This window comes from Anabrus simplex, chromosome 5 (genome assembly GCF_040414725.1).
Source record: "Anabrus simplex isolate iqAnaSimp1 chromosome 5, ASM4041472v1, whole genome shotgun sequence".
Classification (NCBI taxonomy): domain Eukaryota; kingdom Metazoa; phylum Arthropoda; class Insecta; order Orthoptera; family Tettigoniidae; genus Anabrus; species Anabrus simplex.
The window spans coordinates 414,581,140-414,653,228 of record NC_090269.1 but is presented as its reverse complement, the minus strand read 5'-3'; positions in this window follow the sequence as shown (position 1 = coordinate 414,653,228).

Here is a 72,089-nt window from a genome sequence, read left to right as displayed (position 1 = left end):
TAAATTTTAAAGGTGCGCCAAGTTACAATGTAAGCAAACAACTGAACATCATTCTAAAAGAGAAAATTTCACTTAAAGGAGACAGATCAATTAAAAACAGCCTAGAACTAATTAAAGAATTAAATAAACTTAAAATAACAGAGAGCACACGTATGATATCCTTTGACATCACTAACATGTACACCAACATACCAATAGATGAATCCATTAAAATTATCGAAAACCTTCTTAAGGAAAACACCTCTCTACAAGAAACCAAAGAAATTATTAACCTTCTTAGAACAACACTACACCAAAATTGCTTTGCATTTAACGACAAAATCTATTGCCAAACAGAAGGGTTAGCCATGGGCTCACCGTTATCAGGTATAATAGCAAACATTTTTCTCAATAACTTCGAAAACATGTTCTTAATGGGCCAGCTTTCAAAAGGAATCTTACATTGGAGCAGATTTGTGGATGACGTCATATGCATATATGATAATGACGTCACTAATGCAGACCAGTTATTAAACACTCTAAATTCTTTACACAAATCCATCAGCTTCACAATGGAACCAGAAAATAACAAGAAAATAAACTATTTGGACATCACAATCAACAGGAATAATGACAACCTATCTTACAAGGTATACAGAAAGCCCACTCAGACGTCACACACTATTGACAACAACTCGAACCACCCATACACACACAAAATAGTAGGACTGAATACAATGATACATAGAGCTATTTCCATACCAATGAGCACAACAGATTTCAATGAAGAAATGCAAATAATTAAACAAATCGCGAAAGAAAACAACCATCCTCCAGGCACAGTGGATAAACTTTTAAATAAACATAAGAAAAGTCGCCGGGAAAGCACCACACACGACAAAGAAAACTACGTGGTTCTCAACTATGTTAACAATAACACATACAAAGTAGCTAACATTTTCAAGAAACAAGGTTTAAAAGTAGCTTTTCGAACGAATAACACACTACAGAGACACTTCAGCAGGTGCAACTTAAACAAAAAGGACCCTTTCTCAAAGTCAGGAGTGTATGAACTCAAATGCCAAGAACCTAACTGCAACGCCACATACATAGGTCAAACAAAACGTAATTTCCATACAAGATACAAAGAACACAAAAACGCGATCAGATATAATCGGCATTCAGCCTTCGGGGAGCACATCTACGACTGTTCACACCATTTCACAGACATCAACACTGATCTAAAAATTTTACACTTCGAAAATAAAAGTAAATCTTTGAATATAAAAGAAGCAATAGAAATTTACGTCGCTAAAAATACTAATGCCAATAACCTGAATGAGCATACACATTTAAATAATTCCCCCCTATTCGCTCTACTCACATAATATCTAACAACACCTACTCCTTAATTTGCTTCTATCGTAAATAATAATAATAATAATAATACACATTTAAATAATTTCCCCCCTATTTGCTCTACTCGCATAATATCTGACAACACCTACTCCTTAAATTGCTTCTATCGTAAATAATAATAATAATAATAATAATAATAATAATAATAATAATAATAATAATAACGTCCCTTACTTTATTCAACTAAAATTTTTAATTTGCATTCATCCATATTACATAAAGGTACATTCGCATGGAAAAGGTCAATAACCTCTCTCCCCTCTCCAATCTTAACGGAAGGTGAATTGCTTTTTTCATAATAATAATAATAATAATAATAATAATAATAATAATAATAATAATAATAATAATAATAATAATAATAATAATAATAATAATAATAATACCGTTCCGTACTTCATTCACCTATTATAAATAATAAAAATTATAATAATTACATTCATCCATATTACATACAGGTACAATTAACATGAAATAGGTCAATAACATCTCTACCCCCCTCCAATGTTGATGGAAAGTTCCACAGCGCTCCAGCCGCTCCGCCCTGCATCTCTCCCCCCCCCTCTCCACTCTATAGTCTACCCGATTTTATCATCCAATAGGAGAGATCCACATCGATCTACTAGGCCCATCCCTGTCCTGCCCTCCCCTCCCCACGCACAGCGTGGCTCACCACAAACTCTCCATGACCACAGTCCTGAAATAGTGTTTGGTGACAACAGACTTAACATCGGCAGTCTAGATAAATACGTAAGTTTTTCACTATATTATAATTGTATATAATTTTTTTTTGTCATTACTGTTTCATGTTATCACTCATCTCTCTATCATTGACAAGTTTACGCTGCGTAAACAATACTGTACATATATAAGCTTATTTTAAGTGATTTGATAGAATCTGAGGATGTTCTTGTAGAACGAAACATGTCATTCTTTGTATGTTAGTGTGTGTTTTACAGATATGCTTTTAGTGTTTTAATTTACATTGTATTTGCTATGTGTTTGACAGACTGAAAAGCCTTTGCTACATTTAACTAAGTCAACACTGGAAAACATGGCTTCATTTTTAACAAATTATTCGGCCAGTCAGGCAAATTACGAAGCCAAAAAGCTCAAATCACTTAAAATTAAAATCATGAACATTGACAAGTCAATCACATTTAATAAGAAATATCTAGAATTAGAGCTCGTTCCTAAGTACATACCCATAAAAGCTAAACCCACAACAACTTCTGCTAAAATATCAACATCTCAATCACAGTTACTATGGATCAGAAACGAAATCAAATTCGCGTACATAAAGAAACAGCAAATCAATAAACAAATTCTACGCATCCATTTAAACCTAAGCAACTTCTGGCACCGCACACAATGGACATCCTATTCCAACCTTTTACACGATTACATTAAAAAGGAAGCAATCCGGAAACAGAAGGTTATTGACAATAAAATACGTAACCTAATGATTAAACAGAAAAGTCCAGATAACGCTAAGCACAACAAACTCGCGAATTTTCACCCTAGATTAATTAACAGATCAGACACTACCTTTTCAAAGAATGAAATAGATCTGCTAGAGAAAGGTCTCAAATTCAACTGCCAGGAACGTCATAACGAAAACAACATAAAACAGCTCATCACTGACGTAGAAATTGCCTGCGACAAAATACCCTCTCCACAAAGAGAAATAATAAAAAACGTAGCCACCAACGAAGCCCTAAAAATAATCGCACATGAAAATTCCACTAAGCAACCGAATTACGCCACTCAATACTCGGCAATGAAAACAGTTAAGAACAAAATTAAAAACGACAACCTTATCATCACGAAAGCGGATAAAGGTAACACAACAGTCATAATGAAGAAAGACGAATACATAGAAAAAACAATAGAATTTATCAACAACAACGGTATTCAAGAATTGCAACGCGACCCTACAAATAAATTTCAAAACCAAATAAAGCAAGCTATCAAGGAAACAGACTTAATTTTCACGAAACAAGAAAAAGAAAGCCTCATAATCAAAAATCCTAAACTCCCCACACTAAGAGCCCTGCCCAAAATACACAAAGAGCTTTGTCCCATTAGACCAATAGTAAATTTTAAAGGTGCGCCAATTTACAATGTAAGCAAACAACTGAACATCATTCTAAAAGAGAAAATTTCACTTAAAGGAGACAGATCAATTAAATACAGCCTAGAACTAATTAAAGAATTAAATAAACTTAAAATAACAGAGAGCACACGTATGATATCCTTTGACATCACTAACATGTACACCAACATACCAATAGATGAATCCATTAAAATTATCGAAAACCTTCTTAAGGAAAACACCTCTCTACAAGAAACCAAAGAAATTATTAACCTTCTTAGAACAACACTACACCAAAATTGCTTTGCATTTAACGACAAAATCTATTGCCAAACAGAAGGGTTAGCCATGGGCTCACCGTTATCAGGTATAATAGCAAACATTTTTCTCAATAACTTCGAAAACATGTTCTTAATGGGCCAGCTTTCAAAAGGAATCTTACATTGGAGCAGATTTGTGGATGACGTCATATGCATATATGATAATGACGTCACTAATGCAGACCAGTTATTAAACACTCTAAATTCTTTACACAAATCCATCAGCTTCACAATGGAACCAGAAAATAACAAGAAAATAAACTATTTGGACATCACAATCAACAGGAATAATGACAACCTATCTTACAAGGTATACAGAAAGCCCACTCAGACGTCACACACTATTGACAACAACTCGAACCACCCATACACACACAAAATAGCAGGACTGAATACAATGATACATAGAGCTATTTCCATACCAATGAGCACAACAGATTTCAATGAAGAAATGCAAATAATTAAACAAATCGCGAAAGAAAACAACCATCCTCCAGGCACAGTGGATAAACTTTTAAATAAATATAAGAAAAGTCGCCGGGAAAGCACCACACACGACAAAGAAAACTACGTGGTTCTCAACTATGTTAACAATAACACATACAAAGTAGCTAACATTTTCAAGAAACAAGGTTTAAAAGTAGCTTTTCGAACGAATAACACACTACAGAGACACTTCAGCAGGTGCAACTTAAACAAAAAGGACCCTTTCTCAAAGTCAGGAGTGTATGAACTCAAATGCCAAGAACCTAACTGCAACGCCACATACATAGGTCAAACAAAACGTAATTTCCATACAAGATACAAAGAACACAAAAACGCGATCAGATATAATCGGCATTCAGCCTTCGGGGAGCACATCTACGACTGTTCACACCATTTCACAGACATCAACACTGATCTAAAAATTTTACACTTCGAAAATAAAAGTAAATCTTTGAATATAAAAGAAGCAATAGAAATTTACGTCGCTAAAAATACTAATGCCAATAACCTGAATGAGCATACACATTTAAATAATTCCCCCCTATTCGCTCTACTCACATAATATCTAACAACACCTACTCCTTAATTTGCTTCTATCGTAAATAATAATAATAATAATAATACACATTTAAATAATTTCCCCCCTATTTGCTCTACTCGCATAATATCTGACAACACCTACTCCTTAAATTGCTTCTATCGTAAATAATAATAATAATAATAATAATAATAATAATAATAATAATAATAATAATAATAATAATAATAACGTCCCTTACTTTATTCAACTAAAATTTTTAATTTGCATTCATCCATATTACATAAAGGTACATTCGCATGGAAAAGGTCAATAACCTCTCTCCCCTCTCCAATGTTAACGGAAGGTGAATTGCTTTTTTCATAATAATAATAATAATAATAATAATAATAATAATAATAATAATAATAATAATAATAATAATAATAATAATAATAATAATACCGTTCCGTACTTCATTCACCTATTATAAATAATAAAAATTATAATAATTACATTCATCCATATTACATACAGGTACAATTAACATGAAATAGGTCAATAACATCTCTACCCCCCTCCAATGTTGATGGAAAGTTCCACAGCGCTCCAGCCGCTCCGCCCTGCATCTCTCCCCCCCCCTCTCCACTCTATAGTCTACCCGATTTTATCATCCAATAGGAGAGATCCACATCGATCTACTAGGCCCATCCCTGTCCTGCCCTCCCCTCCCCACGCACAGCGTGGCTCACCACAAACTCTCCATGACCACAGTCCTGAAATAGTGTTTGGTGACAACAGACTTAACATCGGCAGTCTAGATAAATACGTAAGTTTTTCACTATATTATAATTGTATATAATTTTTTTTTGTCATTACTGTTTCATGTTATCACTCATCTCTCTATCATTGACAAGTTTACGCTGCGTAAACAATACTGTACATATATAAGCTTATTTTAAGTGATTTGATAGAATCTGAGGATGTTCTTGTAGAACGAAACATGTCATTCTTTGTATGTTAGTGTGTGTTTTACAGATATGCTTTTAGTGTTTTAATTTACATTGTATTTGCTATGTGTTTGACAGACTGAAAAGCCTTTGCTACATTTAACTAAGTCAACACTGGAAAACATGGCTTCATTTTTAACAAATTATTCGGCCAGTCAGGCAAATTACGAAGCCAAAAAGCTCAAATCACTTAAAATTAAAATCATGAACATTGACAAGTCAATCACATTTAATAAGAAATATCTAGAATTAGAGCTCGTTCCTAAGTACATACCCATAAAAGCTAAACCCACAACAACTTCTGCTAAAATATCAACATCTCAATCACAGTTACTATGGATCAGAAACGAAATCAAATTCGCGTACATAAAGAAACAGCAAATCAATAAACAAATTCTACGCATCCATTTAAACCTAAGCAACTTCTGGCACCGCACACAATGGACATCCTATTCCAACCTTTTACACGATTACATTAAAAAGGAAGCAATCCGGAAACAGAAGGTTATTGACAATAAAATACGTAACCTAATGATTAAACAGAAAAGTCCAGATAACGCTAAGCACAACAAACTCGCGAATTTTCACCCTAGATTAATTAACAGATCAGACACTACCTTTTCAAAGAATGAAATAGATCTGCTAGAGAAAGGTCTCAAATTCAACTGCCAGGAACGTCATAACGAAAACAACATAAAACAGCTCATCACTGACGTAGAAATTGCCTGCGACAAAATACCCTCTCCACAAAGAGAAATAATAAAAAACGTAGCCACCAACGAAGCCCTAAAAATAATCGCACATGAAAATTCCACTAAGCAACCGAATTACGCCACTCAATACTCGGCAATGAAAACAGTTAAGAACAAAATTAAAAACGACAACCTTATCATCACGAAAGCGGATAAAGGTAACACAACAGTCATAATGAAGAAAGACGAATACATAGAAAAAACAATAGAATTTATCAACAACAACGGTATTCAAGAATTGCAACGCGACCCTACAAATAAATTTCAAAACCAAATAAAGCAAGCTATCAAGGAAACAGACTTAATTTTCACGAAACAAGAAAAAGAAAGCCTCATAATCAAAAATCCTAAACTCCCCACACTAAGAGCCCTGCCCAAAATACACAAAGAGCTTTGTCCCATTAGACCAATAGTAAATTTTAAAGGTGCGCCAATTTACAATGTAAGCAAACAACTGAACATCATTCTAAAAGAGAAAATTTCACTTAAAGGAGACAGATCAATTAAAAACAGCCTAGAACTAATTAAAGAATTAAATAAACTTAAAATAACAGAGAGCACACGTATGATATCCTTTGACATCACTAACATGTACACCAACATACCAATAGATGAATCCATTAAAATTATCGAAAACCTTCTTAAGGAAAACACCTCTCTACAAGAAACCAAAGAAATTATTAACCTTCTTAGAACAACACTACACCAAAATTGCTTTGCATTTAACGACAAAATCTATTGCCAAACAGAAGGGTTAGCCATGGGCTCACCGTTATCAGGTATAATAGCAAACATTTTTCTCAATAACTTCGAAAACATGTTCTTAATGGGCCAGCTTTCAAAAGGAATCTTACATTGGAGCAGATTTGTGGATGACGTCATATGCATATATGATAATGACGTCACTAATGCAGACCAGTTATTAAACACTCTAAATTCTTTACACAAATCCATCAGCTTCACAATGGAACCAGAAAATAACAAGAAAATAAACTATTTGGACATCACAATCAACAGGAATAATGACAACCTATCTTACAAGGTATACAGAAAGCCCACTCAGACGTCACACACTATTGACAACAACTCGAACCACCCATACACACACAAAATAGTAGGACTGAATACAATGATACATAGAGCTATTTCCATACCAATGAGCACAACAGATTTCAATGAAGAAATGCAAATAATTAAACAAATCGCGAAAGAAAACAACCATCCTCCAGGCACAGTGGATAAACTTTTAAATAAACATAAGAAAAGTCGCCGGGAAAGCACCACACACGACAAAGAAAACTACGTGGTTCTCAACTATGTTAACAATAACACATACAAAGTAGCTAACATTTTCAAGAAACAAGGTTTAAAAGTAGCTTTTCGAACGAATAACACACTACAGAGACACTTCAGCAGGTGCAACTTAAACAAAAAGGACCCTTTCTCAAAGTCAGGAGTGTATGAACTCAAATGCCAAGAACCTAACTGCAACGCCACATACATAGGTCAAACAAAACGTAATTTCCATACAAGATACAAAGAACACAAAAACGCGATCAGATATAATCGGCATTCAGCCTTCGGGGAGCACATCTACGACTGTTCACACCATTTCACAGACATCAACACTGATCTAAAAATTTTACACTTCGAAAATAAAAGTAAATCTTTGAATATAAAAGAAGCAATAGAAATTTACGTCGCTAAAAATACTAATGCCAATAACCTGAATGAGCATACACATTTAAATAATTCCCCCCTATTCGCTCTACTCACATAATATCTAACAACACCTACTCCTTAATTTGCTTCTATCGTAAATAATAATAATAATAATAATACACATTTAAATAATTTCCCCCCTATTTGCTCTACTCGCATAATATCTGACAACACCTACTCCTTAAATTGCTTCTATCGTAAATAATAATAATAATAATAATAATAATAATAATAATAATAATAATAATAATAACGTCCCTTACTTTATTCAACTAAAATTTTTAATTTGCATTCATCCATATTACATAAAGGTACATTCGCATGGAAAAGGTCAATAACCTCTCTCCCCTCTCCAATCTTAACGGAAGGTGAATTGCTTTTTTCATAATAATAATAATAATAATAATAATAATAATAATAATAATAATAATAATAATAATAATAATAATAATAATAATAATAATAATACCGTTCCGTACTTCATTCACCTATTATAAATAATAAAAATTATAATAATTACATTCATCCATATTACATACAGGTACAATTAACATGAAATAGGTCAATAACATCTCTACCCCCCTCCAATGTTGATGGAAAGTTCCACAGCGCTCCAGCCGCTCCGCCCTGCATCTCTCCCCCCCCCTCTCCACTCTATAGTCTACCCGATTTTATCATCCAATAGGAGAGATCCACATCGATCTACTAGGCCCATCCCTGTCCTGCCCTCCCCTCCCCACGCACAGCGTGGCTCACCACAAACTCTCCATGACCACAGTCCTGAAATAGTGTTTGGTGACAACAGACTTAACATCGGCAGTCTAGATAAATACGTAAGTTTTTCACTATATTATAATTGTATATAATTTTTTTTTGTCATTACTGTTTCATGTTATCACTCATCTCTCTATCATTGACAAGTTTACGCTGCGTAAACAATACTGTACATATATAAGCTTATTTTAAGTGATTTGATAGAATCTGAGGATGTTCTTGTAGAACGAAACATGTCATTCTTTGTATGTTAGTGTGTGTTTTACAGATATGCTTTTAGTGTTTTAATTTACATTGTATTTGCTATGTGTTTGACAGACTGAAAAGCCTTTGCTACATTTAACTAAGTCAACACTGGAAAACATGGCTTCATTTTTAACAAATTATTCGGCCAGTCAGGCAAATTACGAAGCCAAAAAGCTCAAATCACTTAAAATTAAAATCATGAACATTGACAAGTCAATCACATTTAATAAGAAATATCTAGAATTAGAGCTCGTTCCTAAGTACATACCCATAAAAGCTAAACCCACAACAACTTCTGCTAAAATATCAACATCTCAATCACAGTTACTATGGATCAGAAACGAAATCAAATTCGCGTACATAAAGAAACAGCAAATCAATAAACAAATTCTACGCATCCATTTAAACCTAAGCAACTTCTGGCACCGCACACAATGGACATCCTATTCCAACCTTTTACACGATTACATTAAAAAGGAAGCAATCCGGAAACAGAAGGTTATTGACAATAAAATACGTAACCTAATGATTAAACAGAAAAGTCCAGATAACGCTAAGCACAACAAACTCGCGAATTTTCACCCTAGATTAATTAACAGATCAGACACTACCTTTTCAAAGAATGAAATAGATCTGCTAGAGAAAGGTCTCAAATTCAACTGCCAGGAACGTCATAACGAAAACAACATAAAACAGCTCATCACTGACGTAGAAATTGCCTGCGACAAAATACCCTCTCCACAAAGAGAAATAATAAAAAACGTAGCCACCAACGAAGCCCTAAAAATAATCGCACATGAAAATTCCACTAAGCAACCGAATTACGCCACTCAATACTCGGCAATGAAAACAGTTAAGAACAAAATTAAAAACGACAACCTTATCATCACGAAAGCGGATAAAGGTAACACAACAGTCATAATGAAGAAAGACGAATACATAGAAAAAACAATAGAATTTATCAACAACAACGGTATTCAAGAATTGCAACGCGACCCTACAAATAAATTTCAAAACCAAATAAAGCAAGCTATCAAGGAAACAGACTTAATTTTCACGAAACAAGAAAAAGAAAGCCTCATAATCAAAAATCCTAAACTCCCCACACTAAGAGCCCTGCCCAAAATACACAAAGAGCTTTGTCCCATTAGACCAATAGTAAATTTTAAAGGTGCGCCAATTTACAATGTAAGCAAACAACTGAACATCATTCTAAAAGAGAAAATTTCACTTAAAGGAGACAGATCAATTAAAAACAGCCTAGAACTAATTAAAGAATTAAATAAACTTAAAATAACAGAGAGCACACGTATGATATCCTTTGACATCACTAACATGTACACCAACATACCAATAGATGAATCCATTAAAATTATCGAAAACCTTCTTAAGGAAAACACCTCTCTACAAGAAACCAAAGAAATTATTAACCTTCTTAGAACAACACTACACCAAAATTGCTTTGCATTTAACGACAAAATCTATTGCCAAACAGAAGGGTTAGCCATGGGCTCACCGTTATCAGGTATAATAGCAAACATTTTTCTCAATAACTTCGAAAACATGTTCTTAATGGGCCAGCTTTCAAAAGGAATCTTACATTGGAGCAGATTTGTGGATGACGTCATATGCATATATGATAATGACGTCACTAATGCAGACCAGTTATTAAACACTCTAAATTCTTTACACAAATCCATCAGCTTCACAATGGAACCAGAAAATAACAAGAAAATAAACTATTTGGACATCACAATCAACAGGAATAATGACAACCTATCTTACAAGGTATACAGAAAGCCCACTCAGACGTCACACACTATTGACAACAACTCGAACCACCCATACACACACAAAATAGCAGGACTGAATACAATGATACATAGAGCTATTTCCATACCAATGAGCACAACAGATTTCAATGAAGAAATGCAAATAATTAAACAAATCGCGAAAGAAAACAACCATCCTCCAGGCACAGTGGATAAACTTTTAAATAAATATAAGAAAAGTCGCCGGGAAAGCACCACACACGACAAAGAAAACTACGTGGTTCTCAACTATGTTAACAATAACACATACAAAGTAGCTAACATTTTCAAGAAACAAGGTTTAAAAGTAGCTTTTCGAACGAATAACACACTACAGAGACACTTCAGCAGGTGCAACTTAAACAAAAAGGACCCTTTCTCAAAGTCAGGAGTGTATGAACTCAAATGCCAAGAACCTAACTGCAACGCCACATACATAGGTCAAACAAAACGTAATTTCCATACAAGATACAAAGAACACAAAAACGCGATCAGATATAATCGGCATTCAGCCTTCGGGGAGCACATCTACGACTGTTCACACCATTTCACAGACATCAACACTGATCTAAAAATTTTACACTTCGAAAATAAAAGTAAATCTTTGAATATAAAAGAAGCAATAGAAATTTACGTCGCTAAAAATACTAATGCCAATAACCTGAATGAGCATACACATTTAAATAATTCCCCCCTATTCGCTCTACTCACATAATATCTAACAACACCTACTCCTTAATTTGCTTCTATCGTAAATAATAATAATAATAATAATACACATTTAAATAATTTCCCCCCTATTTGCTCTACTCGCATAATATCTGACAACACCTACTCCTTAAATTGCTTCTATCGTAAATAATAATAATAATAATAATAATAATAATAATAATAATAATAATAATATTAATAATAATAATAATAATAATAATAATAATAACGTCCCTTACTTTATTCAACTAAAATTTTTAATTTGCATTCATCCATATTACATAAAGGTACATTCGCATGGAAAAGGTCAATAACCTCTCTCCCCTCTCCAATGTTAACGGAAGGTGAATTGCTTTTTTCATAATAATAATAATAATAATAATAATAATAATAATAATAATAATACCGTTCCGTACTTCATTCACCTATTATAAATAATAAAAATTATAATAATTACATTCATCCATATTACATACAGGTACAATTAACATGAAATAGGTCAATAACATCTCTCCCCCCCTCCAATGTTGATGGAAAGTTCCACAGCGCTCCAGCCGCTCCGCCCTGCATCTCCCCCCCCCTCTCCACTCTATAGTCTACCCGATTTTATCATCCAATAGGAGAGATCCACATCGATCTACTAGGCCCCTCCCTGTCCTGCCATCCCCTCCCCACGCACAGCGTGGCTCACCACAAACTCTCCATGACCACAGTCCTGAAATAGTGTTTGGTGACAACAGACTTAACATCGGCAGTCTAGATGAATACGTAAGTTTTTCACTATATTATAATTGTATATAATTTATTTTTTGTCATTACTGTTTCATGTTATCACTCATCTCTCTATCATTGACAAGTTTACGCTACGTAAACAATACTGTACATATATAAGCTTATTTTAAGTGATTTGATAGAATCTGAGGATGTTCTTGTAGAACGAAACATGTCATTCTTTGTATGTTAGTGTGTGTTTTACAGATATGCTTTTAGTGTTTTAATTTACATTGTATTTGCTATGTGTTTGACAGACTGAAAAGCCTTTGCTACATTTAACTAAGTCAACACTGGAAAACATGGCTTCATTTTTAACAAAGCCTATAAACTATCACTAAAATTATATCTTGTAGATCCTCCCATGGTTTCTTCTTTTCCAGGATGTTTACTGCCTTATTGGTGATTTCAGATGCTGTCTCGATGCAGTGGATGCGTTATTTATTCGCGTGTAGCTGAGTTTATGTCCTTGAAAATTAGATGTTAATAATCGGGGTACGAGATATGTGCGGGGAAATAAGCAATTGAATTTTGATTGAAACTAGCAAAAATGATGTACTGTATAATGGTTATTGAAATAAAAACCGACCACCCGCCATAACATTATTTCCGCGGGAAAGTTGGCAACAATGTTCTTACATATGTATACTGCCATCGCTGTGGTATGAAAACTGCATAGTGACAACTCACAGGTGCACGTAGTTTTTTGGGTTATGTCTTTGTTGGTGCGCGGACTGGTCTAGTGTATTCGTCCAGCTGTAGAAATGGAGCAGAGAAGTGTGGTTCGTTTTGTGGTGGCTGAGTGTGCAGGAGTACGAGAAACTCATCGTGGCATATCTGCTGGGTGTGGCGAACACTGCATGTCCATGACGAGTGTACACGAGTGGGATCGGGGGAATCCGAGAAGGGCGCACATCAACACAAGACGATGCGCGCCCAAGATCGAGCCATTACTCCTGATGTGATAGGCAAGTCTGATGACCGATTAATCACGGAGCAAGAAATTCATGTACAGTTCGGCATTGGCCATGGCTCCGTTAATGCCAATATCAAAGATCACTTGCATTTCGGCAAAATTTGCGCGCAGTTGGATCGACATAAACTGACGGAGGGCGTAAAAAAGATGGACAGAATGGCGTCATGTCTGAGTCGTCTGTGGCGGTACTGCGAGGAGGAGTATGCGTTTCTGTCCCGTGTCGTCACATGGGACGCAACCTGGTGCCACCATTTCGAGTCCAAGAACAAATGGTAAAGCCAAGAATGGTAACATCGCAATTCTCCTCAGTTAAATGAATCCAAAGCTGTTTACACAAATTCCAGTAAAATCATGATGACCTCCTTCATTGACTGCAGACGCCCTCTGCTTGTCGACTTCCTCGAATGTGGAACCACAATCAGTGCGCAGCTCTACAGTATGAGGACACTTTGCAGAAACTGCGACGCACCACAAAGTTAAAACGCCCTGCAATGCTGTCGGACGGAGTCATCCTGTTGCAACGCTTCAGAGATTTGGTTGGAAAAAACTCCAACATCCTTCATAAAGCCCTGAAGGAAGATATTCGTGGACGTCGGTTTCATTCGGACGAGGAAGTGCAAGAGTGAGTGCGGTTATGGATCCGTCAGCGATCTACCTCTTTCTACAAAACTGGAATTGGTCTTCTCGTCTTCCAGTGGGATAAACGTAATAACGCATTTGGTAATTACTTTTGAATAAAACAGCTCCATGGTCACGTTGGAACAAGTGTTCGGTTTTCATTTGACTGTCACTCAGTATCTCCTACATGTCGTAAGAGGTGGCTAATTGGATCCCCAGGGACGCTTAACATGAGAGCGTGGCTTGGAGACCACGATTTCCGTAGCTGAGTCCGGCATTGCTCTACGTACTATTGTTAGGCTCCTCGCTTCCATTTATTTATTTATTTATTTATTTATTTATTTATTTATTTATTTATTTATTTATTTATTTCTATTGTGCTTCAGACAGGTGTAAACCTAATGATGTGAAACCCATATACTATTGCTTTAGATAAAAGTATATCAAATTAAAATTTCATTACCTTCTAAGATAAATGCAATAAAATACACTTTTCTTCAGTAACATAATATTACAAATATTCAGTTACATATGTAGTGTAAAAAGGTATTTACATATTGCAATTAAAATGATTTACTAACGGCTTCAAACCTGCATTAGTAATAGAATTATACATAATAGTGATGTTATCGAAGATGATAATATTGATGTGATACATGGTATTTCTTTAAACTAGAAAGAGAACTAATGTTATAAGATTAACGATATGAGTCAGCAAAGTGGGATTTTAACTTAGAACAGAAAGCAATTAAGTCATTTGTTTATATTTTTACTATGAAAGGGTATGTAGTTGCAAATATATCTAGTCTATACTCTGTGTTATATTAATTAAATATTTTCATTGAGTTTAACATTGGTGAATTACTACTGAACCCGTGGTGGTAAAGGTCATGGGTCACTATGTTGCTGGTTTCTTGATCTAGAGCAGTAGAAAGTAACATGTTTTGGGACAGACAAGTTGAACCGAAAGAGCAAGTTAGGGCTACCAATAAGATTGTTACCGGGAGAGTTGGCCGTGCGGTTAGGGGCGCGCGGCTGTGAACTTGCAACCAGGAGACAGTGGGATCGAATCCCAATGTCGGCGGTCCTGAAGATGGTTTTCCATTTTCACAGCAGGCAAATGCTGGAGCTGTATCTCAATTAAGGCCACGGCCGCTTCTTTCCAACTCCTGGGCCTTTCCTATCCCATCGTCGCCATAAGATCTATCTGTGTCGGTGCGACGTAAAACTATTAGCAAAACAAGAAAAAATAAATTTGTTAAATAATTTGTATACAAATCCTATCTGATCTCCCACGGTTAATTCTTGTTCTCTTCCAACCTCGACGCTATTAGTTTTACTAGCTCTAGGGAGCCTTTATTTCTTCGCACCGTTCGTAGCACTTCCTTTCCTTCTGCCGATACCTTCAATTTTTTCGAACTATAAGATTTATCTCTCATTAGCGTAGGTAGAGGGTAGCTCGCCAAGTTGTACTTCCTCTTAAGCGGAGTTATAATTAAAAGTTTGAACTACTGCAATGTACAACTTATCACAACCAACTTTAAAATACAAGCGGATATCAATAAGATGGAGCACCACACAGAATTTGAAGTTGATTATTTAATGGGTCGCAAATTATTGCCAAATATTTTTTTATTTTTATATGTTCCATGGAAAATGTTCCTTGCAAAAGAGTTTTCACTACTTTTGGGCTATAATTTGGCAGAATTGTCAACAATTGCCAATTTAATAATAACTCTGGAGTTTTCAGGCAGGTATAAACTATTGGAGCTATAAGTTTTTCACTTTTTCATTTTTCATACAATAGGGAAACCTGAGATTCTGCGCTATGTTAGGAACAAAAATATGAAGATAATATTTTTCTTCTTTATCTCTTTACCCTCCAGGGTCGGTTTTTCCCTCGGACTCAGCGAGGGATCCACCTCTACCGCCTCAAGGGCAGTGTCCTGGAGTTTCAGACTCTGGGTCGGGGGATATAACTGGGGAGGATGACCAGTACCTCGCCCAGGCGGCCTCAACTGCTATGCTGAACAGGGGCCTTGCGGGGGGGATGGGAAGATTGGAAGGGATACACAGGGAAGCGGGAAGGAAGCGGCCGTAGCCTTAAGTTAGGTACCATCCCGGCATTTGCGTGGAGGAGAAGTGGGAAACCACGGAAAAAACTTCCAGGATGGCTGAGGTGGGAATCGAACCCACCTCTACTCAGTTTACTTCTCGAGGCTGAGTGGACCCCGTTCCAGCCCTCGTTCCACTTTTCAAATTTCGTGGCAGAGCCGGGAATCGAACACGATCCTCTGGGATTGGCAGCAAATCACACTAACCACTACACCACAGAGGCAGTCCCTGAGGTCTTTTGATGGTTTATAATTTAATTGGCTCTGCATTCCGGAGACACGTGAGTTCTGTCCTTAGAATGATTTTCTGCGGTTTCTCATTTTCCCTTCCAAGCAAGTACCGCACAGTTCCAATTCGTGGGCCGTAGTCAATTTCATCCGCCTCCTTACTCGCTTTCATTCCCCATCGTTCGTTTAATCCCCATTAGCTCCTCTACTGAGGCTGGTGTCAGAAAGTGCATCCGACCACAAAACCTGCCATATAAATTCATCTCCCCTTATCCCCAACCCTGTATCTAGAAACGGAACTGAGATGTAGACCAATATAATAAATATCGATACAGGGAGAAAACTGATCAACATTTTCGATGTTCAAAGTCAGTATTCCCTATATTTGTTTGCCTGTGTATTCGTGAACAAAATGAGACTAGAATTTAAATTAATCCACACATTCTCTCGTTACGGCGCTTCGAAATGTACTGAGCCCATTGTTGTGCTAAGTTTATAATTGTTACATTTAGCCGAAATCTTGAACAAACCAGCGATATGCAATACATCACTTGTAGTTCGCCGGCTTTGATCACTGGCTGGTTTTTAACGCTAACTACTCGAACATGCAGGCCGGCGGAGTGACATGTTGTCATGTCAAAAATATTAGACCACGAATATTTTACCCACAGCAGGTGTCTCTTATGTATAATTGCTAGGTTTATGCCTCCTTTGTAACCTGGATAGATGAATGGAGATGATATACTGAACAAGAGGCTTGCATTAGGGAGTTCGAACCCCACTGCCCTGATCGTGGTTTCCCGTGGTTTCCCATTCTCACATCAGGCATATGATGGGGCTGTATCTTAACTTAGCTCAAGGTCACTTCCTTCCCTATCCTAGCCCAGTTCTACTCCATCCTCGCTATAAGATCTACCGGTGCTGGTACGACTTTAAGTTATAAAAAAAAAATAAAAAAAAAGAAAGAGATAAAACAAGAATTGAAGAGTCTGAGATGCGAACGTAGCGGAAATTGGAAAAGATGATTTGGACCGATGGAGTGAGGAATGAAGATGTGTGAATGAGAGTTTGAGAGAAACAAAACATGCTGCAGATAGTGAAGAATATAACCTGGATATCACACGATTTCAGAAGGAGATGCTTGGTAGTGGTGGTATTCGAACGATTGGTTCCAGCAAAGAGAGTCAGTGGAAGAAGAAGATACCAGAAGTTAGACAATATAAGCAGGAGAGACGGAGGTTATGAATTAAATTCCTTGCGGAAAAATCAAATCAAATCAAATCAAATCAAATCAAATCAAATCAAATCAAATCAAATCAAATCAAATCAAATCATAAATATATATATTTCAATAACATATGTGACGCTATGTTACCTAGCAACCGTGCAGGCTGTGATGTGAAGTACTGATAGATAACCATGACATACACGTCCTGTGCAGCTCTCAAGGTAGTGTTGCCAGGTAACAACACGTCACACATTTTGTTACATGACGCTATTTCTTAGACACATTTTTGGATGACCCCCAACTTTAAAACATATTGTATTTATGTCAAATGAAGGGGAAGGTCGACATCGAGAAGAATGAAGAGCAACTAACTGAAAAGCTGGTGCTAGACAGAACATAATATTGTGTAAGTGAAACTCCAGTAGTAAATTGTATTCCTATTTTGAATGCAGTCTCCTTCCCTTCGTCTTTCTTTGCATATTCTTCTGCTCCCCTAACATGGTTGGGTGGTTTGTTAGGTCATTCGATCAAGTAACGTTTAGAGTGCATTCATGTACAGAACTCAAAAGAATGTAACCAGTGACGAAGAAGAGAAGTCTGTCTCTCAGAAAGCTGCACTGGAAGACAGGTTAACGTGACCTCCAACAGTTTAGTTTCTCTTTCAACTTCAGAGATCTGGGGCAATCAAGCGGGCTATTTATTCAGCTTTGAATATGTTCACTTGGGATCTCAGTGCTTTACATCGTTACGAGGCAGTAGTCTTCGCAGATGTATTCTATTGTACTGTGGTACATGCGTATTTCTCAGTACTCCCAGCAGCGGGGCACATACTTTGTACACCTTCTTGTGGAGCCTTTAAAGGTAGGGAAGATTTTACTATAAAGTTGGATATCAAGAGGAAAAATTGGAGCAAATATTAATAATAGGACAATTCCCCCCAATTTTAATTACTGCCTTCAGGGGTGAAAGTTTCTAATGGGGATCATTGCAAGTACCTAGATGTTAATATAAGAAAATATCTTCTTTGAGGTAATCACACAAACGGTATTGTAGGTAAAGGATACAGATCTCTGCACAGGATTTTGAAGGCATTTAGGGGCTGAAGTAAGGATGTAAAGGAGAGGGCATATAAGTCTGTGTTAAGACCCCAACTAGAGTATGGTTCCGTAGTAGGGGACCCTCGCCAGGATTTCTTGATTCGAGAACTGGAAACAATCCACAGAAAAGCAGCTCGATTTTTTCCGGGTGATTTCAGAAAAAAAAAGAGCTGGGTAAACAATTATGAATGAATGTAAATATGAGGCAAACAATTTATACGGAATCTGTCACCTGAATGACCGCCGAAAGTGCAGATCATTGATAGATCGATTGATTGATTGATTGATTGATTGATTGATTGATTGATTGCTTGATTGATTGATTGATTGATTGATTGATTGATTGATTGATTGATTGAACAGCAGCGTCACGAAAATGTAGCAAGGCTTGGGAGAAAGGAGACAACCTGCTCGACTGTGGTGTGTTCCGGGCTGTCAGTGGAGAGAGAAGCCGTGGAAAGACATTAGTAGACGAACAAGTTTGTGTGATTTTTGAAAAGGAGGAAAGATCACAATATGAAGATAAAACTGGAATTCAGGAGGACAAATTTCGGCAAATATTTGATTATAGGAAGGGTGTTAGCGATTAAAATACTTTACCAAGGGAGATGTTCAGTAAATTTGCAAATTCTATGCAATTATTTAAGAAAAGAGTAAGTAAACAACAGATGCCACCTGGGCGGCAGTGCCAAATTCAGATCAGTTATGATTAACTGATTGACTGATGATAGTAATTTGCACTGAGGAGCTATGTTCTTGTGTGAATCGCTCGTTGGTTTGGTAAAAGTTTTCATTCCGTAAGCGGTCGTAATACGGTGGGCCCACTAGACGGTAACACCGTCTCTCAGGCCTGTGCATTGATGTGAGGTTTGTAGAAGTTAAGATGGGTGCGGACTTGGGCTATACTAGGAACTGTCCCGGCATTAGTCTTAGTGAAGGAGAATGGAAAGCAATTCTGAGAACAGCTTCGCTCCGTCTCTCGAATGAAGAGGCATGGACCCCCCACCCAGGCGTCTGCTCGGTTGGTCGGTCGGAATTCAGACATGTAGTCCCCAGGTCCTGGATTAATGAGGGTAATGCGGATTCAATGGCATGCTGTGATATGTGCGATATTTATCTGTTGCAGAACCACGGTGCTGCCATCAGGCGGAGAAACAACTCAACAAACTTACTTTGATGTCCCTTGATTCGTGATCTCTCTGATTATCCGTCTTTAAATTACTTTAAAATGGAGTTCAACCAATCAGAGACCATTCTTAATAAAACAGTGCGATAAAGTGTCATTTTCCGTACTCTGTGGCTGGGAGGTGTGACCACTCGTAAGGAAAATACTGGATAGGGAAAGCATTGTCAGATACGTGGTTTTTCTGCACACAGTTGAAATACGTATGCTATCATGGAACATGTTCAGATTTTTTATGGCCTAATTAAATTGTTTCTAAAATATCACATGTATTCCGTTCAATATACTCATTTAAAATATATTACAGTAATTCACAGTTTAATCCAATACAAACTAAAATTTTGTTCCATTTTAACCCCTATGCTTTACAAAACACTAATTAGGGAGATTAAAACATGCTGATATTAAAACCTCGAATGTATACGTTACCATCAAAAAATATTACAAACTGTTAAATGTTTCCAAACACCAGCTGTACAAAAATATTACATAGAAATACCTGAATTGCTTTTTTCATCAAAAGATAGAACAAGAAGGTCACTGATATTATTTTAACAGGAAGTTCAACTGGGCAAATATCCTTTATTAACATTAATCAGATGGAAAACGTGGAAGGAGTCTGACAATTCGAAAAATGAAATTATCGGCCAAAGGAAAGCAAGGGCTACGAAGGGCGTAAAAATGAAAGACTGATACCACCGGGGTAGAAAAACAACAAGAGTTGACCAAGGGAGGTTGGATAGGATAGATGAAAGTGAGTTGTCTGCCACAAGTAAGGGTAAGCACTGCCTGGACTTGGCCGTGGTCGCCAACCCAAGCTCCCAAGTGAAGAGCCTGTGGGGTCCATTTCAGTCTCTCCTTACGACAGGCAGGGGATACCTTAGTTATTATACCACCCACACTCACACGGGGTTCTGTGAGCTTACATTCGGGAGATAGTCGGTTCGAATCATCGGCAGCTCGGAATATTGTTTTCCGTGTTTTCCCATTTTCATATCATGCTGTACCTTAACTAAAGGCACGACCGGCACTTTCCTCATCCTAGCCCTTTTCCGTCTCTCCGTCACCGATGTGTTAGTGTGACTTTAAACAAGTATAAAAAAGGAAAAGGGTCATGCGAATACAATGTCGTAATGAGAAATAATGATGTGCCCCTACATTACTATAAATAATTACATTACACCAATTACAGTGGTACTCAATGGGATGCAGTACGTTTAAAACTATGAACAGAATGAGGTTGTAACCTATCGTAGGTCCCTTTCGTTTTAAGGTTTTCCGTCAGAAATACTCATTTATGTCCACGGATTTTATTGCAATTTACGCTTAACCACAACAGTCAAAAAGGGTTTCGATTTCATGGCCTGTTCGTATGTCACTGTATGACGTTTCTCCTCATATTCTTTTCGAACTGACCTACAATCACCTGATCGTGTCCAACTCGATGTTTAAACGGTTAGCGTGGTGGCCTTTGGTCACTGGGGTCCCGGGTTAGATTCCCGGAAGGGTCGGGAATTTGAACCATAAATGGTTAATTTCCCTGGCACTGGGGCGGGGTCTATGTGTTGTCTTCATCATCATCATCATTTCATCCTCATCACTACGCGCAGGTCACCTACGAGTGTCAATTCAAAAGACCTGCACCTGGCGAGCCGAACTTGTCTTCGGACACTCCCGGCACTAAAAGCTATCGGTACGCCATTTCATTTTTTATTCACCTGATAGTGATGTTGGACTCGCGCCGCAACACAGATGAAGTGGCTCTATTTACGCTCTATGATTATTAATGCTCTTAGCTTTCGGCTAACGGTCTTTAATTTTGCACCAGTGATTCTATAATACGCACTTTAAAAATTTTTCGTCATTCGAGAACCACGACCCCTTGCTTATGTGACCACTGGAAACATGGCGGATGCTCATTCAATTAGCTTCAGCCAGGCAGCGCTTCCGCCTCTGTGTGTTATTCCAGCTGGTTGGTGTACTCACATTATGAAAGTATGACACAGACACGAGCCTGGAATGAAACAACTGGTGATGAGGAACGTACGAATTTGAAAAACACCGAAACGAAATAACAATAGTGAAAGGACAGGGAAGAGAACTACCATCGTAAGTACTTAATGGCTGGCAACAGGGTTTTTATATTGTGCTTGCGGAGGATCTTAGTAATTTAATCTGGGATGTCGTGAACTTAAGGCAGGTAGGCAGTTCCCTTTACTTCTTCTTTCTGCAAGCTTTGCTTGGTCGCCCCTCTGGGACGCAGTGCTCTATGAACTGCACATCACTGTAACCATTACCCTTGAACGTGACTTTGAGTGTGTCCACCTCCGCCTGGATATTTGATGGCTCACAAATTCGTATCGCCCTCTTGGTGAGTGGCGTTTGAATGCCTTGTTTTTGTGCTGGATGATAGTGAGCGTCTGCATGGAGATAGCGATTTGTGTGGGTAGGCTTACGATAGACATTATGTCCTAAAGAGCCGTCCGGTTTCTTTCTTACTAGAAAACCCAAGAAAAGAAGGCAAATAGATGAAGTTTCTCAGGTCCTTCTGTCCAGACCAAAAATGTATCACCAACATATCTTCAACAAATCATAGGTTTGACGGGCTCTGAGAAAATAGCCTGCTCCTCAAAATGCTCCAGAAAGGAATTAGCCACTATCGGCGAAATTGGGCTTCCCATAGCGCCCTGTCCGTCTGTTCGTAAAAATTCCCACCCCACAAGAAATAGCTGTAATTCATGCAGTGGTAAAATGTTTAGTAATGTCCGCAGGGAACAGATGTTCGATGAGGGACATGACCAAGTAAATCGGCACTTTAGTGAACAAGGACTCCACACTGAAACTCACCACAAGTGTATTAAGTTGGAGGGTTATGGTTGTCAATTTGTTGACGAAATACCGATTCAATACGTATCTTCGGTGCGCACTACCTAGTTTGAACGCTTGTTTCGAGTACAATGCAGTCGTAAAAATAAATTAATTAAATGACTGATATTTACACGCTATCGTATCATTTCGCCTGAATACACTGGATGGTCAAGGGAGTGTGAAATGTTAACCTCCACATTTACTAAAGCACAATGGACACTTCTTAGACTTTACGAGAAAAGTAAATCCAGAACTTTGTTTTCGAATGCCAGACAAGCAAGACGCCGTAATAACATAAAGCAGCGATGAAGTGACGGAACAGGCAATAATAAATTAAATGAACTCTTGTATCCGGCGAAGTTCCTTTATAGGTCCATTTGGTACAATGTGTGGTGGAAGGACAACACACTTCCACTTTATATTATGACCAGTTTGAGGATCAACAAGGACATAAACAGCTCGGACTCTAAATTAGTTTCAGTCAAGAAGCTAGGATGAAGAAAGGAAGCTTGGTCCTTTTCATTCGCATTTCTTCCACAGTGTAAAGTTGGTAATTCAAGCGGAGCGGGTAAGTAAAAAAAAATTTAAAAAACACTAATCTGACAGTTGTGTGTCACAATGTAGTCTTTCTTTTTGAAAGTATAATACTTACTGATCCCGTTCGAGACTAATCAATCTGGCTCGAAATGGGTATGAAATGGCGACTTGAATTGAACGTTCTAGAGTCACATTAAAAGAAAAATTTAAAAAAGGAGCTCGATTTATTCTAGGTAATTTCTGGCAAAAGAGTAGCGTTACGAATATATTACAAATTTTAGGCTGGAAAGAATTGGGAGAAAGGAGGCGAGCTGCTCGACTAAGTGGTATGTTTCAAGTTGTCAGTGGAGAGATGGCGTGAAATTATTTTAGTAGACGAACAAGTTTGGGTCAGTGGCGTATACTGAGGGCTATCCAGGGGTACGAGCTATGAATTTTAGGTAAATAAAACATAATAAAGTATGAAAAAATATTCTTTATTTATTCCTAAAAATTGCAGTCATTTTCTTAATCATCGTTATCCAACCAATCAGATTAGCAGTTTGCTTTGTTTGAGTCAATGCATTGGTTCACTTAACCTCTACTACGAGCACCGATGTGTGTCAATGCATTGTTTCACATAACCACCACTACGAGCACCAATGTGAGTCAATGCATTGTTTCATTTAATCACAACTACGAGCGCTAATATAAGTCCATGAATTAGTTCAATTAACCACCACTACGAGCGCTAATGTGAGTCAATGCATTGATTCACTTAACCACCACTACGAGCGCTAATGTGTGTCAATGCAGAGTTTCACTTAAACACCACTACGAGCACCAATATGAGTCAATGCATTGTTTCACTTAACCACCACTACGAGCACCAATGTGAGTCAATGAACTGTTTCACTTAAATAGCACTACGGGCGCTAATGTGAGTCAATGAATTGGTTCAATTAATCACCACTACGAGCGCTAATGTAAGTCAATGAATTGGTTCAATTAACCACCACTACGAGCGTTAATGTGAGTCAATGCATTGATTCACTTAATCACCACTACGAGCACCAATGTGCGTCAATGGATTGTTTCACTTAAGGCCTTATTACTACATTCGTTGTGGACATTTTGCTACAAATCGAGAAGCACCTGAGGTTATTGAATCCAGGGAACACATTGCAGAGCCAATTACGTAAATAAGTTAATATGGCTAAGATCTGAATACGATAGAAAACGAGTAAACAAACAAGCAATTTTAGGCTGTTTTTCCGGAACTACATTTAGGCCAAAAGTGATTGTCAAAATTTATCTTTTTAGTTTGATATCAATATCCAATACCCACAGTTTGAAATGTTTCCGGGGCCTTTAGCCCTTCAACTTGCGGCGCAATTGCGGAAATTGCTCAATTTTGCGTTTTTCGTAGTATGGAGACCCCTACTTAGTATGCTAAGAAATGTTTTGAACATTAAAAATCGGAGTAGATAACAAAAGTTAACTCCACACACTTGAGGCACTTAACCAGATTGGCATAACTTGACCTAATGTAATTTGTCCTGCTACTTTCGCTTTCAACATCCCTCTCGTATTAGTTACAACGGCAGGTGTCTCTCCTGGAATGTGGACCCAAGAATTGAGTGGAGAACAAAGTTTCTTTAGCCCCCAATTAAAAAAGCGTTTTGAATGTTCTCAAGTCTCCGCATTCATTCACACTTAATGAAAACCTACAACCTGTTTTCCAGTCAATGACCTGGTCAGGGATGTAATGAATGAAGCAGATATAAGCTATTAGTACGATGGGGCCGCCACTCCCAAAGTGATTTGTTAATGACTGATTGATGCTATGAAATGAGAGTGGAGAGTGTTGCTTGAATGAAAGATGACAGGGAAAACCGGAGTACCCGGAGAAAAACCCGTCCCGCCTCCACTTTGTCTTGCACAAATCTCACATGGAGTGACCGGGATTTGAACCACGGTATCCAGAGGTGAGAGGCCGACGCGCTGCCGTCTGAGCCACGGAGGCTCTTCATTCTCACTTAATGTTGCGATAATTTCCAATACCACACACGTAAATGCTTCAAAATCCTCAAACATGTAATAAAATGACTGAAAAAGTACACAATAGTCTAACAAATTCCATAAAATGAGCAAGTAATGACGTATAATTTTAGAAAATACAAAAAGGCAAAAAATGACAAAAATGACGTAATAAGTTAGCAGTTCTATGATGTAGGGACTATGATAAGAAATTTTGTACAGAATAGCAGTGTCTATTGTGAACCATTTAAAAGATGGCATGTCATAAAAATAGTCAATAGTTATATATATTAACTAGCTCCTGATGAATGAGTAGGCCTATACCTATGCAGGGAAGCTGTGTATATGGGCTGCTGAGAGGCCGCTCGACTTTGGTCACGCCTGGGATGTTTGTCAACTCACAGGCGCTCGTTAAGGAAGAGCTAAAAGCCAGAGGCACTTCACGTGAAGCCTGAGGCTATTTAGCTTGTGATGAGCAATTGACACTTCAGCTACAGCTCACTTTAACATCTCTCACGCATGGAGAAAATGTACTCAGGACGACACCCCTTTATGTGTTCACACAGTCAGTCGCTCAGAGAATACCGCCAAATTATCCTTTTTCCAGTCATAACAGCTGCATTCAAAACCAGTTCTGTCGCCGGTGGGCATTCGTTAGCACAGTCGTGCTGACAACTTTTGTTCAGGTTATCAAAGCGCCTATTTACATGCTACCGCAGTACGCTGCTAATGAGAGTACGTTTTATATATCACGTGCGGGCTTCAACGTTTAGAAGTAAGAGCCCTCGGAACTAGACTTCTATTTGGCATTCAAATATGCAGGCGACATGCAGTGAAGATCTGAGTGAAACAGAATACTAAATGAAACTGTAGTGTAATAGTGTGCGCTAGAGAATTTCGTCCGCAATGACCCTAATTATGATCTGATGTTAGAGAACTAAGGACTCACCACTGATCTGTATTTAGGGCAGTCACCCAGCTAAAAGATTCCCTATCTGTTGTTTATCTAGTCCGTTCTTAAATAATTGCAAAGAACTTGGAAATTAATTGAACATCTCCCTTGGCAAATTATTCCAATCCTTAACTCTTCTTCGTATAAATGAATATTTGCCCCAATTTTTCCTTTTGAATTCCTACTTTATTTTCATATTATGATCTTTCATACTTTTAAAAACACCACTCACATTTCTTCGTCTACTAATGTTATTCCACGCCATCTCTCCGCTGACAGCTCGGAACATACCACTTAGTCGAGCATTTCGTCTCCTTACTCCCAAGTCTTCCCGGTCCAGACTTTGCAACATTTTAGTAACACTATGCCTTTGTCGGAAATCACCCAGAACAAATCGAGCTGCTTTTCTTTAGACTTTTTACATTTCTCGAATTATGCAATCTTTGTGAGGGCCCTATACACTGGAACCGTACTCTAGTTGGGATCTTACCAGAGACGTAAATGCCTTCTCATTTACATCTTCACTTTCGTTCTTTCTTTCTTTCTTTCTTTCTTTCTTTCTTTCTTTCTCTCTTAATCCGTTTACCTACCAGGGTTGGCAATTCCTTCGTACCCCGCGAGGGATCTACCGGTTTAAAATCAGTGTCCGGGAGCGTGAGACTTTGGATCTGGTGATACACCTGGGAAGGAGGACCAGTACCTCATTCAGGCGGCCTAACCTGGTATGCTGAATATGAGCCTTGCGGGGATGAGAGTATTGGAAGGAATATGCAAGGAACGACGAAGGAAGCGACCGTGGCCTTAATTAGGAACCACCCCGGACATTTGCCTGGAGGAGAAGTGGGAAATCACGGAAAACCACTTCCAAGATTGCTGAAGAGGGAATCGAATCCAACTCTACTGAGCTGACCTCCCGAATCAGAGTGGACCCCGTTTCAGCCCTCGTACCAGTTTTCAAATTTGGTGGCAGTGCCGTGAATGGAACGCGGGCCTCTGGGGGTGGCAGCTAATTACACTAACTACTACACCACAGAGGCGGACTACTGTATATCCTTACTACAACCTCTAAATATCCTCATAACCATGTGCAGAGATTTGTGCCAAAAATTGGCAACAGCAGTGGCAAAGTCGGAGTGGTTAATGAACGGTGAACAGTGCGGTGTGAGTGTGTTTAGAAAAACTACTAGTGGCAGTGCAACACAGTAGAGGCATTGAGAATTATAAGTGGGAGGAGAGGCACAAAAGTTTATAGAAGACAAAAAATTACCAGGAGCCTGGGGAATATAGTGGGGGTAGACAACACATATAACAAAACATCGCTACAAACGTATAAGTGTTTGATGCTCTCTGACCGAGCTCGATAGCTGCAGTTGCTTATTGGCGGCCAGTATCCAGTATTCTGGAGATAGTGGGTTCGAACCCTACTGTCGGCAGCCCAGAAGTGGTTTTCCGTGGTTTCACATTTTCACACCAGGCAAATGTACCTTAATTAAGGCCACGACCGCTTTCTTCCCAGTCCTACCCCTTTCCTGTCCCATCGTCGCCATAAGACCTATCTGTGTCGCTGCGACGTAAAACCAATAGAAAAAAAATGCGCTCTGAACAAATTTTGACAGAGAGGTAGGAGTTGACAGCTTACCAACTTAACCGTGGTAATCATATTTTTGTTGTTGAGATTTTGATTCATTCATCATCATCATCATCATCTGTTTACCCTCCAGGTTCGGCTTTTCCCTCGGCGAGGGATCCCACCTCTACCGCCTCAAGGGCAGTGTCCTGGAGCTTCAGACTTTTGGTCGGGGGATACAACAGGGGAGAATGACCAGTACCTCGCCCAGGCGGCCTCACCTGCTAAGCTGAGCAGAGGCCTTGTGGAGGGATGGGACGATCGGAAGGAATAGGCAAGGAGGAGGGAAGGAAGCGGCCGTGGCCTTAAGTTAGGTACCATCACGGCATTCGCCTGGAGGAGAAGTGGGAAACCACGGAAAACCACTTCCAGGATAACTGAGGTGGGAATCGAACCCACCTCTACTCAGTTGACCTCACGAGGCTGAGTGGACCCCGTTCCAGCCCTCGTACCACTTTTCAAATTTCGTGGCCGAGCCGGGAATCGAACCCGGACCTCCGGGGGTGGCAGCTAATCACGCTAACCACTACACCACAGAGGCGGACTTTTAATTCATTACTATACAAAAATCTTTCATCAAAGGAATAATTAAACATGTGATATCAGATACTAATCGCGTTTCTACACACTGCTGTGTGAGTCTCCACTATTTGCTGTGGCACTGAAAAATCGGTTAGCTGAGTCGGATTACATTTTGTGCGTATTTCGGATAGTTTTTAATAACTTATTTAAGGAAATTAAAGCATGAATTAGGTAATAGACAACAGGTCTTTTAAATAAGTCTTAGTACCACCGTGGCTAGACTGTGAGAACTGGGGCTGCCTGGCCGAGGTGGTAAAGGCGTACTCGGTTCGCCCGGAAGGACGTGGGTTCGAATCCCCGTCAGGAAGTCGCAAAATTTAAGAAATTAGATTTTCACTTCCGGAGGTTCACATGGCCCCGAGGTTCACTCAGCCTACACCAAAAATGAGTACCAGATTAATTCCTAGGGGCAGAGGCGGCCGGGCGTAGAGCTAACCACTCTACCCCATCAAGTGCCGAGGTTACGAATAGTGGAAGCCTTTACCTTCCACCACTCCCAGGGCCTTCATGGACTGTATGGAGATGACTGTGCTTTTTGCTTTGCTAAAATGTGAGAAAATCTCCACATAGTGGGGAGGGGGGAGAGATATGTTTACGAAAATGTGAAAATACAATTTCTTACATGTTTTACTAATTCTGGGTGTCCAAATAGCCATACTGTACGTGATTTGATAGATACATTTCAAGGAAACGTTTCATTTCAAAGCGTAAAAAGAACTGGCAGACCAGAAAATGTTACGTACGAAAAACTTTATCAAATCCCGGATATAAAATTGAAGAGTCTCACAAATTCAATGTGCAAGTTAACAAAAGTGTGCAGTAACTCAATGTGTTGTTATTGTACATAATCACACCCTCGCACTGTATTTAGAATTGAGAGATAATGTTATTGTCAGTATTCGGTTTATTATTATTCTTATTCCAATTGTATATTTTTTCTTAATAGTGTAAGCTGGAAGGTCTCCATATCTGGTATGAGTAATTTGTTTTTTTACAAACTGATGGGAAAATCATTGCTATCATAAAACCAAACCAAACCAAACAAACCCCATGGCACTACAGCCCTTGAAGGGCCTTGGCCTACCAAGCGACCGCTACTCAGCCCAAAGGCCTGCAGATTACGAGGTGTCGTGTGGTCAGCACGACGAATTCTCTCGGCCGTTATTCTTGGCTTTCTAGACCGGGGCCGCTATCTCACCGTCAGATAGCTCCTCAATTCTAATCACGTAGGCTGAGCGGACCTCGAACCAGTCCTCAGGTCCAGGTAAAAATCCCTGACCTGGCCGGGAACCGAACCCGGGGCCTCCGGGTAAGAGGCAGGCACGCTACCCCTACACCACGGGGCCAGCTATTGCTATCATAACTCAGGAAATTCGTATGACTAATGTGTATATCCCAAAGTCTGCTGAGGTGGAATTGTTATTTTAGGAGAAAACTTTCGACGACTCATGTGAAACACCCCAAAGTTTGTTGATCTTTTGATTGCCTTGTGAAACTGGAAGAAGTCCAGGGCGTGGTCTTGACTAGAGGATCTATTCATGATTGACTGGCCAGGATCAATCTAGATGTATCATCTGAGAGGAAGAGGGGAGCGGAGGTCTATATAAGCTTGTATGATCACAGCGGAAGTAAACTGGATATACGGTACTGGAGTGACACTGCTGCACTCTACTGGACTGGAATTCGAACGTTTGTGGAAAATAGGATTTTTATGTTTGTGGAACGTGGCTGACCTACAATTGTGGAGTGCTTAGGCACTAAGTATTGTAGCACTTGTGGCGCCTTGGCATTATATTGTACCATTGTATTTGACTGCAAGTATGGATATTTAACGCAGTAATAATTTTGCAGTAGGGTGCCGCTTGTGAGGGCGTGATGCTATACAGAGCGCGGGAATCGAGGAGGTGATTTCCCGAGGCAAGGCGTGGTCATGTGTGACGAAGAAAGAATATGTGAGGAAAAGAGAAAGAGAGATGGGATGTTGTCTGGGGGAGAGACCTGCCATCTTAACAGAGATTTTTAGCGGGAGCAGACAGGCCCACCACATTACGGAAATTGAGTCATAATTCCCGTAATTGAAGGCTTTTCAGGAAAATAAAAAGATGGAAATGATGGCCAGAATTTTACTAAGCTATAGATACCTCTAAGTTTATTAACATATGTTTAGATCAATAAATATGTACCAAGCAGAAACACCGTGGGAAGCTCTGTAGTGGCCACATTCCAGACTCAAGTTGTTTCTCGGGACTTCCCTTGGCGTCCTTTGGGGTGCTGCCCCGTATAAAAGCTAAGTGATATGGGGGGAGATCAGCCAGTTGACTATCATATTGCTGCCGGCACGCGTCGCACGTATGCTTAGATTGCGCCAGAAACCTTTTGTTCAGAACAAAGACAGTGTGTAATTATTACAGTGTGATAACTTTGATCCAGTGGATAGGTGACTTACAGAGTTACAGGTGGTGGATTTGTAAGTGGCGCGATGTTCAGATACCTATCAATGAGATCGCGTGTGATTAATGGTATCAGTAACAATAGAAAGCCGTACTTGTAGACTCGGATAAATAGCGGTGGGGGCGAAGCTCCCGAGGTGCCGAGGAAGTGTGGACAATAGGTTAAGGAGGTCTATATTCATCCTCTGATAGACTGTTGAATCCAAGTTAAGCGGGCATAAAAACACAGTAACCGAGTGGATAGTCTCTAGAGCAGAAAATAGTTTGTGACACAATGCACAAGTTAGCGAGTATGCAGTTATACGAGAATGGAGGACGAGGAGTGTGTATTGCAAAGTGTTAGCGCTGTGTGCTAGCTCAACCTAACTAAATGTCCAGAATGTGGCGTTGTGTTTAAAGTGAATATTTCATTGTAGTAAGAAGTCGAGGTATTCCGAGGAGAGTGAGCGGCTAGAACTTCAGAACGTGGCTTCGAAGACGCTACCTTGAACGAGACATCCCTCAAGAAGAAGGCGGCACCATGAACCAGCGGGGCTGGAAGACTGGACTCCATGGATCGAACCTGGCTGAGACATCTATCATGATGGGCTAAATCATGCTAGCCTACCCGGAGGGAGAGACGAGTAGATTAATTAAGATAAGTGGACCAATGAATTATTAGACATATGGTAGAGTTAAGGTATCACGCAGAGATAGCAGAATTAAACGTGTAAATATTCATATAGGATTTGATGGTGGCCCATCAGGCTTCATATTAAGATTGTTTGATATATCTAAGGGTAAGAGTAGTTAGATTTGTTTTCTTGTATCTTTATGTAAAGCGGACAATGAGGTAATATGGGTTATCGAGGCAAGAGGTAGTGTGCCTAGTGATACATATTTGTTTGTGTATGATAGACCGGATATTTTCCTTTGGGTCGGTCGCGAAATGCATTTTACTTGTAGGATTAGGCACTATGTATAATTCCCACTATATTCCAGGGGAAGGGCAGATATACCTGCGTAATGTAAGGTATGCAGGCTGATGGTATTTATTTAGTTAAGGGGCTCTATTTACGTGCCTTAGACGGGCGTAAACTATAGCGGAGGCGCAGGTTTTAACGCTATTCGACTCTGTGCTACTCTGCCAAACGTTGGGTTTGAACCTCTGACTCCCAAGGTTAATGTTGTCGTGCCGCATATTGGCGGTGATGGTTTGATATGATTGAATAGTAGAACACTTTATGTGATTCAACTGCGACCCGAGTGGGTGGTTAATTGAAGTCAGGAGCGTGATGTGAGATGCGTTTATCCTCACTTATTTTATGCAATTGGCTGCTATGTGTAGAAGCTTGAAAGTCCCTTTGTGAAAGAATGTAGGGTAAGACGTCTAGCGGGTGTTTGTTTACAAGTTTTTTTTGTTGTGGAAGGGGGCTCCAGACCCGACTTCAGGTCAATGTTCGCCTGCTCTGTATTGGGGTGAGCTCGGCCATTTTTAAATTGCTCTGGAGGTCGGTCATTCTCCTTCGGCAGGGAGTTTTTTTTTTGCAAACCTGTGCGTCATTTATTTTTATCCATTTTACCTTGTATTTCCTTTCTTGTTGGATTCGCGTTCTTAGGGTTATGTATTCTACTAAGGTGATCTTGGCACTATGCTACTGGTATGATTGCCCTGTTGGCACATGTTTCTGCCTGGGGGACGTGGGGTCACGTCCGTGTAAATATGTAATTGAGGGCGCTAGAGTAGGCTATCCTAGTTAGTTTTATTTACCTATTGTGCTGCTAATTTTTGTATATATAAATATCCCGGTATGGGAGGTCTCACCGTTCACCACCCTCTAGGACCCCGGTACCACCTAGGGATGATGAGGTGAATAACCTTACCCACCAGGGTGAGAGTAGAAGAGAGAGGAAGAGAGAGAGAGAGAGAGAGAGATAGATAGAGACCCTGGTGAGAAGGTTGCTAGCGTGTCCGCCCCAAAATGGGAGTAATAGCGAACACGCGGGAGAATGAAGGGCACAAGAAGAAGGACAACAAAGTACAATCACAATAAAAACAAGAAACCATAGAAAAACTTACCGGAAACAGCGGAGGAAGACAACTTAAGGCCGTAGAACTAAATGCACAAGAAAAACGGTGGCAGTGCTCCACCGAACGTGGCGAATGAAAACCAGCATTTACATGAAGTTAAAAAAATTAATGGAAGGGCAAATAGTAAGTAACAAACCAAGTCATTAAGTTGATAAAACCTAAGTTTATTTTAAAACGTAAGGCCAAAATGTAAATGAAATAAACGTAAGGTTGAAAAATGGAAAGGGAAATTAACAATAAATAAAATAAATTAGAATATACCCAGGTAGGGTTTAAAAGAAAATTAATTCATTACTAATTGACAATTAATTGAAAATAAATACTCTTCAACAGATGATAATTTGAAAATTTAATGAAAACAACAAGAAAGAAAGGATGACCTCCGTACCTAATAAAATGTGATCAGAAAACAACGGAAAACCAATAGACTTTCTTACATTAAAACTACCTTGAAATTAAATGTGATCGATCACGGATAGTTAGTTAATAATAAAAACCTCAGTTAACAATTATTCAATATAATGGATCTTCAACGAAGCCGCTTCTCGTAATTACCAAATTTGAAAAAGTTTAGTTTCCACCAAGGACAGTTTCCAAGACAAGCAGAATATTACGTAAAAATACCTCCTCACGCGGGGCAAGGAAATGGTAACACAAACATTAAAGGAGGGGAAAATAAATTAATTAATTTAAACAGTAAACGATGCACTCAACCCCGAAATATATAATTCAAGATCCACACAGGCTCAACACGCCAGACAACACTTAACCCGACAACAATACACACCAAAAACGTTGCCAAGGTAACCACCAAAACAAAAGCAACGCCTCCAAAAACACGGAGGAAAACAGGCAAGAGAAAAATATTAATTCACCCAAAAACCCCAGAAGGGGGAGGGGAGAAGAAAACATAACAAACGAATTAGAAAACAAAACACAGGAAAGCAAACAGAAAGCCGAAGAAGGTAAAGCTCGGTACCTTGGAGACTGTACCTTGGTTTACAAAGAAGGTTACAATATAAGTGCCAAAAGGAGATCACTTAAATTTTAAATTAATAATTCCAATTTAGTTCACGGTGAACCTTCCACATTACTGTGATTAGTTGCCGAAACTGTTTATCAGATTTTCGATACCACACACGCAAATAGGTATTAATTTAACGGCGAAGTCCAAATATTTATTATTATTATTATTTTTCCAGAAATCTTCGAAAGTATCAAAATCCTCTGCAGGACGACGTTTAAAATGTTTCAAACACTGGTACATACCTTTGGTGATGAAGAAATGAGAAGAATTTTAACCTGACATTGTTGACGAAGAAATACAGTCACACCACTGGCATCCAGACCCCGTTGTGAAGTATCCAGACGAAAAAATAAATCCAAAACATGATCAGAAGGAATGGCAGGAGGTCTCCAATTAGTTCATCTGGGGCAAATCCCTGTTATCGTGGAGATTACGGTGGTTTCCAGGTACTCCACGACTCCATGACGCCGGACACAAAACCACACGAGCTCGACAACATGGCTGATCAAAGCGAACTGAGCCTCGCGTCGGCAAGCAAGCGAGGAGGAGGCCAGTTTTGCCTGGTAGTAGGACTGCGCATGCGCAACCAAACAGAGCTAGGAGAACGGCGCGCGGCTTACATTAGCTTAAACTGTTAGTCAAGTAGTCACTTGGCACAGATATTCTAGGGCGCAAAGGCCAGTTCAAAATGTTTATAAAGGGGAGGCTCACTTTTTTTTAATATTGTCTCAGCCCTCCCGCCCCGAAACGACGACAAAATCTCATGCATATGCCATCAATGATGTGGTGGTCACACATATACTAAATTTGGGCGAAGTAGTCCAACAGAAAACGACCACCAAGATTAACTAGTTTTAGTTAGGAGTTCACATGACCAGGTAAATAGTCCAAGACACAGTTCCACATCACATAGTTTTTAGAAATAATTGGCGGGGTGCGATTAACATCAGTGTCCAGAAACGTTAACCGAGCACTCGGAAAATCACCAGGGTAATGTTTGTCATCAAATAGAGAGCACAATGACCAGAGTTCGCCAAATATTCAGTTTCACCCAATACACATTGTTTCAATGCCTCACACAATGATATAGTTTATGACACATGACGCAGTTCACCTTGAGGTTTGGCAACTCTCACACTAATCACAGATATACTGACCAAAATTAAACAAAACCACACGATTATAAGTCCACGCATCCAGGTTATTTTCTCAAGCACGGTGGTAAATTAATTTTTAATGCATGAATACCTTTACAAGTCTCCTTTGATATTAAGGAAATGTATGATCTTGTGTTGCAAAGGGAGACAACAGGGGAAATGAAACGCACCGGAAAACCCGAATGGGGGCAAAACCACAAGAAGAGGGAGGAACAAAAAACAAATCAGGAAAATAAAGTAGGTGAGTATTCAGTTACAGGATCCACAGATCCGCCAATTAACTTTACATAGGCTAGTTACCAACAAACTAGCTGAAGCCCAGAGCTTTCCACTTGGTCAAATATAGAACCGAAGGAAAGGAGGGTCCATTCAACGACACATAAGAAATCAAAGGGAAACTACATAAAAATATACCATGTTACTCTGCCACGAAGGACACTTAGCCATGACACGTGGAGAAACAATTAACAAGAACACATAGAAACATAGGGTACAATCCAGCACATAATACCAACTAGGACAAAGACAGATATCCCGAAGGATGATGATCATAACCGAAGTGAAAGGAAAAAAATATTACTCAAGCACAAATCATCCACAAGACAAATATATAAGTAAAGGTACAGGACCACTCCAAAGAATAGACGTCCTTGGAACATATGGTTTAGAATACCAGACGTTAATCTAAGAGGACACATGAATGACCTATCAAATTACACTTTTAGATATTGGAGTGACACACACACAACCACAGAGTGGCGAACTCGTCAATCGGTCCAACAAACACAGGTAAGGACTCAAGCATAGAAACCTAATTTTGAACAAACCAACGGAAAACCATCAGAGAGAAGGGACGCAGAAACCACACGAGTTGCAGATAGGTAAGACAGGCAACAGTAGCATCGATGGGCAATCAGGAGACTCCTATAGGTTACCAGATGGAAAAATCGCGATCAGTCAGTCATCCATAACGGCCACATCAAGGTACAGCTACCAAAAATAAATGCACGGGGCAACGTGGTACAGAATAGTAACCACAAACCTAATTCTGCGTGAGGAAGAGCAAGTCGAAAATCCCAGAGCCAACAGATAACTAAGAATTGCCCACCCGAAGGTGTGCTTCCACCGAGTAAGGGATACCAAACCAACAGCCAAATCTACCGCGACACAGAGGTAAATTAAAGGACAAATCACATCCCAACCAAGGTGTCTTGACAGCCAAACAACGTAATCCAAAACACGATTACCTAAATAATGACAAGGTAGCAGCACGGGTTATTCATAGAGAGATAAAGGATAGCTATCCTCAACGCGTGCTCACAGACCACACAAAACAGCACAATACAGAGCAGAAATTACAACAGCAAACCAGGTACCGATTAAGGACTAGTCCAACTACCAGAAGCACAAAAGGAGAAATATCCTCAGGAAGGAAGTCCGACAGTACCACCGAAAACTCCACACGCTAACCGGTAGATAAGGAAAATTACACTATGTTACTAACGGTCCACCATTCAAAAGGATCCAAACAACTCACAACAACATTACCAAGTTACAACACAGGAGATACCACCATAATGCAGGCAGGAGTGCACCAACCGAACGCCCACAGAAAAATCGGAGACAGATTTTCTACACAACCCCAAAACGACCCCCAAAATCAAAAGGTTAGGAAGATAAATTCAGCCCAAAAACCCATTATAGGAAAAATAATATAGAGGGTTCACGCATAGAAAACCACTTTTAGAACAGCCGCGAAGAGTGCTCAAAAGGAGGAGTGTCAGATCACTCAATCATGGATGAATACAAACATCAGAAAACGGAAAAGAAACACCTTTAAGACACGCAGTCCATGCAGAAGGCAAGCAGGGAACTTATCCGACACCAATAGATCGAAACATACCACAATCAGAAATCGTACAATACTAAAATGGCACAAATAGCAACCCAATCATGACTAAGCACCACACATCTTCAGACACACGCACACAATGAAAGGATGACAAAATGGTAAACACTCAGGCACCAGACACACTCCCTCACATTCCATCCCAAGCACACCATAGCTCAGCAATGATTAGGTCCCGAGATGATCGAAGGGTTCAGCGGAAGGAATCCGATGCGGAGCCACAGAAGAAACAAGTCTTTGAAATTACATACTAAAAGCCTAGAGAAAACAGAGGGACAACAAAGCACAATTTAAGTTAGATGTCATCAGATTTCCCCAATGGAACTTCGGTAGCGCACCCCATAAGCATAAGGCTATATAACGAGGATATCTATTGCAAGGTATTAATACCACCATCGCAAGACAATTAAGGAAAGACAATTTCTAACTACAAGGATCCACACCTAGAAACAGTAACATACAAGAAGTACTAAATTAGAGTCACCAACACGAGGCACAGAAGGACCAGATTGACTCGCTCGCCATCCCACAGTATGTGTGCTAAATTCACTAACAATACAGGTCAGTTACCAAAGGTGCATCCATCCAGCGGAAGATGCGGTACAATTTGCCAGATCAACCAGGTTTAATTTGAGAAACATGAACGCGCCTAATACGCTTTGCCACAGGGTCGCTTACTAAAATAGAAACGGGAGACAAGAACTCCAACACAGTGCACGGGCCTTGGTACCTAGGGGCAAGTTTTGCCGAAAACTTATTCACGGCTTTACTCATTGGGTAACACTTAACATACACGAGATCACCAACATTGAATTTTGACGGTTTCCTACCTTTATCGTACTGCCTTTTGACCTTTTCGTATGACACAGCTAGATTCCTTTTTGCTTCGTTCCAGATCTTTTGAACATCATTAGGCCTAGATAGGTCTGGGAGAAGATCCTCAATACATAGCAGGTTAGACATAGGGGAGTACGGAGTATAGCCAAACATTAAAGACATAGGCGTCTTACCATGGGACTCATGAGTAGCGGAATTGAAAGCATGGGTCAACCAATGCAGACAGGAGTCCCATTTGGACTGGTTGCCATGATGATACGCTATCAACGCAGATTTTAAGTTCCGATTCAACCTCTCTGCATAAGAAGGATTTGGATAGTATGGAATAGTGGTGACATGTGAAATGCCCAACTCGAACAGATACCTTTTGAAGGAGTTACTGGTGAAAGAACTAGCGTTGTCAGACACTAAGAACTTAGGTGGGCCAAATGATGCAAAGATGGAATTTAGACAGGAGATAGAAGTGCATGAATTAGTGGACCTGGTGGGAAAGATCCAACAGAACCGGGAGAAGGCATCTATACAGACAAAAATGTGGGTGTTTCCCAAGGAAGATCGGGGGAGGGGTCCTACGAAATCTATGAACAGTCGTTCCATGGGGCGCGAAGCTTGTGATGAAGACAATAATCCTACCCGGTTATTCAAATTAGGTTTGCTGATGGCGCAAGATTTACAAGATTTGACCATGTTCCTGATATCACTATCCATTTTCTTCCAAACAAAGAATTGCCTGATTTTCAAACGAGTTTTGAAATTTCCTAGATGACCGCCAAGGGGTGAACAGTGGTAATACTTGAAAATGACAGGTACCAGAACCTTAGGAACGACAATTTTGGAATTATGGTCCTTGCGACCCTTACAACAGAGAACACCCTTAGATAAGGAGTAAGGTTTTACTTCGATCCCGCTACTGATTGTATCAATGATCCTTTTCAGATCCGGATCAGTTTTTTGATGATCTCCAATTTCTTGATACAGCAATGAGGAATCGGTGAGGATGGCACTAACTCCAACCATATTGACAGCAAGCTCATCGACACCCGGGTTGGCTTCCGCACAAGGATTACCTTCAAACATCCTGCTCAAACCATCGGCAATGACGTTCTCAGACCCACGAATATGGCGAACATTGAAATTCAAGGATGAGATCCGTAATGCCCATCTAGTTATCCTACCGGTCCTTTTTGGTCGGTTCAACACCCAAGAAAGAGCCTGATTGTCAGTTTCCAGATCAAAGTTGACGTGTTCAATGAAAGATCGAAATTTCTCCAGAGCAAACAGCACAGCTAGACACTCTAATTCATAAATGGAGTACTTAGACTCCAGATCATTGAGGACCCTGGATACGTAGGCCACGGGCCTACGCCCATCTTCATGTTCTTGTAACAGAACGCCAGCAATAGCACGCCCGGAGGCATCAGTTTGGACAATGAAACGTTTCTCAAAATCGGGAATAGCTAACAAAGGTGCATTAGTCAATGCGACCTTCAATGAATTGAAAGCTTCCTCCTGGGCTTTACCCCAAGTGAATTTTACATTCTTTCTCCTAAGGTTGTTCAACGGGGCAGCCACTTCAGCAAAGTTAGGGATGAATTTTCTAAAGAAATTGACCATACCAATGAATCGAGCAACGCCCTTGACATCTTTGGGGGGTGGAAAATCCCTAATGGCTTGAGTTCTGGAATGATCTATGGAAACGCCTTCAGAAGAAACTACATGTCCCAAGAAAGACATGCTGGGTCTGGCGAAAGCTACCTTTGATAACTTCACTGTAAGGCCGGCTTTCCTTAACCGTAGCAATACTTCCCTAACGTGCACCATATGTTCCTCGAAGCTATTCGAATAAATTAATAAATCGTCCAGGTAATTAAAGACATAGCTGAATTTAATGTCAGAGAGAATGGAATTTAACAACCTTGACAACACAGCTGCTCCACAGCTTAGCCCGAACGGAAGTCTGAGGAACTCATACAAGTTCCAGTCGGTGATGAAAGCAGTGAGGGGAATTGATCTCTTTGATAAAGGCACTTGGTAATAAGCCTGGTTCAAATCCAGGACAGTGAAAAATTTCGCACCTGAGAACCATCCAAAACAGGTATGAAGGTCGGGTAGAGGAATAGATTGGAGTACAATCTTACTATTTAGGGCCCTATAGTCAATCACAGCACGATAACCACCAGAAGGTTTGGGTACCAAGAACACAGGGGACGCATACGGGGAAGTCGAAGGTCTGATCACTCCGTCTCTTTCCATTTGCTCAATGATTTTCTTTAATTCCAACATACGGGTGGGGAAAGGCGATAAGGAGGGGATCGAACAGGCTGCAGGTCAGACAACTCAATGTCATACTCGAGTACGTTGGTCAAGCCTAACTTGCTAGTGAACACATCGGGAAATTCCCTGCAAAGATCACGAACTTGCCGTGCTTCGGCATCTCCTAAATGATTCAGGTCAAGCCGATCGATGTCACTAGACTCATCTGACTCAGGGTAACCCGCACACAAAACTTGAGGCATTTTCAAGGGAACGTTAATCAATTCAAATTTCAGGTCAGGAGAAAATTTAAAAAAGAAATTTCGACACTGAGGATCCAAAACGACACCAGCCCAAGATAGAAAATTGGTACCCAGAATAATGTTACATGATAAATTGGATGTCACCAAGCACTTGATCTTCCAAGTGAAATTCCCAATCCTCAACTTGACCTTCACAGTCCCCAAAATATTTAAAAACTGACAATTAGCCGAAACGCATCTTAGATTAGTGGGTTTTATTTCCGGAAGTTTACACGAGGATTTCTTTTGACAATACCAGGCATAATTCATCAAGCATACTACGCTTCCAGTATCAAGAAGAGCATCTACGGGTTCATTGTTGACTTCGACAAATGTGCACGTGCCAGAGGAGGGGGCATGAGCAGAAATACTATTGCACCTAGGGGGACACACCGGTTTCTTACGAGTTTCAGGGTTTACAAACTTAGAATTGGCAGACTTTGCCCTTTCCCTTTCTAGTCATTGAGTACCATTTCTGTCTACCAAGGGGCAATTTCTTTTAACATGCTGTCTAGAGCCACAGGAATAGCAAGCGCCTGGACCACGTCTAACGTCAGGGCAGGAATTTCTTAGATGATTTCGGGACCCACAGTTGTAACATTTACGGGCATTCACTACTTTAGGTGTTGACGGAAGGACGGGACAATTGGTAGTAGTAGGGGGGGGGGGAAATTCACAGGTCTGGAGGCATCCCCATGTTTGACATCTTCAGCAAAGGAACAGGCCTCTTCTAATTCTTGAAAGGTAGTAGGGCAACGGGTTAAGGAAAGATAGGAGCGGTACGCAGGAGATATTCCTTTTAAAATTCTAGAGACCATTTCACATTCTGGCACAGAAATTCTAAAAACCTTGCAAAAGAATCGCAGATCCAGCACATAAGTTAGCAAGTTCTCATGCAGGAACTGGGTCCGGAAACAGTGTTGGGGCACAAGACTTTGGAGAGCAAGAGAGGGAATGAATTTGGAAAGGACAAGTTCATGAAAGGTGCTAATCGATAAATTTTTAGAGATAGCTTCAGAAATTTCTCTCTTTAGAATCCCTTCACAATGAGGGAAGAGGGCGCGGAAAATCCCCAAATCATCGACTGAGTACACATTACCAGTCTCGGTTAACTCCACCAGAAACCGTAGGAATCGAATACACTCATCGATAGAATTTACAGAAAAGGACTTCACTCCCCGAAAAACTTCCTTTAAACAGTTAGGCGATGACGCCGAATTTAGCTTAGAGACTAAGGTTTCCAGTAAAGGAGCAGTCACACAACACTGACCTTGGGCATGGGTCGAGGACGCAATTTGGTGGGAAGTGACGCTCAGGGTAGGAACAGTAGGGTTAAGTGCAGTAGAAATAGAACAATTCTCCATATCTCTGTTAATCAACAGCAAATCTAAATCAGAGGTGATCCCAGAAACCACCGTTAACAATCTAGCACATTCTGACACAAAAACAGAATCAGGCTTAATGGATAATATATCCTGAATTCGGCCCGAGTAGTGGTCAGCTCTGGCCCTCAGCCGGTTTACTTGGGCTTTGGACGGAGGCAATTCAATAAACTCTTCACGAATAATATTAATTTCGTTAAGATTGTCACAGATCAGGTTAAGGTACTCACCCACTCGACTCCTGTCAATAGAAAATACATTAATGGGGACCTGGGAGTTGGCTGATAGCAAGGCAGCGCACTCAGCAACAGTACGGGCAGGTTCAAGGCCACGAATGGATAACTCGTACTCCAATTCGGCACGACGCAGGAAGGAGGGGTTCGTAACGGCACGCGCCATGGTAGCAAACATGGAACAAAATAATCAAAATATTACACAAGATCCTTGCACTCCCTTTTACAATAGTTATTGACAATAACACTTTTAGTTTTTTAATTTTTGGTTTCCATCCACCAACATTCGCCACAGCACTGCACCAAGCAAGGGTAGGAGGGGAGGAAAATTAGGCTGCACAAGGCAGAAACAACAGAGATTAGGCAGCAGAGCAACAACAGTGGAACAACAAACAACCACCGCTCTGATACCACTCTCACCGTTCACCACCCTCTAGGACCCCGGTACCACCTAGGGATGATGAGGTGAATAACCTTACCCACCAGGGTGAGAGTAGAAGAGAGAGGAAGAGAGAGAGAGAGAGAGATAGATAGAGACCCTGGTGAGAAGGTTGCTAGCGTGTCCGCCCCAAAATGGGAGTAATAGCGAACACGCGGGAGAATGAAGGGCACAAGAAGAAGGACAACAAAGTACAATCACAATAAAAACAAGAAACCATAGAAAAACTTACCGGAAACAGCGGAGGAAGACAACTTAAGGCCGTAGAACTAAATGCACAAGAAAAACGGTGGCAGTGCTCCACCGAACGTGGCGAATGAAAACCAGCATTTACATGAAGTTAAAAAAATTAATGGAAGGGCAAATAGTAAGTAACAAACCAAGTCATTAAGTTGATAAAACTTAAGTTTATTTTAAAACGTAAGGCCAAAATGTAAATGAAATAAACGTAAGGTTGAAAAATGGAAAGGGAAATTAACAATAAATAAAATAAATTAGAATATACCCAGGTAGGGTTTAAAAGAAAATTAATTCATTACTAATTGACAATTAATTGAAAATAAATACTCTTCAACAGATGATAATTTGAAAATTTAATGAAAACAACAAGAAAGAAAGGATGACCTCCGTACCTAATAAAATGTGATCAGAAAACAACGGAAAACCAATAGACTTTCTTACATTAAAACTACCTTGAAATTAAATGTGATCGATCACGGATAGTTAGTTAATAATAAAAACCTCAGTTAACAATTATTCAATATAATGGATCTTCAACGAAGCCGCTTCTCGTAATTACCAAATTTGAAAAAGTTTAGTTTCCACCAAGGACAGTTTCCAAGACAAGCAGAATATTACGTAAAAATACCTCCTCACGCGGGGCAAGGAAATGGTAACACAAACATTAAAGGAGGGGAAAATAAATTAATTAATTTAAACAGTAAACGATGCACTCAACCCCGAAATATATAATTCAAGATCCACACAGGCTCAACACGCCAGACAACACTTAACCCGACAACAATACACACCAAAAACGTTGCCAAGGTAACCACCAAAACAAAAGCAACGCCTCCAAAAACACGGAGGAAAACAGGCAAGAGAAAAATATTAATTCACCCAAAAACCCCAGAAGGGGGAGGGGAGAAGAAAACATACCAAACGAATTAGAAAACAAAACACAGGAAAGCAAACAGAAAGCCGAAGAAGGTAAAGCTCGGTACCTTGGAGACTGTACCTTGGTTTACAAAGAAGGTTACAATATAAGTGCCAAAAGGAGATCAGTTAAATTTTAAATTACTAATTCCAATTTAGTTCACGGTGAACCTTCCACATTACTGTGATTAGTTGCCGAAACTGTTTATCAGATTTTCGATACCACACACGCAAATAGGTATTAATTTAACGGCGAAGTCCAAATATTTATTATTATTATTATTTTTCCAGAAATCTTCGAAAGTATCAAAATCCTCTGCAGGACGACGTTTAAAATGTTTCAAACACTGGTACATACCTTTGGTGATGAAGAAATGAGAAGAATTTTAACCTGACATTGTTGACGAAGAAATACAGTCACACCACTGGCATCCAGACCCCGTTGTGAAGTATCCAGACGAAAAAATAAATCCAAAACATGATCAGAAGGAATGGCAGGAGGTCTCCAATTAGTTCATCTGGGGCAAATCCCTGTTATCGTGGAGATTACGGTGGTTTCCAGGTACTCCACGACTCCATGACGCCGGACACAAAACCACACGAGCTCGACAACATGGCTGATCAAAGCGAACTGAGCCTCGCGTCGGCAAGCAAGCGAGGAGGAGGCCAGTTTTGCCTGGTAGTAGGACTGCGCATGCGCAACCAAACAGAGCTAGGAGAACGGCGCGCGGCTTACATTAGCTTAAACTGTTAGTCAAGTAGTCACTTGGCACAGATATTCTAGGGCGCAAAGGCCAGTTCAAAATGTTTATAAAGGGGAGGCTCACTTTTTTTTAATATTGTCTCAGAGGAAACTTTCATCATAGCGGTAATCTCTGCAGGTATCCTTAATTCTACCATTATACCATTTCATGTCGCAGACATAGGGATGTAGTTTCCATGTGGGAGAACACATCCGGGTTTTTTTTCTTGGTTCACAGATCGACAAATTTCAGCATAACGTCATTATCCAGATTGTATTTGCTTTGTTCTCTTTTTAATTTGCAGAGGTGAGCCTTTGGCGCACTTATTTTGGCACTACAGGTGCAATCCTTGTAATTAACTTGTGTTGTGAATACAAACTTATGCTCAAAATTCTGATCACAGCGAAAGTGTTCCTCATTTCGTAGTTTAATGTAGTATATGAGTTCCCCATGATCCTCTCGTCATAAGAACCCAAATTATCGACCATTTCTGCCGACGGTAGCTGAGCTGGTGCCCGTATGCAAGAACAGAAGAGCAGGTAGGTATCATCCTGCAGTATTAATGTGCCCTGTAGGGTATAATATGTTGGTGAAAGCTGTGAGGTGCTGTATCTCAGACTTTCCAGAATGCCGTTTTAGAGCGACAAGCGTGTGTTGCTCAAGTGTGAGAGTCTGTGAACACAGTATTATGAGGTACAGTATCTGTGTGACATAATACGTGCTAATTATGAGAATATACAATTCGTGTTGATACAGAGACAGTGAAGGGTACTTATCTACATATATTTACATTGTTCAACGGACTAACTACAAATGGTGGCTTAGTTCTCGCTTTTGTTCACCCACTGTTTGCATTGTTTTTGTAAAAATAGAGTCTTCCAGTAATATTTTCTGTGTATGTTGTATGCATATTTTTGTTTGATGATGAGGTGCTCATGCACGGGTTTTATTGAGAATTAGTTATTTTAGAATTAATGGAGTTATTGATGAACCTAGGTGCAGTTCCTACCCATTCAGTCGCTTTCAGAAGGTTATGTAAGGCCTGTAGCAGATGTACCAGTACGCAGCTTTTATGTACACGCCCTGGGAGGGAAAGAATTATTATCATGCTCTTTCAAAATTCTAGGGATCCATTCTGGTGAACTCTAGCGCCCATTCTACGGACATTTCGATTAATTTTTTATTAATTTAATTTATGTCAATTATTTTATTCAGTTTTGAGTAATTTTTATGATAATTTTATTATTAATAAGAGCAAAGTTACCGTGTAAAGAAAAGAAAACTATAATGAATCGTAGGTTCATAAAAATAATCCACAAATTGTTAAATTTAAACTCATTTTCATTAACACTGTAGAATACGAAAGAAACGTCAGTGGTAGTTAAGTTCCCAGAAGGAAAAGAAAACTGTTAAAAATCATTAAAACTCCTTAGGCAAATTCAATCGTGAAATTACCAGCGTTCCACCCCAGTGTGGCAGTGGGCCGTCAGTTGGATTGCCACACATCCTCAAGAAGCTGGGGGCTAGTATGCCGTTGAGACACCAGTACCACTATTACTACTCCATGTTTTCATTGTTCCACGGAAGGACGGGAGGCGGGCCTCTTAGTCGGTGAGCCGTCTCTCAGTTCTGGAGATGTGTGGAGAAAGTGAAAGGGTTGGCGGCCATGGCTTATACTGGAAACTGTCCCGGTACAAAGAAGAACATTCTCAGGACAGCCGACGGTGTGGACCAGACCCTTTTCGTCTGTCGAATGCAGAGGTGTAGAGCCTGGGTACAGCCGTGGCCAGGTGTAGCACGAAGACAACAGCCGACGGTCCAGAGCAAGCCTCCAGTGTAGGACAATGCAGTAGGACTAACATACATTTTTGTTTTGTTTTTTGGTATATGGTCAGTTTTGGCGTAGGAGTAAATTTGGTTCATTGAAACAACTCTTATATTGAACTCTTCACTGGTCATGCGTTTTACCCGTCTTTGCAGCGCCCTACACATTTTAGCTTTGCTTATTGCATAATTTGTCATTACGAACAATACAACTCAGCAACGTTAAAAAAGTGATATGCTTAGAAATAAAAACCGCATGATCCCTTTGAAAACCAATGGCACATCGTACATTTGAAAATCATATTTCAGCTTCAATATAAGTCACGTATAAAATCTCTCCCGAGCAGTGACAAACTGATTGAACTGGCACTCAGGTGTAGGATAATGTTTGAATCTTGGTCAATATTTTCATTTGAATAACAGTTCTTCATAACATCTCTGACCTGTGGTAGCCCCTGCCAGTACTTCCTGGAAAAGGTTTGTCACTATTACGACCGGGGACCACACAGCCGGCCTTTCCATGTATTGTTCTCGTCGGCTGGTTTATCTGCGAGTTTCTGGGAGATACGAAGTGAATATCCCGCCTCTAGCCACCTCGAGAATATTCTGGTAAATATCATTCGAGCTATAGAAAGGGAGGCTAAGCCGCGGGCAGTCCGTTAGTGTTGGACTCAGTGTGAGACACGGTGCGTTGGGTTTCGGTGGCTGAGCTGAGGTCGACGGAGGTGTTGGCTGTAGCTAGTGAACCACTGAGGTCAGAATGAGGAGTTGCGGTTGTTGTTGTTGCGTCGGAGAGACGAGTAAGCAGCTTGACTGAAAGCGGCGAACGGGACAGAAGGCTGTCTACTGACTGAGAGTACTGGGTTTTCGTGGGCTGAGGATCATCATAGAGTCGGCGGTCAGAAAAGATCGTGAGTTGCGTGGTGAGTAGCCCTGTGTTCAAATCTAGCTGTCTGCACGCAGTTGCTGTGTAGGGTGACTGGACTTGGAGAAATGAGTGTTAGGTGAGCCTGTCAATAAGATTTTAGGCCTGTCAGGTGATACCAACGAGCAGGGACTCTCTGGTGTGTGTACAGAACAGAGACTTTTATATAGACAGCAATTAGTGAGTGTAGTGTGTATGTGTGTGTGTATCAGGCGGCTCGCGAGCGCCTTACTTTGTACTTATAAATGCCCGCATGCGCAAATGATGAATGTCATATGTACTAACTGACTTTCACAGGGGCACTAGTGTCAGCAGACAGGTTATGTCAGAACAGGAAGCAGTGGCGGATCGTGAATTTTACAGTAAGTGGAGCACACATCATAAGCTAAGAAGATATATATAGAGTAAAATAAATATAACAACTCATATTTTATTGTGCTATTTGAATGTTAATTCCATTCACCTCTCCTTCTTGACAAATTCTTCTGTGAGAAGGTTGTAGAATTCTTCTTCATTCTTTGATTACTTCATTTTTGGTAACGTCTTCTCAATTGACAGTAGAGACAAGTTCGAGAGTCTCTGTTGTCCCTGTGTGTTTCTGCAGTAGGTGTGGATTCTCCGAAGTGCCGAAAATGAAAGTACGGCACTAGCACTGGACACTGGGACAGCTGGAATCAACGCACATAACTTAAACAGTTCAGAAGAGGTAGAAGATGACAATCCACTATATTTTAAACAAAACAAATGTTTTGAACTCCCATCGCAAGATACTCATTGGCGGAATAAGCTACGCTGCGACGGGCGAAGTCAAAATGCTGACCGTAACTTTGTTTCAAAGGACAGAATGCTGCTTCAGGAAAACTTTTCTTCGTGTTCTTTTGATCAGCTAACTGTAAAAATGTTAATTCCTCGTGTGCTTGGAACCGAACTTCTAGTTGGGTATGTATATCGTCATATATCTCTCAATATATGCGACGGTAGTGTGAATTTATATCGCAGATTTCATTTTGACGTAGCCTCTTCTTTGGCAGCTCGGAGCTTTCTTGACATTTGTTCCATACTCATTCAAATTAATTTCTTTTTCGTATAATGATACTTCTTGTTTCCTCTACTTTGGCAATACTGAAATTTACATCTAGAGCTTTCGTTTGAAGAATTTTAAAGAGATAATCGGTTAAGCAAAATATCTCTCTGAAAACTAATATAAATTGTTCTGTAATTCTGAGAGAACACTGTTAAAACATCGAGCTGGGTGATACGTTTGACTATCCCATTGCTCTGGATTATAAAGGATATTCTCGAACAACTGAACTAATTCTTCTTTTTTGTTCATGAACTGTTTCAACAAGTCTTCCATTGTAATTTCATCGTGTTGGACACACTTTAAGAAATAGTCTCCTGTCCTCTTTATCTAATGCAGCAGTTCTCTTCGTCTAATCAGAAAATAAAGAGGCAAGCCACTCAGAGTCATGAAGAATATTTTACATTCTTTTGTACTAGAAGTTGTCTGTGTAAGGACAGGGTTCAGCCTGTAAGCAAAACAATTTATAAATATAGCGTCGAGATATTTGGCTTTCACTCTTTTCTGTAAACCACTGAGGTATCCTGACATCACTGCGGCTCCTTCGTAACATTGAGCGACTAGTTTAGAACCACAGTTGAACTCGTCCATTATGTGGAACACGTGATCTGCAAGAGCAGGAGCACAGCGATCAGCGCTTAAGTCGGTAAATCCAAGAAATCGCTCCTGTACTTCTCCATCAGAAGACGTGTACCCAACAACAATTGAAATTTGGGAATGGGCAGAAATATCAGTAGTTCCATCAATAATAATCGCACGAATGGTGACTGTGATATTTCCTCCTTTATTTGGTCAATAACACACTGGCTACTGAGTCAATTAAATCATTTTGTATTTGATGTGAAAGACCTGTGAACACCGTTGCTTTCTGTAAATGATTTGACAGTGTGTCTTCATACTTCAGTGTTATGCATTCCATGTAATTTCCACGATTTAAGGAACTTTTATCTTCTGCATGAGCTCTGAAAGGAAGTTCTTGTCTTGCAAGATACATTAAAATATCAATCAGTCGTTGGATCACCTTTCCATTCTGTTTTACCAAATCGTTATGTTTTATTGTCTCCAGTTTACGCTGCTGATCGAGTTGCAAATCTATTCTGGTCGTTCGGAAAGCTGTTAACAGAATTTCAGCTCGGATATGTGTTTGTAATTGATGATGACTCAGGGATGCTTTAAGCAAGTAATTCACGTCATCGATGTCTGCATTGTTCCACCCCCTCTTCATTTGAAAATAGAACGCAAGGCCAACATAGCAGAGTTTAGATGTATTTTGACAACCACATAACCAGCCTAGTTTTCCATACTACTCTGTACAAAAGTGTCTAACAAAACGTTTCGTTTTAGTTTTTACACCCGGTGAATCAGGCATTGGTCTTCCACGGGAAATTATATCACTCTTCTCTTGAACAGCCCTCGAACTCATGCCCTGGATTAAGAGAGATTCTAATATGCATCCACACTCCCCTCCGCTCTCCTCACTCGCGCCGACAGTATCATGATTTATAGACTCAAATCGGGGAATGAGCACAGTCATCGCATTCCCTCCTAAGCCGGCAGAATCGCAGCAGTTCGTTTAATTTATGTGTGTGCACGTAAATTTTGTGTAATTTTCAAAAATAACACAATGTAAATTAAATGGTACAACTCACTGTACGATATTTCACTTCGATTGAAAACGCAAGCACAATTAAACCTTTTTCTCACAGGTTCTATCACATACAAATACTCTCGACCGAAATCAGTACTCAGATGAAATCTCTTAGGGCGGAGCTTTCCGAAACCAAGCGAATAATTATGAAGGGACCAGAGTGAAGCCATGGTCGAGTCTGGCAAGCCACTTGCCTGACGAACGTCTTTGATAGCACATCCTTGCGTAGCTCTTGGAGACAGACGTATGTTCGCAACTCTCAACTGCCCATGCATCACTGTCACGTTAAAATAAAGTTATAAATTATATAAAGCGACCCAAAATTTCACATAAATACTGGCGGCAGTAACGTACTTAAATATACAGTTATCTTTGTGTAATAAATTTTAAGGAATGACTCATTCCTTTCATTCAATGGAATAACTGCCCCTGGTAGGAAAAGATAACAACCGGACGGTCGCTCGCAGAGTGTTCCTCAGCGCTACACGTCTAATGCCACCCCTTGCATCAGTAAGCCTCATTTTGCACCGCAGAGTACATCGTCAATGGCTAGTTCGTTCAGCAAGGATGAATACACAAATATCATTCTTAATCTATGGAGAATCTGATCGGAATGCAGCCGAAGCTCGGAACAGACCTCTGCCGTTTGCACACGTATTTCGCCGAACAGTATTGTTTTATATTTCATAAAAACAACTCTTTTATAGAGTAGAATGACTGAAGATGTCTAAATAAATTATTAAGTATTCTTTTTTGCATCTTGGGGGTAGTTAGAAATGCACCCTGTTATGGAACGCATGCTATAAATTAACTGCTCTTTGTTTCACAACATCCAAAATACAACACGTTGTAGCGCTCCTTCGAGTACACATGATTAGGCATCCCATCCATCACTATTGCATGCAGGACATTTGTAAATAGAAAGTACGGCGCTCGCGGGCTGCCTGGTACAGTATGTGTGTGTGCATTTATTGGGTCGTCCTGAAATAAATTAGAGTAATAAAACATATACTGTAAAAGTATAATCAGTACTCTTTTATATGGAGAAGAGGTGCTGGTACTCACGATGTAGGTGCTATTACAGGTACTATTTTCCGAAAGTGTCCTACGGTGTGATTAGTCATTATCAGACTCAGGTTCTTTTTAGCCCCGTGAATCTTCTGCCTTGGTCTTATAACCCTCTTCAAGACATGCGTTTTCGGTACTACTTTTGTGTTTCACAGGATCACAAGTAGATTTTATAATTTCTGCTTGATTAACTTCCCTCATTTTGCTCATTTACATAAAATAACTACTTACTTTACTAATTTTGAGCAATGATTGCACTAATTTAACTTACAATAGATTTATTTAAAGTTCACGTACCCCCTGTGGGTGGGTGACGCAGACAAAGAATACACCCACGTCATCCCCTACCTGTCGTAAGAGGCGACTAAAAGGGGATAACAAGGGATGATAGTATTATACCAATGAAACTATTTGTGATTAGTAGGCCTGCCATAAGGTGAGGAATGCCACGGGTCGACGCTACATGCTATTAGTACCACCAAGTGTGGAACACCATGGATGTACGTTACCTAGAAGTAGTACCCTTACGTGAGGATTACCACGGATCTGGCGCTGCCTGTGTTTACCACCATCGTGTGCATCACACGGAGGCGGGAGACGGGTACTCGGGTGCGCGGACTTACGTCCATGCGAGAAAATTGTCTTATGCTGCGCTGGAATGTGTCAGTTTATGTGTTCGGAATGGGTCTGCGTTATCAATGAGTAGTACCAGTACACGATGAAAACCACGGGTCTACGTTGCCTATGATTAGTACAACTGCGTGAGAAACACCACGGTGGCTGTTGCCCGTGACTAGTCCCACTGTGTGAGGAATGCCATGGGTATGTGTTGACCATGGGTGGTACCATAATATATGATACGTCGTGGGTTTACATTGGCCATGATTAGTACCACCAGGTGAGCGGCACCATGAGTATACGTGGCCTGTGATTAGTTCCACTGTGTGAGGAACACCACGGGAATACCTGCTCTAGTGATTAGTTCCACTATGTGAGGAACACCATATGTCTGTGTCTCCTGTGGGTGGTACCATAATATATGATACGTCGTGGGTTTACATTGGCCATGATTAGTACCACCAGGTGAGCGGCACCATGAGTATACGTGGCCTGTGATTAGTTCCACTGTGTGAGGAACACCATAGGTCTGTGTTTCCTGTGGGTGGTACCATAATATATGATACGTCGTGGGTTTACATTGCCCATGATTAGTACCACCAGGTGAGCGGCACCATGAGTATACGTGGTCTGTGATTAGTTCCACTATGTGAGGAACACCACGGGAATACCTGCTCTAGTGATTAGTCCCACTATCTGAGGAACACCATGTGTCTGCGTTGCTTCCGAATGGTGCCCTTATGTGAGGAACACCATGGGTCTGTGTTGCCTGCGAGTGATGCCATTATGTGTGGCTGAAGTCATTCAAACCATTATCTGTTATTTCTACGAAATTTCTGGATGATATTATGCACCTCGGTCGTGGACCACGTTCACCACGATGCGAAACAAAACCACGAGTCTGCATTACCTGTGATTAGTACCACTGTAGGAGGAACACCATAGTTCTGCTTTACTAGTGATTCATACTATTATTATAACTATTTCTATAACAAGCATCAGCTCAGAAAATAAGGTATTGGGAGTTGGTTCCACTGATTATTTTGGATTCCTGGTCAGTTTTCATCATCATTCGGTTTATATTTTAGTCAGTGGATACATTTTGAAGTTTTAATTAAAGTTTCATTTTGCTGCATCTCGTACAATTAGGGGCCGATGACCTAGCTGGTCGAACCCTTTAAACAGCAAATATCATCATCAAAATCCACGTAAACTCTTGAATGTTGCAGATCGGGTATAGAACTGTAGTATGGCATTGGAAACCATCAGAATGTCAACACCTTCGCTTTCCTTGCTGAATTACCTGCGTATCAAGCACACGAAATATGTCAGCATGTAAACCTGAAAACTGAGAATTCAATTCGTGCTGTAATATATAATACATTTCTCTGACAGTAAATCGTAGTTCTGTTTTTAAAAATCTTGGGGGCAGGGGGCGTACAGGTACTGAGTATAATTTTCACCTTCCTTGGGCTAATGCAGGTCTCAGGAGCGAGAACTGAAGTCATTCAAACCATTCTCTATTATTTCTACGAAGTTTGTGGATGATATTATGCACCTCGGTCGTGGAATACGTTCACCGCAAATTTTGCTTTGGTGTTCGTTAATGAAAACAGAGTGATCAAACTTACTTTATAACTACTTTTTGATGCCACTTCATATTATACTCATCATCATAACCATATGAGGAAGAATCTGAGGATGTTCTTGTAGAACGAAACATGTCATTTTTTGTTTGATAGTGTGTATTTTTACAGATATGTTACATGTGTTATAACGAGTGTTATCGACACATTGAAAATCATTTATTTTACATACAACGTCATGCACTGGAGACTAATGATCTTAATGGTATTTCGAGAGAAAAATTCATATTTCCAGTGCAGACTCAGGTGAGATCATTTCACTGAAGTGCACTATTGAAATTTATGTTCAAAATGATCTGAAATTCTGATTAATTAACTATGCATCTCATTCAAAATAGCGTAGCATGATCATTATGTTATAACATGTGACGGATTTTGATTGGAATAAATGCACTTAAATCAAATATCCATCTATTTTAATGATGGTGAGTATAATGCAAGCGGATGTTTGCGGTCTTGATTGATGATCCCTTATCTCTACAATAGGCGAGATCAGGTGTCAGAAGCTCACCCTCCATTACGATGTTGCTTTAGACATAATATAGCAGTCAAGTGAACATTGTTACTAAATAATTGTGAGGGTAAGTGACGTAGGTGTCAGGTGAATGCACTCAAAAGTGCGGTTGGGTCAGTTTCAGAGAGGTATGCCAAATGTCACAAACGCACATGTGTGATACGTGTATTGCCACAAACATATAACTATAAGACAATATTTCGTGTGGTATTTCCTGTATATAATACTCATTACTCATTTTTGGGCTAGTGTTTCTATGGGGTCGCCACTCCCAAAGACATTTTAGAGCTCCTGTCAGCAATTATTCAGGCTGCCCCTTACACGGGGAACAGACGACCTTACAGCCGCCCGTAACGTGGGAAACAAACGCTGGTCAGGAACAGTGTACACATACTATTCCTTGATTAGGCCCTACTCTTCCGCAATCTCCACCGTTCTGAAGTTCATCTTCACCGCTGTAGATTCCGTTGAGGTATTTACTCGTAACCATGAGCTGAGACGCTTGTCAGATGTTACACACGGGGTCAGTGTGCGTTTGGACTCTCATAGGCAGGGGCGCTACTTCCTGTGCTGAGCTGCCTACCAAGAGGGTCCCTGCCTGCTACCTGAATCGTTAGTACCAGGGGACAAAATCTTGAGCCTGCTGAATGCTTCAAACGTTGGGGAAGTGAAATAATTCAAGATGCGAGGTTGGATAAGGAGATAAGCAGAAGGGTGCAAGTGGGAAATAAGTTCTACCAGAATGTAAGTAACTTGATGAGAAACAGAGAAGTTTCGTTTAATGCACAAGATGTACATTAACGTATGAATTACAGACTTGAACTTTGACAGCAAGAAATGAGAGTAAAATTCAGGCCAGCGAGATGAAGTCCCTAATGAGTATGGTAGGGAAGACAAGGAGAGACAGAGTAAGAAATGTTGAGGCCAGAAAAGAATTAGGGGTACGAAAATTTATTGATGAGATAGAGAACAATAAATTGAGATGGTTTTGATATTTTATGAGGATGGAGGAGTGATGTATACCAACACAAGTGTTGGAGACTGAGATAGAAGGAAAGAGGGCAAGAGGGAGGCCCAGAGCAAAATGAATAGACTATTTCAAGTACAGTATAAGCAAAAGAAGAATACAATTAGTGAAGAGGAGTTGTGGAAGGAGAGGCAACGGTGGAAAACTGCCATCAACACCCCGACCTGGCAGAAGCTAGATGAGGGGAAATGTAAATGATGAAAAATGACGACGATTTCCTGCAAACAGCATGGTTTGTTTGGTTATTCACATTTTCCGTAACATCTAAAGACACGAGGTCTAATAAAGTGATTAAAAACATATGTTTAATGGGGTTTTTGGGAACAAACATGACATATCTGAATAAACAAATTGGGAGACAACAATTTTAGACATGAGGGACCTTGGAGTCTCTGGGAGGTACGATACCAGTCCAGAGGAAGTGGAACTATTGGACGCTCAGATAAGCGATGGATCGAGGACGTAATAGGCCACTTGCCCTAAGACCTGTTCGAATAATGACGTTATATTAGGTATAACTTATATACACCGGTTGGTTCACCATCCCCTTATTTTATCGGAGATAGGTAACGCAAATAACGCGTGTAACCTAAATATCCTTTTAATTCTATGAACAAAAAATAACGTGAAATTTCTCCTTATGGTCTATAAGTCTCTCCCTTACTGTGTGTCATCACTGTAAATTGATCCGTCGACCTAGGAAAGCAAAAACTACTATGGACGGTTCCGCGTCAAATACTAAGGAGCATTCTGAAAAACACGTGACTTATTGCGCCTTGAAATAACACAGGTACCCGTAATATGAGAATTAATAGGTTATGCCACGTGCTCTGTAATGTAAGGAAGTTAAATGAACACTGTAAACCATAATTGAAGACTTTGACATTGATATTAACTTTCGAGGTCAAACGGCCAAACTTAAGTACTAAACCTCTAGCAAGTATCATTTATTTTGACTTCGTGGCTGAAGCCGTTAAGGGCTGCCCCGCCAGATCACCCGATCTAACGCCACTTCACTTCTTCCTGTGGGGTCACTTAAAGCAGGTAGTGCATTCATAACAGACTGAAAATCCTGGTCACCTACAGCAACTGATCACTGAGGCGTGCCAATCTGTTACATCTGATATGTTACAACGTGCAAGAATGTCTTTACAATGTCCTGCATAAATCTGTATACACCAAGGTGGTCAAACTTTTGAACACTTGTTACACTGAATATGCAGGGTACCCTTCTTCCTACCTACAGACCAACCTGTCGTATTCCAACCTGGCTACGTAACGTCGTATAAAAACTGTCCTTTTCAGGATCAAATTAAAATTCACTCTTTGGAACAGAATGATATGCGGACATAATACAGTGACTGTAAAAGGCGTTAAACAGACAAACAAAAAGTGTACCAACCTGTGAATCGAACCTTCAAGTAGATGGCTTGGTTGATGCAACTACAGCAATGCGTGATTTAGCCACCTTAGTAGTACACAGATAGCACGTTGTAGTCCTTATAGACACTTCCTGTCCAAACGTAAGACAGTGTTATTCGCAGCTATGATCGTTTTACACGTTCATTATAGTTTAAGTAGTAGAGATAACACTGCCGTTAGTGATCTCTACCATATTCGCGAGCATTATACAAAAGATATAGTTGTACTAAGGTCATACAGTTGCAGGTATTAATGTTTTTCGCATGACTACGATATACGCATTAGTTAGGTTATCTACCTCCGAAAACAGGAAGGGGCTGGTGAACGACACGGTATATATATATATAAATTTAATCACTAAACAAACACTTCCCCCCGTGTGGAGGTTGCCCATGAAGACAAAGTATACTAAATACATTAATGACTATATAAAAGATTTCTCAGTATTGACAGTGAACCTTTCATGGGTTTGAGTACAGCGTCCTTCATCGACGATACTTGTAGCTTTAATATTGCGCGGAATCCTTCAAACTTAGGAATTGCTCCTCTTGCAAGAATCATGGGTCCTATCAAATCGGTGTCCTCTAGTTCGTGTTCATGGCGGTAGAAGGGGATAGTTCGTTCATAAATTCTCGTAATTTCCTCGTGTACTTCACCGGGCTTGTTAGCGTGCGAACCAAACCTAAACGCAGGATAAAAATATATAAGCATTTATGTTGTATTGGCTTTCTCCGACAATAATTCTCTCTAAAATACGGAGTTTGGGTGTGAATATGGGGACACTTTCAGTTGTCTATAGGGACAATGGCTTGGTAACACTGAATGGAAGAAGATATAATTGTGTTTCCTAGTTCTCCTATTCTAAATTCGTGTGAGTTGCAAGGAGAGGACTTGACTAAACGAAGTAGGATACTTTTTATGTGGCTATTTCTAGACAGATGCAGCCCATTAAGACAGATTCTTCGATGAGGGTGGGCGGCGATTGCATGTGTAGGTAACAGCGTGTTAACTATTTAAGTTTAAAATCTCCAACCCTGCGGAGAATCGAACCTGGGACCTTCCAGACCAAAGGCCATCACGCTAACCACGTAGCCATGGAGCCAGACAGGGAACAGGATAATACAAATTCAAATAGGGAGTGTGAAACAATATTAATGAGCTTCTAAAGTGTCGGTCAGGAGTTAAGAAACTGCATAAAGTGAAGATCAACATTAACTGCCGAAAATGTTTGATGATTCTTGTAGTGACATTTTGGGGATCCATAAATTGAAGTTATGTATTAACACATTCATAAAATATTTATGTATGTTGCATATTGTATCAGTGTGCGAAACTCATATACTGTTTAACGTAAACATATATCTGCTATCAATTATTTTAAAATTAAATAATCAGAATACGGACAGGTGCATTTGACATCAACAAACGGCAACACCCAAAGGCATCACAAAAATAATTACACACATGAAATAACAAAACGTCAACTTTCAGTTTCACTTAGTAAAGGAGAATTTAACAAAATAGTTTATTGAAATATACCTCAATATATTTTGTCCGTTGTCTGTACGTCTTGTGGGTGCGTAGTGAAGCAGGTACTCGACCTAAACTCTTCCATGAAGCAATACTTGAACGAATAATTTGATTCCACTTGAAAGTACGCCCTGGAGTCAACGCATCGCATTTCTTTCGTGGACTATTTCCTCGATAAACAGTAAGAATCTATCACATAGTTTTCCTCCTCATATTGGTTACTCATATCCGGTTAAGTAGATATATAATACACATTGTGTTTAATGAACTGAGGTCATATTGAGAGCATCCATTTAAAAAAGGAGGATATCTTTCTCTGAGGATCAGAGTTATAATGCCACCATTCTTATCCCAAAAGTGTGGATTGTAGACATGATATAGGCTTTCGTGCTTATGTCGTGTCAAGAAAACAAGGTGAGTCTCTTTGCATTTCGCGGATAACTTTGTTCTGCGTCTTCAGAAGAAAATCTCTACCGATCACAAGGAAGACTTCTGCAGCGATGAGGGTTTTCAATATAAGAATGCTTTACCGTTGGTCGCTGCAAGTGGTACGCTCATACGTCTCCAGATGGCTCACTGTATGCTGGCACAACGCCAGCACTACAAGCGGAAGATCACGACATCATTAAGCTCCAATTAAGATGTTCCTGTCAAATCCTATGTGCGTAAGAGGTAACAGAGTGGTCATCGGACGAATCACGGATGAATGTGGTAGAAGAAATAAATTGAAATAAATAGAAAATAAATAGCAGATAGTAAAATTGAAATTCGACAGTGGTAAAACGAAATTTGAAGGATAAAAGAAAGTACATATTCCACACTAGCTCATACTAGGTCGACATAATAAAAATCGCATTCGGTACTTACCCGACTAAATGAATAAAAATAATCCATGGCACTACAGCCCTTGAAGGGCCTTGGTCTACCAAGCGACCGCTGCTCTGCCCGGAGGCCTGCAGATTACGAGGTGTCGTGTGGTCGAAGCGACGAATCCTCTCAGCCGTTATTCTTGGCTTTCTGGACCAGGGCCGCTATCTCACCGTCAGATAGTTTCGGTATTCTAATCACGCAGGCTGAGTGGACCTCGTGTCAGCCCTCATGTCCAGGTAAATTCTCTTACCTGGCCGGGAATCGAACCCGGGGCCTCCGGCTAAGAGGCTGTCACGCTACCCGAACACCACGGGGCCGGCGAATAGATGAATTACTATACAGGGAAAGGTCGCCCCAGAATTTCTCTGGTTCTTTTTAGATCTGTTACAGTAAAAAGGAAAGTTGAAATTGACTCACAGCGAAATGGCATCAAATGAAAGTGCACGCCTGACCGAAAGATTGGAAAACCCGGATGGGGAGGAGGAAACGGAATGAAAATGGAGTCATATTTACAAAGATCTTGGCAGTACGAGTTCCCTTATCAGTATGACATTGCACCCACTCTGGCGTAGATTTTCACTGATTCGGTTGGAAAGGTTGTCAAAAACCCGTTATATCCCCTCAGGAGGCAAATTGGTCCACAAATGTTGTAACTGGTCCTTGATGTCCTGAATACTGGCTACAGAATAGAGTTGACGTCTGAGTTTGTCCCACACATGTTCTATCGGGGACAGATTTCGAGGTCTTGCTGGCCTTGGCAGTGCATGAATGAGCGTTTTCCTGTAGATACCGACGCATGAAAGGAAACACATGAGGACGCAGTTTGTACATGGCGTACCGTTGTCCCGTACGAGTTCCCTCAATCACTGCCAGCCGTGACCAGAAGTTACACACTCCCCACACCATTTCTCCAGGACGAACAACGCCGTGCCTCTCCAAAACGTTGGAAGAATGTGACCTCTACCCAGTTCTCAGCCATACTCGCAGACGGTGTTCATCTGGAGTAGTGCACAACCGCAATTCATCGCTGAACACAATGCGACGCCATTCATCAGCAGACCATATTTCCCAGTCTCGGCACCACTCCAGACGCAGCCGTTTGTGTTGTAGTGTTAACAGCAGCCTAGGTATGGGACGGTAATTCACTAGTCCGGCTGCTGCTGGTCTCCGACCAATGGTGTGGGGTGATACAGAATGTTACAGGGAGTCCATTACTTATTCTTGGATGGCAGGCGCAGATGCGAAGGGGTTAGGGTGTGCTTGGTGCACAATACGGCGATCCACCCTTACGGTGGGCAGACGTGGTCGATCGGAACCTTGGCAATCAGTATGCCTGCCCTCACGTTCCCATGCAGTCCGAAATCGGGCCACTGTCACATCCGAATGCCCGGAAAATCTGGATATTGCACGATTCGACCTGACGGCCAAATGGAGACCAGCAATCAGGCTGCTTCCATACTCTGTCAGGTGCAGATAAAGCTGTGTCACACGAATACGCGGCAACTCCGTGTCCTTCATTGTGATCACTCGACATCTGACGGTGTTAACGCTCCTTTTACACTTTAGCAGGTCTGGTGACAGCAGTAATCACGCACGACACAAATGCACTCTGCTGGCCGTTCTACTTATCAGAGATAATTGCAACTCTTATTATTTGAATCGGTTATTGTTAAAACTCCTTAAGTCTCTCATTTCATAATTGTCATGTTATGTGAGATAATGAAAGCCGCAAGGTAGATGCATCATTCTACGCAAAAATCACGCAAGTCTGATGGATACAATGAATGTGAGGGAACTTTAGGTATGGTTTCGAAACTCTGTAAATAATTGATTCTTGGTGTTCCTGAACGTTAGTATTGTTGACTGCAACACCTGTGAACCTCTACTGTTCAAGAATTCTGTTCTATTCATTGAATTTCATGACAAAGGAGTGTCTCGGGATATGAAAGTAAAGTTTCAGGTGTCGTAGTATAACTATTTCATGTATTCTAGGGACCGCTTTGTATAGTTATTACTACCAAGTACGTTGGTGGTCTTATAACCTAAAATCTCAGGCTTTTTAACAGAACTCCAAGCTCTATTGTGATGCCAGAAAAATAGAGCGTGCAAACAGAATCTTCAAATTAATATACAGAAAATGGAGGATTTGAAAAAATGGAAGGATATATACCGAATGAAGGGGAAATTCAAAAATTCGGGATAACCATGTATGACCGATATATCACTGACAGAGAGATAGAATAGAAAGGGTTATTAAATTCGAAATCATTTCTACGGCGTGCACATTCATCAAAAGACAAATTTCCTAAGTTTCTAGCGATGATAATTACAAATTTACATATAAATTATCTTCTAAATTAATATTGTAATTCAACATATTATTGTAAGAAACGCATGCCATGTTATGATTAAAAAATTCTTCATTCGTGTTTAAAATACCGTAAGTCTTGAACATTTAAACCAGTCTTGTAAGAATTGTGATATTTATACAAGCAAGTTACATATCTCTATGGCATGCTGAATCGGGAATTAAATTTTAGAAGGAATAAAAAAATTTAAAAGTTCTCTACATAAATAATTATTCAGTTTTCCTATTTTACCACAAAATTTTAATTTTTGACTTACGGGGGTTTACAAATAACCGATTCACTTACACATCCGCCGATAGTGTGTGCGTGTACGAAGTTACATAGACATACGACCATTTATTCTCGGTGCTTCAAGTTTTATGTCAGGCAGTGTAACCAAACATAGTAAGCATGTCGTATTATTATTATTATTATTATTATTATTATTATTATTATTATTATTATTATTATTATTATTATTATTATTATTATTATTATTATTATTATTATTTCACAGACGCTTCCGCAGTTGTAAGGATCGCCACGTCACTCGATACCGAGCAACTTATGTATTTTAAATCTCACTTTCTCATAGCCGCTTTGATTTAATGCTGTCTATCATTTTACTTTTGTTATTAGTTAAGGTGACATCCCGTTGGGAGTGGAAATTTAAATTCCTTGTTTCTATGATAGCTGACGGTAGCCGAATTTTCGAAGTGATAACCATGTGATTTAATGCAGCCGGGATGAAAAACAACCGGAGTCACTTGTGACCACAGGGTGAAACATTACCTAAGTTTACAATCTACCCTATTGTCGCATGTATGATTGTGAATGTTGGCCGACTACGACTGAGGCAGAACACCGCCTTAGCGTAATGGAGCTAAAGATGCTAAAATGGACAGGGGACATTAATGAATAATGAATTAGACCAAGGATACCGTCAGGAGACGATTTGACATTGCAAGACAAGCTGCGTGAGAGTCGTCTCCGCTGTGTTGGGCATATCTTATGTGCAGGAGCGGAGCAATTGCCGGGACGTGTTATCACCTAGAGGGGGTCATCAGAAGACCGAAGAAAGACTTAGAAAGATTGTACCGGGAGAGTTGGCCGTGGGATTAGGGGCCCACAGTTGTGAGCTTGCATCCGGAAGATCGTGGGTTCGAACCCCACAGACGGCAGCCCTGAAGATTGTTTTCCATTGTTTCCCATTTTCACACCAGACAAATACTGAGGCTGTACCATAATTAAGGACACGGCTACTTCCTTCCCTCTCCTAGGCCTTTTCTCTCCCATTGTAGCCATAAGACCTATCTGTGTCGGTATGATGTAAAGCTAATTCTAAAAAAAATAAAAAAAAAAGTAACGAGAGACAGAGAGAAGTTTTGGACAAATACACTTACACACGTTGTACCATAGACCTGCTGCAGGAATGTATGTATGTCGCACTCCTACAGTACAATGTGTGTATAGTTCATTTTCGTGCACACTTAGGTACATGAAATGAACACAACCACAGTAAAACTTTTCTGAAGGACTGCATATCCGTACATTACATAGAGTGTGGTCAGTTTTGAGGAAAATTATGGTTAGGAACAGCATTTTCAGATGCTCGGTTTTTCACGCTTGTTACAGATATTGATATGGGACTGCAGCACCACTCTACGGAGAGCTTAGTAGCCATCAAAGTCATTCAGAGCCCGTGAGGATGTCAAACGCAGTTTTCGGAGAAACGCCCGGACCATCATATACTCCTAGAAAACGGGCAACAAGCCCGGAAAATAGAGGTATTGTTCTTAAGTTTCGTGTGTTTAGGATCTGTGAGTTACATGAGTAGGCCATCCTCCATCAGTGTAAAGTACGAATTAATTTATACATTAAAATGCTAACAAAAGTCAAATTTGTCAAATCCGTCCGGCCATTCCTCTGGAGCGATTTTCTTCATTCTGTTTTGTGCTCTCCGGAATTAACTACCAATGAATCATCAGGCACTGATGAGTCAACTTCGAGTTATCCTAAAAACGAATCACTAAATTAAAGTACTTAACGGGTTGCACAGAGTTAAGAAGCGATATTTTTACGCACGTTATCGGCGAAGCTAAACGTTTAAAAAGGGCAGGCGTTAAACGCAAACCAGCAGTTTCATACAACTTGGTACGTTCATGACTTAAAACTTTCTGGAGAGATGAAAGTGTGGCACCCTTAAGGCTGGGTTTGGGAAGGAGTGACATTTAAAAATAATGGGAATGTTAGTGTCAAATCCATACTTTTGGTGGTCGCTGGAATGAATTGTGACATCCTGATGCCATTGAAGTCCAAGTTCAGCCTACATCCACATGGGGTGGGCGGAAGGGGTGAAATAATGAACAGAATCGTCCAGATTAGTGTTCACTCCGTGGTTTTCGCGTTCAGTTGGTTGATTGGTGACGGTCTGAATGTCAGTTTGAGTCGTGTACATCACATCCATAGAGCAATGCGTAAATACATACAGTTTTCACTAAGTTTTACTATTTATTTGAAAGAATCAACTACTTCGCAGACGAAATGGGGTATAACAGGGCGATACACTATTATCTATAAGTAAAACTTTTAATTTAAAACACGACAATAACTCTAAAACTACGAAATAGTTTGTAAATGATTAGTCGACATCATAACAAAGATATCAACAAAAGGTCACTTGTCACAAAAATTGGTAATACAAATCCTCAAATTAGATATTCACAAAACACCCGAGCAAGGCATGGGGGAATTTTATATTAACACACATAATTTGAAAGCCTCCGTGGCTCAGGCCGCAGCGCGTAGACCTTTCACAGCTGGGTTCCGTGCTTCAAATGCCGGTCACTCCATCTCAAATTTGTGCTGGACAAAGCGGAGGCGGGACAGGGTTTTCTCTGGGTACTTCTGTTTTCCCTGTCATCTTTCATTCCAGCAACACTCTCCAATATCATTTCATTTCATTAACCATTCATTAATCATTGCCCCAGAGGAATGCGTCAGGCTTCGACAGCCGGCACAATTCCTATCCTCGCCCCTAGATGGGGGCTTCATTCACAGACTGGATAACTGGTTGTAGGTTTTCACACATTATCTGATCTATCTAATGCTGCGGAGCGGTACGGGTGCTCTATTTCTTTTTATTTCTTTCATTAAACATTTAATGTTAGAGAATTGAAAAGGCACAAAGGAACTACTTCCATGGAAATAACCTTTTAACTTTCCGTGAAAAGTGACAGTGATATAGTTCCTGATCTTATCGATCGATTAAAAGTACAGTATTTACTCGAATAATCCCCGCATATTTTAAAAAAGTGACACACGAAACTGGGGTGCGGGTTTTATTCGCGACAATGTTGGCATTTAATTTTTTTCAAAATGAGCCTTCCTAAAATTAGGGTGCGGGGATTATTCCGCGCGGGGATTAAATACGGTATTTCATTTAATCCACAAAAGTAATATAGATTTTATAAAGGTTTTTCACTTGTGAAGTTTGAATTACGAGTGTGTTCTGCTGAAATCTAATTTGTATCTTTGGTCGTGACGGGCCACATGAACTCGTCTTGACACAATCAGAACCTGAGAGAAATTGCTCCTGGAGAAATTTAGAGTGAAACAGGAGAGTTGTTTTGGAATGGCTTAGCACGGGGAAGACAGATTGAAGTGTGGAAGTGGAGCCCTTCCTTTTAGGACGAAGACGAAAGAAACAGTACGGCTCTAATGGAACTGATTTCTCTGCTCTTAACATGTGGAAATTCTACTAATAGCTTTGTGTTTACGGTAAAAGGAGTAACGTTCTGTTGTGTTGCCTTGCGTTGAAACAGTATCACAAGTGTATTTGGCAGAGAATTCAAGGAAGTTTGTTATACTTTCCTCTTTGATTCACTCTGCTGTAAAGACGGCTTGTCAATCATTTCCGAAATGAGTTAACGCCGTCGCTTAGTACAGGTTTACAAACTACTGGTCCTGGTATATTAGATGTGTAAAATACTTTTAATACCTACGTTCAAAGGTGAACTGCTTGAGAACTTGTGATGTCCAAACAAGCTTTTATTTAATATAATGCAAAATGTACTGAGAGTGGTTGTAGTGATTATTGTTTTAAGAGGGAACGCGACGGCGGCAACCATTAACACTAATCAGAGGGAAATATGGAAGGGATTCGACGTTTAGAAAAATAAAAATATCGGACATTGAAAAGCGATGCCCAGAAAGGGCGTGAAAATGAAAGACTCCATAGCCCTCGCAAACCTAATAGCGTCGGGGTCGGAAAAGAATAAGAGTTGACCAAAGGAGGTCGGATAGGATGGATGCAAGTGAGGAGCCTGGCGAGAGTAAGTACAAGCAATGCCAGGACTCAGCTAAGGTCCCCATGGTTGCCAATACACACTCCCATATTAAGAGTCCCTGGGCCCATTTCAGTCTCTTGTAAGATAGGCAGGGGATACCGTGCGTGTTTTCTACCGTCCCCAATACAGGTGTTAGGACTGCGAGAGACTATAAAGTTAATAATAATATTATAGTTTTTACGTCTCAGTGACTATATTTTTTATTTTTTGGAGACGCCGAGTATCCAAAATTTTATCCTGCAGAATTTCTTTTATCTGCCGGTAAATCTACCGACACGAGGCTGACGTATTTTAGCCCCATTAAATTCCACCGGACTCAAATATGTTCGAACATGCCAAGTTGGGTTCAGAAGACCAGCATATCAACCGTATAAGCCAGCTATTCCCACACTGAGGTCCGCAGATCCCTGGGGGGTGGGGGACGATAACACAAGTGGTCCGCAATAATAATGTAAGTTATAAAGAGAAAAATTTGATTGTACAGGAAAAATTCATAGATCATTATTATTGTTACGGTGTTACGCAATTTACCCCACCCTGTGAACCTATTTTGAACTGGCAATATCGCCGTAGAAAATCTTAATCTTTCTATATGTCTAAGCGGACGGATTCCCTCGTACTACTACGTGCTTTGGTGATACTCATCGAACTTACTTATAATTCTTATTGTGGACTGATGGCAACGTCTTTGGATTATCGCATTTCTGAATTGTACGGACTGTTTCATTTCTCTTACAATAAGTGCTGCAATCTTCTGCCAGACACCCACAATGAGTTTCCCCTCCCCTAGCGCTCTTCTCCTATCAGAGCGCGGCTACTTCCTCATGGAGCAAACCTCGCCATTTTGTCCCCGACAGTACGCATTGAGAAGTCATGGCGTGCGGTTGTGTTTATTGGATCCTTAAGATGTTGGCGTCGTGTTGGTGTGAAGACCCCGGCTGAGAGTCTTGAGATGTGGGTTTTAAACCCAAATTACTTTGTTTCCTGCATCGTCCTATTATGATACTTTTCAACTAATTCTGACCAGGGAAAAGCAAACTCATCAGGAAGCATCTGTAAGTATGTGAGGAACTAGCTCATCATGGCTGAGCGTCAGCTTCACCCAAGTAAGTGGGTTCATCATTTGGCAAGTTATATCCTGTGAATATGAAACGGCAAGGAAATTCGTGTGATTCGTGTATTGAAAATTAACTCCTTCAAGGTGGAATTTCGTGAAAATAATTTTTTTTGGAAATTACTAAAAGGACGCACGTGTGCTTTATTCTAATAATATTTCAAAATTATTGGTATGTAGTGACTACGTAAATAAGGAAATCCTTTTAAATTAACTATCATTTTCTCCCGTTAATGATTTTCATTGATCATGTAAATTCAATATGTGTCAGGCACTTAATGCCCTTTATACTGCGTGAGGTTCCGCAGAAGCATATAATTCTGGTTTCCTTGGTTTAAAAAGAAAACCTTGCTTCTATTTTTCTCGTATTTTAAACCTTTGTGTTTCCTGATTTTATTTTGTTTCTTGCCTTTGTTGTGCCCTTGTACCATGTTTGGTTTGGCGGGCGTATGTTTTCGTTGCTATGGTAACGATTTGTTTTCGGGAGATGATGGTGATTGTTGCCTGTGGGTTTTGCGTGTTTATTGTGGAGCCTGAGTTTACTTAAGAATTTTCGATTTATGTGGAAGATTTCTTTGCTCCTCACTTGATCTCTTACGGTTTTCTTCCTTTTCCCCCTGTTTACTGTGTGTGTTTTCCGTTCGCTAATCTTATTTGACCCCTCGTAGTTTATTAATTGGGCTAGAGTTCTATGCTCCTGCGAAGCCTCCTCTTATTAAGAAAGTGTAATGAAACTCGTTAATTGAGTGGCTTTCCCTAGGTTTAATACGTTAGTTTTAATTTCATTTTAGTAAGTCTAACAACCGGGCCCGTTTAAACCTTCTGTGAACAATTTAAGTTTTAATTCGAATTATTTTCTGTTATTATGGTAATGTTATCAAAGTGTACTATTTCTAGTAATGGATTTAGTGTCTTTAATTAGTACAACTTTCTGTTTTTAAGCTAATGATTTCCATCAGTATCATTTTCTGAAAAGGACTACGTTTTTCCGTTTCATCCGTGTATTTTCTATTATTCTCTAATTGTTTTTTGAACTACTTAAAATACTTTTATTCCCTCAGATAGGACGGTGTTCTTTTGGTTTCATGTTAAGTTTTCATTCTTTAATTAAAAGTTTATTTGACTGAAACCAGTGTCTCCTCTTATTATCTGTGTGGTTCAGCGCCGGAACAAGGAATTTTTATCCATTTCCTCTGGGAGTTTTATTTGGGCCTTGCTGGGTAAGTAACTGTTGGATGTAATTTTCCTATCCTTGTGACTGATTGCCTTAATTTGTTTAATAAACATTGTTTATTTAACACCGGTTTATAGGTAGTACCGACCGGTGCATGTTTGCTAACCGCTAGTGTAGTGACGTACTGCGCGGGTGGCTTAGTAAAGTGGTAGCAGAAAGCTCTGGTTGTCTTTTTTTTCTTGAGGGCGCTGCTAACCATTGTCCTTCTTTCCCCTTTTTTTTTTTTTTTTTCCCCTGGTTAATTGTACTTGTGATGGCGTTGAAGCGCTGGATTATGAAGGATGACTATGTATGATAACTATATGCATAATTGTGAAAAGAAATGCATTCATCTTGTTTAAACGTATTACCTTTTGTTTCATGTGATTATCTTCATGGAGTTCTGTGTCTTTCGCCTTCGTGGTGTTTTGGTGTGTTTCGGGTCATGTGTACAGTTGGTAGCTCTCCTCTACCAGCTGTTTGGTTCTGGTGTTGCTGCTTCCTCGTTTCCTGCTTCTCAGGTGACCTGTATCTTTTCCTCTCTTGTTTCTTCATAAATTGGTGAGTACGGCATTATTGATTTAATTTGGAACTTGGTGTATTATTGTAAACCTTGAAACTGTTGCTAGTGTTTATATTTGGATACAAATCGATTGAGCTTGGGCTTTGAGCATGCTACGGTTTGCAGTGTGCTCTCCGTGATTTGTGTGACATATCTGTTTTGATATTTTAAAAACTACGTGTGTGTTCTCAATACTACTTCGGCGTGCATTAATTGTAATTTCTACTTGGTAAGCTCGTGGGATTTTATTTTCCGTGTGAAGTGCAGTTGGTTTTTGGTTTAAAGTATAATGTGATTGTTCGTGATCTGGGAACACTTTATTGAATTATTGGTCCTGGTCTTGTTTTGATTCCCAGATTTAATATGGTGATTATTATTATTATTATTATTATTGTTTCCTAGCCTGTGTATTTGTCAAGGTGTGTACCTACATTTAATATGAGAAACTACTGTTCCTTGGTGTGTTCTGCTGTGCTAGTACTGGCGTGTGAACGGAAATTTTACTTAACCTAAATTTAGGCCTAAGCATCGTGTGTTATTCGTTTGTGCTACTGGTATTGTACCATCATATATTGGAAATTATCTTCTCCTAGCATCGTTATTACCTGGTGCCACGTATTTTAATTATTTCTGGTGTAGTGTGATTTCCCTGGCGGTCGTGTTTTCCGTGCCCTTTGTGCATATTTATGTATTAAATCGATCTTGGGCTTGCTCGTACGGTTTTCATGCTAGCTCTGATTTTTCTAATTTAAGTGAAACCTAACCGGTGGTGAATTATTTATGCTGGTTTTGAATTTAACACGCTCTATTGTGTATCAGTAACCTTGGCCTGGCAACCTTATTTAACCATTATTATTACATGCAGTGTCTTGTGGCCAGTTACGTTATTTACTGGTGTGATAGCTTGGCAAGCCTGTTATGACTATATTAACCTGTGTAGCATCTGTTTTGATTATTTATGGCCTGTTGATGTGATTGCTCTGCTTTTGTTGCGTGTTTGCTGATCTGTGGTAGCTGTGAGGTTGGTGTTTGCAAAATTGCATGAATGAAGTATTTCATTTTTACCCTGTTTCACGGTTGGTATGGATTGGCGAACTGCTGGGCAGAGGTTTGAGTCATTCACCCACCTCGTCCTTAATATTATGTGTTATGGGGAAGGCATTGGTTACGGTTGTATACGGTTAACTTGTGAACCTTTTACCTGCGATGTATGTGATAATGTACTGTTGGAAACTACCTTTGGCCGAATTGATATCATTCTTATGCTCGCCTTGCTTCCTTTGAAAATTTATTGTGATCTACGGTTGAAAATTGTTGAATTAACCTTATATTTGGTATGAGCTGCTATGTATTAGTGACTTTTGACTTATAATTATTTCTGAAAAGTTTAAAATTGGTAACCTTTCTGGGCTACTTGGGGACCGGTCATGCTTTCTAGTAGTGTCATCTTAACTTGATTTTGAAATTATATCTCCTGTATGATTTATTTTGGTAATCTGGGGCTGTCGTTGGTGATGTGTTCGTGTACCTGCTGGGCGATTCCTGGCCTAGGCTGATTGTGGGACTGGTGTTCGCCTATGGCGTGAATATGTATTATTCTTACCCTGTCTCGCTGTTGGTGTGGGCTGGTGAGTTGGTCAGGGGTCACTCGATTCATTTCACCAAGGATTCTGTTTGTATGGGGTTATAGTGTAGGCGTTCGTTGTTGTTGAATTCTGTCAGGTCGTAACTGTGTGGATGCCTTGTGGACCATGTGTCTGGACCTATTCGGGTCTTTACTAGTTCATCCGTGCTGGTTATTGGTGGCTGGTAGTCTTCTATTTCTAACGGATACCGTGCTCTCCTATTAATTTAACCTGTTCCCTTGTTGTAGTGTGGTCACTTAGTGTGTGGCTTTCCTCAAGTTTCTGGCTCATACATTTTGGTCTTGCTTTAGTTAACTTCTGATTTCTGAAAAAGGTTGTCGTGTTAACCTACTTGCGGTTAGGTCTGGTTCATGTGTGGATATTCTTAGGTGGCTAGTAGTTTCCTGTATGGCTTGTGGTACTCTGCCATGGTCATTGTGTTAATGGAATTCCTATGTTCTGAAAATTTATAACCTATTTGTATTTAATTGTATTCCATTTTGAGTTGTGGATTCCATCGGCCTCCCTACCATTTCTACGGTGTTGGATTGCTGTTGAGCTAATGTGATCTGTAGCCTGAGGATGGAAAAGCCTCTTAACCTAATAGGATTGGGTGCAGATCGGTGTTGGGTGATGATTTTGGTACCAAGTATTTGTTGTTTGGGGTTTATATTTCGGGGTGGGCATGATAGTTTCGCAGCATGTCGTTGAGGGTTCTAAGTGTCCCTTTTTCCCTATCGGGGTCTGGCGCATGCATGTTGGAGCTAGTCATGGTTGTTTTACGGTTTCTGTGTGGTGTTGTTGGCTCATTATGACATGTCAGGTATGGACTGGTTCGTGGTCTTATTATTGTACCTTGTGTCTTCGTAGATTTGGAAATACCCTTCGGTGTGGATCTATTGCTCTGATGGAATGATTTTAACTTGTGTTATGTAACTTGTTGGTTTTGTGCGTCCTGGTTTCTTCGCTTTTGGTCTCAGTGCATTACCTATTGATCTGACGTTATCTTGTGTTCTTTTGGTACTTCTTGTTAAAGCTCAGTTAATGTTCACCTGTCACTCTTTGACATTTTTTCTCTTCAGTGGATCTAATTTGTCTTTTGACAATGTTGTTTGGTCATCTTGCCGTTCTATGGAATTATTAATCTGGTATGGGACGGATTGTTAGTTCCTGGGCGGTACCGAAGTCGCCCAACTGTTAGATTATGGGGTCTACGTGTTGAGTTCCTTTATTCTTCATTATCATTGAGCATTTGCTAACGTCCTGCCATCTTTTCTGCCATGTATATTTTATTTTACCTTGTTTCCTGGTTGTATGGAAGGGTACCTGCTTAGCGGTGATGCGGCAGTATGAATCTGCGGATGTCATATATTATTAGTCCGGCTAGCTCCGAGGTCTTGTAAAGACAACCGGTAGATTAGGTTGCGTAGGTCATTGCTCTAATTTCCTGATGGTCACTTGGTTTGAGGTGGATTTCATCACCTTTTCTTACTTAATCAGGTGTCCTGCGTGAAAGCATGTTGTTGTGAATTCAATGAAGTTTGAGGTTTTGTGACTTCGGATTGGTTTTCCCTCCTGAATTTCTTTCATCCATTTTCTATTCCGTTATTCCTATGGTGTTATCGAAGGAACCATTGTGTATTTAATATTATCCATCCCAAAATTAATCTTGGCTTGGTATTGTTGTTGCTTGTTCGGTTGTTGATGACAAACTTTTGCGCACCTCACCATCTTATTGAATCAGAAGTCTCCTTCCGTACTGCCGACGTTATCTTGTCTCGAAGATGTTTCCTCTAACCCTAGGATATTTTCATTTTCCTAATCTTGCAGTAGGTGTCTGATATTGTTGAGTTGAAGTTCTGTTTCCTCTCAGTTCTCTTGTTCAATCTGGTAATGTGTTGTGATTGGGAATGTTGAACCAGTTATAGGTGCAAATTTTACTTGATGTCTGTGATAATGTCTTGAGAAATTTTAAAATGCATTAATTGCTCATCGAGCGGTAGTATTGAGGTGGTTTTTGTTCTAATAATTTGAAATTAAGTGTACCTTCGGAATGTCCGCTCCTGTAATGTGTTATGGTTAGGAATTTGTACCTCTGAAAATAC